The 72,089-nt window shown below is 34.7% G+C and overlaps 3 protein-coding genes across 3 annotated transcripts; all 3 read left to right on the top strand.

Annotated features, from left to right (window-relative positions):
• The first annotated feature begins 40,074 nt into the window (after window positions 1-40,074).
• On the top strand, window positions 40,075-40,757 carry LOC131874180 (uncharacterized). The gene is made up of 2 exons (XM_059217435.1): window positions 40,075-40,107; window positions 40,197-40,757. The coding sequence occupies exons 1-2, from the start codon at window positions 40,075-40,077 to the stop codon at window positions 40,755-40,757; spliced, it is 594 nt and encodes a 197-aa protein (XP_059073418.1).
• A 30-nt stretch (window positions 40,758-40,787) lies between these two features.
• Window positions 40,788-41,126, top strand: LOC131874179 (BURP domain protein RD22-like). Its single transcript, XM_059217434.1, has one exon. The coding sequence runs from the start codon at window positions 40,788-40,790 to the stop codon at window positions 41,124-41,126; it is 339 nt and encodes a 112-aa protein (XP_059073417.1).
• A 6,000-nt stretch (window positions 41,127-47,126) lies between these two features.
• On the top strand, window positions 47,127-49,005 carry LOC131874634 (cytochrome P450 750A1-like). The gene is made up of 2 exons (XM_059218341.1): window positions 47,127-48,100; window positions 48,239-49,005. The coding sequence occupies exons 1-2, from the start codon at window positions 47,186-47,188 to the stop codon at window positions 48,848-48,850; spliced, it is 1,527 nt and encodes a 508-aa protein (XP_059074324.1). The 5' UTR covers window positions 47,127-47,185; the 3' UTR covers window positions 48,851-49,005.
• Window positions 49,006-72,089: the final 23,084 nt, after the last annotated feature.

Raw genomic sequence — 72,089 nt, 5'->3', positions numbered from 1 at the left:
CCATATGAAGGCGATATAAGAAAAAAAACAAAAAAACTTAATATATGTATATTCATTCAGGATACCTTTAAATAGGCAATACCAAATTGAAACTGTTACATAATATAACATAGAGATTTTTTCAACCACATAGAGTTCTAGATCTTCCTCCTTCCACCATGATGCCTATTTTTTAATGTTACTTTTGGTGCATTGGGTAGCCATATGACCTGTTTGGAAGCACCTTCTACATCTAAACAAAATACCTTTGTAATCTTTAGGTTGCAACCAAAATCCATTAAGAGATTTGAAACAAAACTCTATAAGGGGAGCCACCTTTGTGTCCATTTTAACAAGAATATAGACATAGGTGGTATGAAGGAAATTGAGAGAATCCTCATCAACTCCCGAAAAATTTCCTAACATGTTTCCAATAGCTTCAAAACAAGATTCAGTCCAAAAATGCAACGGTAAGTTGGGGAGTCTTACCCATATTGGTATCTTCTCAAAAGATTCAGAAGCTAGGTTGAAGGCAGGATGCCATGGTTTTAGCAGGAGCATTTCACTTATCTCCTCGTTTTACCTATAAAGTTTTACAAAGGAAGTATTTCAAACAAAGGGCAATCCGGATCTGCTACTTCTTAAGAGACAACTTTAAGAGTCCGTGGAAGCTACGCGCAAGAATTTTTTTTGAGTTAATACCATCATCATTGCAATGGATTGAATAAAATGAGTTAAAGAACTTTTAAAATTAAGTATTATTAGTCCCTGTCTTCAGCAGGAAATAATGTTTTCATCTCAAAATAAAAGTTGAAGAAAAAAATTGTGTTAATACCCTCATAGTCACAATGGATTGAATAAAATGAGTTAAAAGAAATTTTTAAATTAAGTATTATTAGTCCCTCCAAAAAAAATTCACTAGTATGTTTTGATTACGTGTAAATTGAAAAATTTAATCTTATACCAAAGTTTCATTTTTGTTTCTATTAAACTATTCTAAAAATTCTTAATTTTTTTATTTATCATTGAATGTTTGATTTTCTGCTAGGGTTTATTTAATTTTAATTTATAAGAAAATATTTATGATTTTGACCTGTGAACACTGGCATTTGTACATGTATTTTAATGACTATAGCTAGCATTCGTTCATAATTGCCGATTGTAGTTTTAATAGTTGTGCCATTCATTGAGAAAAAAAACTCTGCTCATTGCTGCTACAATTTCATTGCATTCTCGTTTGGCAAGGGTGGAAGATTTAAGGAGGTAGAACATTTTCTTTGCATAAAGTTTCAGAAGTAGACAAGATAAACAACATAATCCAGGCGACACAAATCCACTGCATAAATCTAGGTATGGTTTGTAATTTGATACATATTTTTACCTTAGCTATGTATGCAAATTGGTCAACAATTCTTGGATTTGGTTGTAGAAAGCTACCATTATTTAAAAGTTGCAAATTTGGGAATTTTGGCATACTTAAGATGTGTTGTTTGTAACAAGCTATTTTGTTTAGTATTGTTGTTGAATGCAAATTCTTTTGTGAATTCTTGTGTTGCAATTTTAAATGTTGCAGTTATGCCATGCTGTAACATGTTTTGTTCATAAATTACTTAATTTTTTTTTCATGTTTTTCCTCTTAATTTTTCTTGGTAATTTGTGGATGTTTAAAAAAAAAATATGATGTTGAGGAAGGAATATGATTTAATGTTTTCCTAACACAAACATCTGACTACCTAGTTGAGAACCCTAGGAATGTCACTGTTTGATGAGATATCATGTTGCTAACAATGTTATAATATTGACCCCATTCTGGGAATATCTATATGTTCATTGATGTAGAGTAATAATATTAATGATGTTATTTAATGTAATTAATTAGATGAAATTATTATTATGGTGTTTAATTGTAATTAGATGCGAAGGGGATGACATTGTATCATTTGAGTATATGAGAATGAGTACAATGTACACTTGGCGTGTGAGTGTTTTGTTGAATAACTGGAATACCAAGAGGGGAGGGGTGCATTAGTATTCCTTTGAACTTATTTATACTTCTTATTAACTAATCACATAACATATTTCAAAGTGCAGTAAACAAAAATGCAGACATAGCACATAACACCAGATTTATATGTGGAAAACCCAATATGGGAAAAACGGAGAGATGATACTCCGGTTTGGCTCACTGTTGGTTTTGGACGTGTTTTACAAATTACCAAGAGGGCTTATAGCCAAATTTACAGAGTATAACAAATTTGAACTACTACAAGTGCATCAAACATATGCATGGAATACAATTACCTTGAAGTACATAAGTTGTCACATAAATTCGACGTGCGGAACTAGAACACAAAACATAACCACAAATATTTCACATATAGTACATAAAAATAATTATTTCAACAACCATACCTCTAGCAAACCATATCTTTGATGATATATATTTGCACCATTTAATTGTCAAGTTAGCTCAGCCAGAGTGGATGAGACCGAACTTAACCACACACTATAGAAATCCAAGTGCCTTCATGCTGTGTTGGCTTTCAGCTACAAACTTGAGAAGTGTGCATCATAGCATATCTAGATGGGACCAGATCTTGAAACATGAGCAATAATCATATCTGGGTAGGACCAAATTCATAAGAAGCTCCTGATAACACAAAATATCAAACCTCAAAGCTATACAAAACATGATAAAGAAAACTTTTTTGGATCGGATCACATACACACATGCTGGATAAAAACAATAACCATGACATCAATGACAAAAATGACAAATAGGGGTAACTGCACCAAGATGGTGAGTAGAAAAGTGGCCACATTCTGGAAATTCAAAAATGTGCTAGGCTTGGTAACACCAAGCCTAGCCAAAAACAATTAAAAAAAAAAAAGTTCCTAAAAACCTGTATAGGTTTTGAGGAACATTATATTTTATAATAAAAAATCAAAAGTTCTTCAAAACTCATACAGGTTTTGAGGAACATTTTATTTTATAATAAAAAATCAAAAGTTCCTCAAAACCAGAACATTATACTTTTTATAAACCCATAGGTTATGCAAAACTAGAAGATTTTGTCTTAGTTCTGCATAACCCATATGGGTTATATGTAGAACTAAAAACCAAATAGGAAGTGGGCAGAGAGATAGAGTGAGACAAAGAGAGAGGGTGATAATAGGATTAAGAGAGAGAGAGAGAGAGAGAGAGAGAGAGTAGGGAGTAGGAAGAGAGGGATATAATAGGATAAGGAGAGGGGGAGGGAGAGAGGGTTAGAGATAGAGAGAGAAAGGGATAGGAAGAGAGGGAGAGAGACGGGGAAAGAAAGAGAAGGGAGAGAAGGAGAGAGAGAGAGAGAGAATAGGATAAGGAGAGGGGGAGGGAGGGAGAGGGAGAGACATGAAGATTAGGAAAAGGAGAGGAGGAGAGAGAGAGGGGGGGAGAGGGAGAGGGAGAGGGAGATTAGGAAAAGGAGAGAGGGAGAGGGAGAGAGTGAGATTGGGAAAAGAAAAGGGAGAGAGGGAGAGAGGGAGATTGGGAAAAGGAGAGGGGGAGAGGGAGAGGAGGAGGGAGGGAGATTGGGAAAAGGAGAGGGGGAGAGGGAGAGATAGAGAGAGAGGGGGGGGAGGAGGTAAGAGAGAGAATAAGAGATAGGAAGAGAGGGGGAGAATAGGATAATGAGAGGGGGAGGGAGAGAGAGGGGGAGAGAGAGAAGAGATTGGGAAAGAGGGAGAGGGAGGGTAGAGAGAGAGAGAGAGGATAAGATAATGAGAGGGGGAGGGAGAGGGGGGGAGAAAGAGAGAGAAGGGGAGAGAGAGAGAGAGAGAGAGAGGAGGAGAGGGTGAGAGACATGAGGTAGATAGAGAACGAGAAGGAGAAAAGGGTGAGAGACTCGACAGAGAGAGAAGTGTGAGGGGGAGACAGATGAGATAGAACTCAAGGAGGATAATTAGGGCTTAAAATAGACACATACGGTGATGGGGGAAGGAAGACGAGAGAGAGAGGGAAAAAAGGGAGACATGCATGTATACAAACATATATATATATAGACATGCATATATACATACATAAACACATATTATATATGTATGTCTGTACATATATGTAGTAAATGATAAGTTTACAAACATACATTATTATGTCTTCATAACCTATATGGGTTTTGTGAAACACAAAATAATGGTTTTAGTTCTACATAACCCGTATGGGTTATTGGTGCAGGAGCACCTAGTCATGCTTCACTCTCCATTTTGGGTATTTTTCATGCTTAGGTGTCTTGTTAGTTTTGAAATATTTTCATAGGTTGTGTTTAGTCATGTCATAAGTGGTTGATCTCATTTTGTGCTTGAGAGATCAAGTTTTGCTTCTTAGGGCTTGAAATTGTCAATTTTGTGCTTCTAGGCCAAATAAGGCTAAAAAGTGAAAAATTCCTTTATAGGCTTAGACATACTTTGGAAAGCATTTAAACATGTTTATAAAGTATTTTTTTTATCATTTCTAGGTGATTTGGGAAGGTTGGTTGTGTTAGGTTGCTAAAATGTTACTTGGAGCAACAAAAGTTGTCATTTTTGCTTGTAAAAGTTGTCATTTTGGACACTTTTTGTAAAAAGAAGACAAAAAAATGCCTTATGTCCATACAGGAGTTGATAAACACTTTAAAATTCTATATATATGCCTCCCTCTTCTTGGTATAGGGTTGGCTTTTGTACTTTCCATCATAATCAATCAAAAGAGCAGCAATTTTCATGTTTTTTCTCATGTTTTGCACTCCATTTGTATATCAGCCCATACTGGGAGTTATCATTTCCATGATTTACCTTTTGGAAATTTATTATATTGTATATCCAATTCTTTTTATGTAATTAGTTTGCAGGTTTTGTGTATGGAAGTGGGTTGTACAAAATGGTTTCATTTTTGGCTCTTTTGCTGCCCTGTCAAGGGTTGTGGTCTTCAAAATGCATCAACTTGTCTAAATATAGGTTTGGGATCCCATGGATGGACTTAGAAAAGTTTTATTTCTCATGTATAGTGTAAATAATTAATCTTTTGGTCGGGGTTGTGCAAAGGAAGTGTTTTTGAGTTCATGCTAGGCAAGTTGGAGATGGACTTGGCTAGTAAATTTGAAAAAGACTCAAATAAGTTTGTACTCAGAGGTTGAGTGAAAAAACCTAAGGAAGAGGTCTGACCTAGTCTCCTTGAAGTTTTGGATGTATTTGGAGCTCCAAACAATGTGTATTTCACCTTGCAAGTGTGTTGAGTTATAGTTGGCAGCAAGTACCTAGTTTTGGGGAATTTAATATCTTTTGATTCTGAAGTTGATTGATGAACATACACATGCTAGGGAATATTTTAAAAGGTTATAACAATGTTATTTAGAGGTTTATACATGCATTGGTGAAGTTTTCCATGTTATTCTAACCATGCAAAGTGCAGCAAAAATAGTAAAATTGCAGTGACAGTGCATTTAACAGCCATTTTTCAGTTTGTATGGCAAGTGTTTGTTATAATGTCATGTAGGGAAGTGTTGAAGAAGTGTTATAAATGATGTGTCAGAAGTTCTACAATATTTTAGAAGTTTGGTTTGGAGTTTAGAAGAAACTTCCTTTCTCACATGAACAAAACCCTCTCAAAGCCCTCCTTTCTTGCCTAGAGTTGTGGATAGTCATTAAACCACCTTCTCAGGAGTTAAGACCTCAAAAATATTTAATTTTGGAAATTTTAGACACCTTCAAAATCAGGTTCCAAGGTTGTGTTGGCCATCATTGCACTATACAAGCAAAAATCACCCAATTAGGCCTCCACGGGCTAGTAGCCTTTCTAGCCTTGTTTTATCAAAAGTTGAACCTGATTGCCTAAATGAAGTTAGAACCTTCCAAAATCTTGAGGGAAAGTTGAAATAATCACAATGAGCCTAATCCAATCGATAATGATAGTTAAGACATCAATTTGGGGTGTGGACCTATGGTGGACAATTTGAGTAGCATTGGTGAAATAAGATAGAACAAAGTTGTATAACACACAATAGGATGGTTGTTTGAGGAGAGGTGTGGGTGTTGAAGTTTGATGTTGTCAAACACTAATTGAACACAAAAAAAAAAAAAGCATATCCTTGGGTCCACTTGACAAACTAAACTATTTTAGTCTTATCGAGCAACTTCTCACTCAATCTCCCTATCAATTATGTAGAACTATGAATATTACTTTTTGTTTTTCAAAACCCTTGCGGGTTATGAAGAAATGTGAATAGTACTTTTTGTTTTTCAAAACCCGTGTGGGTTTTGACTTGGTAAGAGGGTTGGAAAACAACCCTAAGGCTTGCAATCCCATTTTCTCCCAATTTTTGTCCCTTTACACGTTTTTCATCTTCCAACATGATTTCTTGACTTTGTTGTCATCGGGTTTACAAATAATCAAGTGGCTATCTCTAAAATTACCACCATAATCTCACACGTCTTATAATTTTTCTAACCATGTAATTTTTTCTATTTTTGGACAACGTTAGCATAGTAAACTTTATTTTTCTTTACCAGTGCCTTGACAGTCCTCACAGAAATATGTCTACCTTTTTTTAATAACTTTTGATATACTTGACCAAATTGAAAATAAATTACATATTATTGTTCTACATTAGATTATATACACTTTAAAAAAAAAAGTTTTCATTTTTTATTATTTTGATTCAAGTATACCCAGTGCACGAAAAATAAATACTCAATGGAAAATTACAAAAAAGTACACAACTTCTATATATCACTCTTACCTATCATCCTACTAAAGATTTTTGCAAACTAGTGGATCTAGCTATATATTTTCTGCAACGCACGAAAACAGCTATGTTATATTTTTCTAAAAAAATCAGGAATAGTTTTTCGTGCGTGAAAGGTTTGACCCTCTTAATATTATCCAATTTTGAAAAAACTTTAGTAGTTTAGAAACTAGATTCAGAGAACTATAATGCTTATTATTTTCTCAACTCCTAGTTTTTAGTGCATGACCTTCAAATATCTCTTTGAAGTTTAGGTTTACCTGTTTTCAGAAGAAGAAAAAAGTGGTCACTTATACCCCCCTTTTTGTTCACCATCTTGGTGCACTTACCCATAGGCCAACACTCTCACCCTTTTTCATTGATGGCAATATATGTCATACAAAGCAAGTATTCTGAAATACTAACAAGAAATAAAGTATCAATAGTCTTTGCATGAAATGAAAGAAAATAATTAACTGCCAGAATTACTCCTAACACCACTACTCCCCCTTTGGCAATAATGAAAAATTGTAAGAAGAGTATCAAAACTTATGAAATCACCCTAACAGGAACAACTACTGATTTCCAGAGAACTGTTTAAGGTTCTAGGTGTGAGTGGTATGGAAGAGTCCTTGTGTGAGTCCCAATGAGAGATTACTTCTGTCAGAAACTCTATCCAAACCAGAAGGGACACATTAAGTTTCTCTGCTTCGGGAATAGAACTGGGATCAGTGTAAGATAAATCTGAAGAATGAGAAAGAGCCTTGTTCATAAAGAGATACTTGCATTGCTAAGATCTCTCAGCATTCCTAGTGGAACAATGATGTTATCTCTTTGTTGTTGTAGCTCATAGTATCTGTCATGTAGTTCCTCAATCTTTGATCCACCGGAGCCGAATAGGTCTTTGGAAAGCTTGAATTTTACATGTTCCTGTCAGATCTTGTCTTCAATAATATTGATCTCATTTTTTATGTTTTGAGTAGCATCCAACCACTGTAGACTAAAAGAAAACAATATATCTTCATTCTCCAAATAGGACTGGCCTTTAGAGATAAGATGGGAAAGATTTTGATAGGCTAATTCATACTTGCACTTGATTCCTTGCAAGATCCTTTCTCTAACATCAACTAACTCCTTCTTATACTTATTTCTAATTGTATCAACCTGATTATCTAAGGATTTGATCCATATTTTGCACTTTTCCACACTCAGAATATCCAGATCTAACTGACATTCAAGTATAGCAGTATAAGATGTGATTGGCAGGAGTACCAATAGAGAAAAGAATATCTTCTTCCATGCATCTTTTGAGGATCCGAGATTGGTTCCAATTATGGATACATGCACATTAGATTCCTTAGCTAGGATATTTTCCTTTACTTCTAATGGAATGTTGCATTGAATGTTTTTCTCATCCTTATCGGAGACTTCATTGAAATTAGAACCTTCAACTTCTTTGCCCTTATCGGATCTAGGATTGACCTGAGGGACTTCAAAGGTTTCAGGAGCATCATTGTTGTCCATAATATTATCTACAATAATTTCCATGGTAGAAACATCATTCACATCCATCGGATAATTTGAGGGATCATATTTATTTTCAGAGACAGTAAAATGCACATCCTTAGGTATACTGATGGTGGTATTGGTATCAAAGGAGAGAAAACCATGGTTCTTGGCAATACACACAACTATATCTATGATCTCTTTCTAAACCTTGTCTTTGGCATTGGGTACACCAAGCATTAGATATGATCTAAGTTATTTTTGGTTCTTAACTTTGTTTTACATACTTCGAATAAGGTGGCTTTGTTTTCCGGAGAGAGGGTGGAGTTGACTACTTCAAATATATGATCTTTAATAACTTATTCCTTTTCTCTAAAAGAATGCCTTATCCTTATTAACTCTTCATACAATTCATTTGGAACTATATTTTTATATTCTTCAATTATAGCTTCAAATTTTACACAATACATAATAAAACCTTTAATTATGGCATTCTAATTTTTATCACTAGCATTAGTAAATAGATTACCTACCTCCCTTGGACTCCTGCCTTGAGTGACAAATTCATAGATACTTTTTGCATGGATTGGTTGCTTGACCTTCTTTGCTTTGGACTTCTGGACATGTATCTGTTACTGCACAGTTTCTTCAACATCTTCCTCGGACTCCAAGAAAATAGTTTTTCTTTGTATTTTGATTTTCTTCTTTGGGGAGCTTGAGGAGGGAAGCTCTGCCGGACATGCATTGGCTATTTTGGATACACCGAGTCTTCTAGATCAACTGATGTTGGAAATTTTTTCCTCAGTCAGATTGGCCTTGTCCATGGATTCTTGAATGACCTTTTTCATTCTCTTTTCACAGTCTTTCTTGGTGAGTTCCATCCCGACTTGTAAGGATTTTTCATCAACAATCCCAAAATATTATTGGCATTTATCTATCGAACTCTCCAAGATAACTTTAGTTACGTCATAAACAATATAATATGAAACTTCATATCCAAAAGGAGGGACCCTAACTTTTCAAGGTACAATAGCTTCCAAGTAGCATTTGCCACTTGTAATTATAAATGTGATGTCCTTTTTGTACTTCTCAACAATCTCATTTGGTATTCTATCTCGATTTTCCATGTTCATTTGAAATATGACAAAGAACATCGTAAACTCTTCTTCTCTGACCTTCTCATTAATAAATCCTTTAAGCCTATCTACAATTTGATGAGCTACCAGTTTCTCTTGAGACCAAAAAACCCTACCATGACCAAGTAACACTTCCATGAAGTAGAATAGGATACATAGTGATAGGGTACCGAATTTGAATGAGTGCTTCTTCTCCCTGCACTGAACAAGATTCTCCATAAATTATTTTCGCAGGATTTAGCAGAAGTCAAAATCTTTGTTTAACTCTGCCATCTCATAAGCCATATGCACAATGGTAGCAGAAATGGAATTTTTTCTATATGTCAAATAAATTTTGTTCCCAACCATTAGAGAAAGATACTTATCTGTTGTATTTCTGACATAGTCGATGGCTAGTGAACGCTTGTCAAATGTGGCACCAATTAATTCTATGATAAATTTAAATTTTTCCAACTTTGGTCTAAGAACTTCATCGAAGTCACTCAAACCTATGATAGGTTTCATCACTTCCTTGGTTATCGTATGGTTTTGTTCCAACAAGATATAACTGTCATGAAATCTGCTCATTTCCAATTTGACCCATTTCTCATCATGACAGAAATTTGGAAAGTTATTCCATGTGTTCAAGTTCTTCTGGACTACGTTGGTGAATTTTGATTTGACCTTGCCTTGCTAATCAGCTATCTATTCGGTCTAGCTATCTAACATCCTTTTGTGATGAATGGATTCTTCTCGCTTGACATAGATATAACCCCTGACATCTTCTACCAAAACAACTCCAATCAGAATTTTAAAAAATGCTCCACTAGGATCTGTCTAAATTGCCACATAGGGTGTCTTTGTGAATACTAGTCGAGGCTTGTCAACAACATCGACAACTATGGGGGAAACCATGATTATTGATTATGTAGATTGTTAGCCTAAAACTTGATGGAGAAACCCTAAGATCACTTGATTTCCTTAATTGCTTTCACAACTCTTGAGTTCTTTTAATTCACAGTGAAATAACTAGTTGTGGCGCTTTCCTTATATTCTTTTCATCAAGGGTTTTGCATTAAATGCACATGAGCTATCTTCCATATTCTTGACTTTCGCAACAACTTGTTGGATCCTATGATGGGCTATGATAATGACTACTAGATCACTTATTTTTGCTATATACAACCTCAAACAACTTTGGCTGGGGATACAATTATGATCTTCTAATTACTCCCCCTTCACCAAAGCCATAAGATACTCAATTTCCGAACGAAATACTTGCACCAGAGTGGGATGTTGGCATTTCTATAGTTTCCTTATTTCTCTATATTTTCTTCATTTCAACTTTGACATCCTCCACATCGACCTCCTTTATTGATTTGGTTTGATCTTGAACTTTATTTCTTCTGCACTACCTTGCTGTGTGACTGGGTTTATTGTAGTTGTGACATTTGATATTTTCCAGATTTTGTCTTAACCTACATTGATTAGCTTTGTGCTTCAAAGGTGTGTTTCCCTAGTGGTTCTTCTAAGGTGTATTTCCCTCCTCTTCTAGGGTGTTGTTTGGTCCACCTTAGGTGGGTTTTAGCATGGGGGCTAATTGAGGACTTTGGGGTTTTGGGTTCTATACTTTTCTTAGGAGAGGATAATTATTCTTTTGTTGCAAGTTTGGTGCTACCAGTTGTGGGTTGGAGGTGGTTGTGTGTTGAGGGTTGGTTATCCTATGTGAAATTAATCAAAGAGGGCTCTACTTCCTTCTCTTGTACTTCTTTGATGGCAAGTGACTTCCCTCAAGGGATGTCATTTTCTTCTTCAGATAGTTCTTCTTTCTTTGTTGTCCCTCATCCTCCTATGCTTCTTTTGGGTGGTTGGTTAAACAACCCACTTCCTAGTGCTTCTATCTCCTTATGGTCTTCTACTATGTCCAAGAAATTCTTGAGTCAAGGTGACTTTTTAGATTGTAGTCCTATTGGGGTGGGCCAAGGTATGTTTTATGGAGGGGTCTACTTTTTATAAAAAGTTCAAAGATGCCTTTCAAAACCCTATTGGTTTGTTTGCTCTTATCCATTGTATATATTTTTTGTTTTGTGTTCTTTTTTATTAGATAAGTTTTTTCTATTTCAAAAGGTTTTTGGATACCTTCCAAAACTAAATGCATTTAACACCCTTGTAGTCTCCTCCTTGTCTTGATAGTAAAAGGTTGCAAGAAGCCTTTCAAAACTCATCATATTTTTTTTATTCCTTTAATGGCTTATTGCAAGCACAATTTTTTTGGGATAGAATATGATTTGGGGCGTTCTTCTAAACCCCTATATTCTGAAAGTGTAAGCCTTTGAGAACTCATGATCCTTGTTCCCGCTAATCGAGTGTTCTGGGTAAAAGTCTCTCTTTCTACAAAGGGGTTTCCTCTTTGTAGGTGTTGGTGAGAACACTACTTGTGAGTTCTACCCTATTATGTATCAAATTAGGGCCCTCTCCCAATTTAATCAATTACAAAATACTTCACAAAGGAAATGAAACAAGTCCCCAATCCATAGATTTTGCATAAAACCAATGTTTGTATTATGTATCTATCTAGGCACTAGTTAGAAGAAAAAAACTATTGTCCAGTATAAGACATCTATTCTCTTCATGATTTATATGTCAAGCTCTATCATACTTACCTTTCCATACATTGCCTATGGATAGAGCTTTGCAATCTGATTGAACGTTCTCAAGCACAATGTGAAATTCATTTACTTGAAGTTGATCTTTAAACCAAGAAAATTCATTCACCTCCACATTGGACACAACCAACTATAGAATTTAGGTATATAAGTGAAAAACAAATGAAGAGATGGATTTTAGGCATGGATTTCATTCAAATCGCTTTTTGAATGGTGTCATACATGACCAGAAAATTTTATAAATGGTGCACCTTTAACATTCAAGACTCTCATTGTGTTATACTAACCTACTAAGTAATTACACCTCCTCTACATGCCTAGAACTGATATGTTATCAATAGTTTTTTGATACATTCACACTCTTCATGCAACAATAGCGCATAAAAACAATGTTTAACCCCATCATCCTCGATGCCACACCTAGGCATTGCTTTGTTTCTCTTATACCATATGAAGGTGATATAAGAAAAAATTAAAACATAATATATTAATATTCATTTGGGGTGCCTTTAAATAGGCAATACCAAACTAAAATTGTTTCATAACCGCACCACAAAAACCAACCATGCAATTATTTATTGGTTTAACCTAAAACTAAACCTATTGACTAATGTGAAATGCTAGGAGCTTGATGGTTGTAATTTACCTTACATGATTAGCTAAGAGAAATAAAAATTTAAAAGTGAGTAATATGGTATGATGTCAGTTCATAATCTATTTTTTGCATTATTGCCTAAATGGTTATGTTAATGATAAAGTAAGTTAGACATGAAGTAAGTAGATGATAAATGAGTTGAGGCATCAAACATAAATGAGTTGAGCAATCTTAATAATGGCAAATGAAATCTTGGAGATATGCATCAATAATTTTATATATTATAATAAAATATAGTATATTTTAAAAAAATTATTAAGTTTTTATTATAATTTGTGATATGAATATATTACTTGTTCATGAATTTTTTTAAGATTCTTTAGTCAAATCAGCTTCAATTTAAAAATACAATAGAAATTTAACTAGGAGTTGTAGGAGAAGTGCCTGCAACAGGTCGCCGATAGGCGAGGCTAAGATTGGGGAGGCATTTGCAAACTGAGGAGTGAAACAAATTGGAACACTTAAAATGAGGAAAGAGAATGTAGAAGTGGAGAAGACATCAAATATTATAGCCAGTCGAAGTGAAGTATGAAAATTTTTTTGGAACATTATTGTTGGCGATGATTTGAATTATATTTTGTAAATCTCTACAAGAATGTGTCAAGTATATTTTGAAGCACTTATTAGGAGCAAACCATCCGATGTGTAATCATTAACAAGAAGCTGATGAGATGTGAAGATTAAATCCTACAGGGGGAGGAAACAAAATGAAGTGAGCTAAAGTGAGCAAAAAATTGTTTTATAGTGTGTGGAAGAGATAATGTGAAGTGAGAAGGGTGGAGAAATATTTAAGTTAAACATAGAAGATTTGTTTGGAGTGTGAAGAAAAACAATGTATGGGGTAAATTATTGAATGTTCGAAGAGCAAAGAGAGAAGAAAGGTCGGTGTTACCTGTCATTTGTATGTGATGAGGAATGGGCGTTGGAAGTCTGGTTTGTCACGGTCGAGATGTTTATACTTTGAACCTATGTGGCAGAAAAAACTTATTAATATAGAGCATTTGTTAATTTAGTGAATATGCACATAGAAACATAAGCTCTTAGATGAGCATGCAGCTGGTTATTTTTCTAAATGTAGATTTTGTGCAGCTTGTGTGAGAATTCACAAAAAAAATTACAATATTAAAATTATTTGAAAATAAATATATTTGTCCATAATATGCACAATAATGAAGAAGATTAACCATGAAATAAAATAAAATCTATAACAAGAAAATGTCATCATTTTGAAATGAAGATTTGGTGTTTTGAAATGATGACATAAATGTCGTATAGAATAATGAATTAGTTTTGGATAAAACACAATAGGTAATTTTAGACTGTTGAATTTGAAAGTGTAGTATAGACTTAATGAATAACATAACCAATTGGTCAATGAATGTTTGCAAATTTTGGTAATGCAATTGTGAAAAGGAAAGCACATGGATATGGCGAGGTTAGTTGCTCCAGCTATGCAGTTCAAACAATACAACCTTTCAAGGGAGGAAATTATGGAAAATGTTGAGTAACAATATAAGAACATATATTAAAGTGACTGTTTTGTGGATTGTACAACGCCAATTTTTATAACCAAAAAAGAAAAACAATGCAAGCAATCTAACTATGCAATTTAAATAGTACAACCTGGTAAGAGTTAATTTTTAGGAACAACATATCTTGTAGTAGATACTTTGTTTGAGGATAAAGCTTAATGAGGGAGTTATTTACTTACAAAACTGAATAGCTTGGACGCGTTTGTTCACTTTTATTTTCCTTCTACATTGGTGGTTGAATTAGAACCTTGATTGTTGCATCGAAGACAACTTTAATATTAAAAAAAATAGAAAATTAGTGATGTAGAAGCGGTCCATTATTAGAACAACATTGTTTGTAAAGAGACAGTGTAGTTTTTGAAATTGTGTAGGTAAAAGCCAGCCTGAACCTATAACAGTGCTTAGGCAGTGAACATATAAACAAATATAGGTAGATTAGTGATGATATAGGTTTCAGTGTCATTACCTGCTGGTTTTTTCAGTTGCATTGTATAGATGAAGGAGGTTCAATCTTTTTCTTTAGCTTGTCTCCGTAATAGCAAGTAAAGTAGGTTAAAAATCATCGACAAGACATTGGAGAGAGTGGAATTGGGGGATGAATTTTCAGAGGGGAGTGACTGAAAGAGTAGTGAACACTTAAAATGTTGAAAGTGCATGTAGAAGTAGAAAAGACATCAAATATTATAGCCTGTGAAAGTGAAGCAACAACAAAATTTAGAAACATTATTTTAGGCGATGGTTTGAATGTTTTGTGGATTGTGTGATGCCAATTTTCACAACAAAGAAAGGAAAACAATGGAACTAATCGAACTATGCAATTGAAAGAGTAAAACCTCTGAAGAGTGAATTTTTTGGAACAACATATCTTGTAGTAGATACTTTCTTTGAGGATAAATCTTAATCAGACAGCTATTTACGTACAAAACTGAATAGATTCCATGTGTTTCTTCCCTTTTGTTTTCCTTCTGCATTGGTGGTCGAATTACAATCTTGATTTGGTGCATGGAAGAGAAGTTTAATATTGTAAAAGAGTAGAAAATCAGTGATATAGAAATGCTACATTATTAGAACAACATTGATTGTAAATAGATAGTGCAGTATTTTGAAATTGAGCAGGTAAAAGGTAGCCTGAATTGGTAACAGTGGTTAGGTAGTAACCATATAAATGAATACAAGAAGAATAGTGATGATATAGGTTTGAACCCCATTACCTGGTGTGTTTTTGAGTTGCATTGTATATATGAAGCAACTCAAATTCATTTCTTTATCTCCTCTCCCTAATAGCAAACAGACGAGGTTAAACATCATCAGTGAGACATTCTAGAAGGTTACAGAGAAATTGGTTCGATCGGAATAAATTAGTAAGGAATATACTTGCATTTTTTGGAGAGATTACAATAATTGGTACAACATCTTCATAACAAAAAAAGTTCAAAACTTTACATACCTAATTTTGCTCCAATTTAAAGGAGTGGCAGACGAGGAGTATAATGTCACAACTTAGTTACCCAGTGGAGGAAAAAGTAATCATGAACATTTTGTATTAAACTATTTCTTACAGTTGAAAACAAGAGTAAACTAAAAATCATTTAATGGATTTTCAACCAGAATGGACAGCCTAACAAAAAGAGATAGCTATACCTTTTTTAGAGACGTTATGGGGAAATTTGGTGGTGGAATCATTAAATGTGAAATTAGCATGCAAAGAGATGGCAACATACAAAAGTGCTGCAATACCTGATAACGTGAGGCAAAGGTTAAACATTGTTGTGTGTAGAAATTGCAAGTGGAGGAAGAAAACCCTTTAATGGGGGTGTATGTATGAACAACAAGTAGTGGAACAATAGTTAAAATGGACCCTGCAAGAAAAGAAGTGGCGTTATTTATCATATGCATAGTAAAAATGAAGAGAGTGCAAAAATTTAAAAGGAAAAGGGAGGAGTGGAAGTGAAAGTGTGGAGTGGCATACCTGATGTTGTTGTTGATTAGAGTGGATGATTGGGGGGTGATGTAGACATCTAATTGGAGAGAGCGACCAATCTATTTTCTTCTTTCTTCTTGATAGTTGTATAAGCATTGCTTTGTAATTTTGAGTACCTTTCAAAAGTGAAAGGTGGCTCTATTCTTAGATCTTCAAGTGATTTCACTCGTGAGATTGTAGTGAAGGTCAGCCTCTGTTTTTCAGTCTTTCCAATATCTAATGTTTCTTTGTCCAAAGTGAGGCCTTGGGATTTGTGAATAGTAAGGGGGAGTTGAGTACGACTACCTCGAGTAATAGGTGGTATAGGTACAAATTTAGGATTTGCATTGTCTCAATGAGGTCCAGTATAATTTTTGAACTCAAGAACCACGTACTTTGGCAAGTCAGGAGATTTAAAATTTGTATCATAGACAATGGATTTAATTTGTCCTAATGAGTCATTGACCAAGCCAGCTTGTATCCATAGATTAGCAATTAACGTTACTTGTTCATTGAGGGAGAGGAGTATTTCTGAAGGGAGTTGTTCATCATTATCATATGAAATGTTAGTTTTCCTTGGAACTTGGGCAAGACATCGTGCAACAGGTAAGTGCAGTTGTTTTAACATTTTAGTATTATGGTGTTTGGCTGATGCATTTGTTGCAAATAAATGAATTGAACAGTCAAAGTGTTTGTTATCATCAACAACTAGTTTAGTGGAGGATCAAGACATAAGAGCTTCCCAATCTGTTTCGAGCGCATTGAAAATTCTAATGTTCTACAAGATTGCATGAAATTGTTATTGGATATCTGAGGTACCTTGCTGTCGGAAACTTGTATCCAAGGTAACCACAGTTTGGAAAGAGTGCCATAATGCAAGGGTTGTAGAATGTGATGTATATGTAAAGGCTTGTCCATTACATGACGTAGTTGACCAAGGTCACCTACAAGGATTATTGAGATACCTCCAAATGGTTCATGTTGTTGGTGAGGGAATGCTTGACGTAATCTGCTGTCAATTTTCAAAAGAAATTTAGGACCCAAAAAGCTCATTTCATCAATTATAATATATTGTAATTGTTTGTATTGTTCTTGGAAGAACATTAAAGATTGGCCTGTCAAAGGTTTCATATCTCTAAGAGGGATGCACAGGGCAGCATGGATTGTTGTTGCTTGGATATTATATGCAGAAATGTCGGTTGGGGCAAGTACAAGCAAAGGATTGTGTTGTAGATTAGTGGAAAGGTTTAGTTTTTTTCTAATGCATTATATCAAAAATGATTTGCCAGTTCCTAGAGTCCCTTGTATAATCATACGGAAAGGTGGTACGGTTTGATGAGATGCATAATGGGCAAGAATAAGGTCAAGTGCAAGTTTTTGTTTTGCCGCCAAAGGGAATGCATTAGTGGTAGAAGAAGCTGGTTGGATAAGGGTAGGCTAGCAATTTATTTTATTTGTGAAAATGAAGTTAACATTAGTATGATGAAGTGGATCAGTGGGATGTGGTTCAGTCCAATCAAAGTTAATATCTTAATCACATCTACCCAACACTTGGAGATCATTGCTGATGATTTTGTTAGAAGCGTACATTTGTGAAAGGTACTCCCATTCATACTAGTCTTCATTGTGTGAATGTAAGAAATCATTATCATTAGAGTCTGCATCATTCTCTATTGTGCATTCTTGTTCCTTTTCCATAAATATGCCAACGTGAGTAACCATCCATGTACAATAGCTTCAAATTTGCAATGATTTGGTCTATTGATGTACCTATATCTGTAGGAATATGATGAAAGGTTTTGCACAAGAGCAACTCAGTCCAACAATAGGCTTCAAAGTTGTGATCATCCTCATTCGAAGAGGTTTTAAATTGGGGGTAGACATTGACAATTGCTTGTTTTTGCAGTTTTTGTCATTTATGCTTCTTACGCTGGCTATTGTATGAAAATTGTTGTGTTGATTTTATTAGTGAGACTTTTTCCAATTCAATAGGCCTTTCCATATAAGCAAAAATATAAAATTTGAAAAGTTTGACATTGTCATTTTGATCAGTAATATGATGGAGGACCTTCCTGCTAACATTAAGGGAGACAAAATGATGGCTACAACTAATCAATGGTAGCTTTTGCAACATATGGCAAGTTTTCTGTGCGCTGATGTCTCGATCAACAACTATCCCCATCATGAATTTTTGGTATGCTAGCAAGATGGTATCTTGAGTATTAGTTGTAGCAACTATTTTCTTCAACACATCAACATCCTCTGATTTTTGTTCTGTTTTTGAAGCATATTTGGAGATATATTGCAGAACAACCATTTTGGAATAAATAGGCTGGAAATCAACATTTGCATGTCATATTGCTAGCATAATTGGGTTGTGAGTATTTAAACGATTGTCATTTCTTTCTAGTTGATAACATGGCTTGCAGTCAATATCAATAATCAGCATTGAAAAATCTTGCTTAGGCCAAGGAGCCCTGTATCGACAATGGAGGGTTGGGCCTTTTTTTTTAAGTAAGTATGAGTAGATCATTTTGTATGCCACTGAACAACATTGACTAGTTCCTCATAATCAGAGAAAGGGTGAGCAGACAGAATTTGGTTTGTATTAACCATGCATGGATCCAACAATAAATTAGTGTGGAGTCTATTGTCTCGGGCAAGTTGGCTATGAGGATTCCATGTTGTAGCATACCTATCAAAAAAAGACTCAGTTGATTGCACATAATCATAGTTAGACCAGTCTATATTGTCCATATCAAGTGCATTCGGCAACCACAGAAAGCCATGTATATGTGTGGAGCCACGATGTTGTCATTCGTACTTGTACCAATGGTCTTTTGATTTCAAAACTTTGTCAATAATCTCCTCACATAATATTGTGAATCTAAAATGCAAGAACAACGCTGTAATGTGTGGATTGTGGACAATGTTTTCTATATAAAATTTCTTTGTGGATTGGAATTCTGAAGAGGAGTTGGCTGGAAATAATTTATGTAGTTTTGGCCATTTTGTATCAGCTGCACTCAATGTGAAGAACAATGTAGGTGCTCCCAATTGGTGTACCATTGTAGTGAGGTCCTTGTGTGATCTATTCCAATAAGCTCTAGTGCCTCGCAATGAAGCTGCAAAATGCATTAATTGGTTTGGCAATTGATCAAAAGGTGTAGCCTGTAACTGTTCACACAAAGCTTGCAACGTAGTTGGGAAGGAGTCTTCTAAGTTTGTCCGGAGGAAAACTGAAGCTAACTATTGGGAATGTTGTCTCATTATTAGATTGTAAAGATAATATCTGAACCTAACATGCTGTCCAAATCTTTGGTCATGATATCTTATCAAGTGCAAAGCATATTCATGCAAGTGAACATGTTTTGTCCTTGGTTGGAGTGGCAGTGCAGATCCATTTGCGAACAATGTTGTGAAGGCCATAGCAAACAAGCCTTCAGTGTTGTATTCATTAATGGGTGAGAAACTTATTTCAAGCCAAGCTGCAACATTTCGATCATCCTTATCTAGGTGCAATATCTTTTTAATGGCATCTAGTTCAAAGGTTGAACATGGAAACTTTGGAATGAATGATGATGTGGTATGTAATTCAACTTCATCATCATTATAGAATGGATCTTGTGTTGGTGAAGGAGGTTGTAGATCAATGCAATTTGGAAGGGTATGCAAAAAATTAGATATATCGGTAGATGTTTGTGGCAATAAATCAGTAGCTGCAACGTCAATGATAACATCACTGTAGTAATGGTCATGTTGAATTTTTTAATTCAATGTATCCATAACATGGAACCTGTTTACATAATAGTCATATTTTTTCGCTTCGAGATTTATCCTTCGAATAATCACAATCTCCAAATGTTGGAATTTGCATGGCAAAGCAGTTGCTATTTCTGAAATGTTTTGTGGGAAATTTACGGTCTGTCCTATATATTTGTATTGACCACCCCTAGCATGGCTAACTTGCAAAATAAGAGGAATCCTTGCTATAAGCATTTCTTCTACATGTGAAAATTGTTTTAAAACCATGGGTTGTTTGCCAAGATCAATATTGTTTGTAATAGAGAATCGGTGAACACCCTTTTCGTTATAGCATCTTGAGCAAATGACGTCAGGTTGAGTTAATTTGAAATGCATACCAACATACTTTTCTTTGTAGGTTGTACATATGTGTAGACGCGACAAACTATCTATTCTTGTTCGGAAGAAGCCAATACATGTGTAAATTTAGAAGATTTGAAATGGTCTGAGATTGTTGTTGATGTAGCAATAAAGTTGCATTTGTCTGCAGATCAATTGGTAAAGGTTGCTTGTAGGGTTGTTCATATTGTGCGACTGACTAGGTGAGCACATTTGAATGTGGCTGGAGCATATCTGAAGGATGGGTTGCAGATGAGCTTGACAATATTTGAGGTATGGGAATACCTGTAGAGTGGGTTGCAACTAAATTTGGCAATGGCTGCAAAGTATTGGAATCCATGTTTTGATTAAGGTGTTTGTATCGCTGCTTTATAGAAATTTCTTCTCTATGTTTTGCATAGTAAAGCCTATTTTGTTCTTTCTTTCTAGCTTTTTTGAAATCAGATATTTGTGCAGCGGGCTCTTTGGAGATCTAAGAGAAATACAAGAATGGTGGTGTGTTAGAATGAGAAGTAATAAAGGGGAAAAACCAAGTGGAGGGCTATTGAGTGTGCGGTACATTTGGTTGGAAGCGTATTTGTGATGTAAGAATCTGAAATGCAGTGAAGATTCTTCAATCGGTAGAACCCCAATTCCCTTCCAATGGTTCTCCACCCTCCTCCGTAGATTGAAGATGAAGGGAATTCTATTGTATGGATGGATTAATGAGAAGGGGCACACCTTGGTCAAGTGCGTTTGTGCAATGGTGTATACGGGTGTGGTTGCATACTTATATGTATAGAAATGGTATACAAGGGTACATATAAATGGCTCAGTGCATTTATGCAAGGGTACATATAAATGTGGTTGTTTAGATGAATGCGAGGACATATGGACATACTTATTTATGTATATAGATATATATGTAGTTCAAAATAGTATATTGTTACATGTGTGCATATGTAAATACATAGATAGAGGAGCATATATATGTATATGCACATACACACATGCATATATACCTACATATATGTATATGTATATGTATATGTATATACATATACATATACATATATATGTATATGTATATGTGTATATATATATATATATGTATATATATATGTATATACATATACATATACATATATATGTATATGTATATGTATATGTATATGTCTATATATATATATATATACATATATGTATATATATATATATAGACATATACATATACATATACATATACATATATATGTATATGTATATACATATATATATAGGTAAATAGTCATATATATGTAGTTTAGAACAGTATATGCTTACATATGTGCATACGTAGATAGATAAATATGTACATGTATATACACATATGTATATATAATAAAATGCATATGTATATGTGTGTGTGTGTGTGTGTGTGTGTGTGTGTGTGTGCAAAGAGATAGATGTATATGTACAAAGATTTATTTCAAGAAGGTAGCATATATGCAATTTAGAATGCCAATTTGATGCCATTTGACAAGCAGGTTATGAGAACAACCATTATTAAGGAACAACATTAATTTGACAAAGGATGTTGCAGAATACATACAACAGGGCTATCATTATGGACAGAAAATAAATAAATTAATGCCTCTGTGAACAATGGAATGGGTTGATTAAAAAAAAACTGAAAGAATTACATAATGGTGGGAAAGTGGGATATAGAGTAAGAAATGTTTGAAAAGAGTAACTAATATAAGATATAGATTAACAAAGTTAAATAACAAGAAAAGGAATTTTTTTTGGCGAAAACACATAGCTTAGATGTTGATTCCTTAAGCAAATGTAAATACGAACTACAAAATCTGTCAGGCTTGTAAAGATTACCAACAACCTATGGGAGGGCTCGAGGACTTGTTAGAACTAATAAGTTGAAAAGAGATGATAGCAAACATAGATGTGGACAACCATGTTTTTAATTTCTATTTTTTTCCCAAAATCCCATATGTCTACACCAAATTAGTAATTCACTATTTCATAGGGGAGTTGATTTTCCAAGAACTGCTTACAATATAACAAAGTTATAATTGAGTAATTTGCAACCATCCTTATTTTTTATTTGGAAAGATTCAATCACAATGCAATAAAGTTGTAGTTTACAAGTTTCTTTAAATTCTAGCCCAATGTGAAATAACACAGATGCAATTTCAGAACGTAGATGAAAGAATGCAAGTAGAATGTAAATGGGCATGAACAATCAGTGCAAAGATAAACTTGTTGGAACATAATTGGAAGGCTGAATTTGGGTCTCTAAAATTCATGTAAGAACCTTTTAGTGGAAGACTTATTATAGTAAAAAGAGGCCTTGTGAGATCAAAGCTGCATGAAAATAATACTTACCGTTACGGTTGACCAAGTAAAATAAAGACGAAGGAAAAATAGTAATTGTAGGAAGCATTTTAGACAATGGGAAAACTGGGTTAATGATAGTTAATCCTATCATGGCCTCTTACATTTAGAAGTCCTATCAATGATGCTGGTAACATATAATCTAACAAATCTTTGCAATGCAGAAGACCTGCGAACTATGCTGGCAAGGCAGAATATAACAAAAGTGTATTTAATGGCAGAAATATGTTGTTCAAAATGCATGAAAGGCAGTGAAGACGCTTCAATCGGTAGAACCCCAATTCCCATCCAATGGTTCTCCACCCTCCTCCGTGGATATGGACATACATAGATAGAGGAGCATCTCTTTGTAAATGCATACACACACATGCACATATACCTACATACATACATACATACATACATACATACATATGTATATGTATATGTATATGTATATGTATATGTATATGTATATGTATATGTATATGTATATGTACATATATATATGTATATATATATATATGTATATATATATATATGTATATATATAAATAGATACATATATGTAGTTCAGAGCAATATATACTTACATATGTGTATATGCAGACACATATATACAGAAAGACACACACACACACACACACACACACACAAACATATATATATGCACATGTATATTAAGATTCATCATGTACACACCACATGTTGTTGCAGGATGCATATTGAATTTTCCATGCATTATGATATTTTTCGTCATATTTGTTCTAATTTGCACACTAACGATGTTTTGTAGGAATGTAATATACAAGCACCTCCTAAGTCGGCAAGAGAATTTATTTCAAGTGTGCTATGTAATAGACATGATGGTTGCATTTATTATAAGATGCCTTGTTTGGATGGTTCTTGTGCTATATATGGTGGTTTGCATCGTTTACCAAGATGCATACATTTGCAGAGCACACATGAAATTGGTATGAAACTAGTTTGTTTCAGAAAATACAAGACAATCACATATGGAGTTAAAGATGGAAAAGATTTGAAGAGATGTGAGCTAGTGAAAAATGATATATGTGTAGCTCAATTTATGAAAATGTTTCAAGAGAAACTAATTTATGAGTACATAATGCATACACATAGAGCTTGATGGTTAGATGAGCGATTCAAGTTATGTAAGGACACATTTCCTCTTGGCACCATTGTTTCTATCGTTGATTTTGCTGAAAATTATACACTACAACCTCAAAATGAAGTGCAATCCATGTATTATCACTCTACACAAGTTTCTATTTTTGTACACATAGCATTCATGCATGCAAACGATAGCACAAAGGAGGATAGAAAGGTTGTAAGAGAGTATCACTTCTACATAAGTGATGATCGTACTCATTCATCGGAGTTTGTACAAGGATGCTTTAAATTTTTCTATGATAGTTTAAGGGAAAGGAACATACGATACAACCGACACTTAATATGGTCAGAAAATTGCACCGCACAATTCAAGAATGCAAGGATGTTTTATTGGTTGACAAGGATGCATGTGACAAGTGGTGTACAATATTTTTGGAATTTCACTGAGGCTGGACATGGTAAGGAAGAGCACGATGGTGCAGGAACATGTGTGAAAAGAATGTGAATCAAAAGAGTGGGTTGACAAATGGTCTTGTAGACCATTGGTTCCCATTGATTCATATCAAATTCCCAAAGCACTACAATTGAGCCAAATGGAGACATCAGTGGATTTTGACCATGTATCCGACCTAGTGGATTCAGGTGATTTTTCGAGTTAATTTTTTTGCAAGTATTCTTTTTGGTTTATTTTGTTGTACATCATACTTTATTTTTGGTATTAATTAACACTTTATAAAATGCAGGTCATGTGTATGCAGTTGTTGCAGAAGAGAACAATGAAGAAGGAACATATTACTATTTGTGTTGTTGTGTTAAGTCTAAAAGAAAATTGACAACCACAATCATTGACGGAGAGGGTATTGAGTACCCAATAGGGTCTGTTGTCATGACAGGAACATGTCTTCGGAGATACCCTATCAAGAATTATGATGTTTGGTTGTTCGAGAAATTTGAAACACATAGACATATTCTTCATTTCTCTAACCTTGTTGTTGCAACAAGTATTCATTTGATGAAGTATCGTGGTAGACCTCATAACAAGATTTTATGGAAAGTTCGTGTATCTGACCACGAGGCAATACTTGACACAATACGGGTTAGAGCCAATCTTGAAGGCTCACTTGATTGATTCTATGGTTCAGAGTAGAATGATTTCGAGAATTTTGTATAAATCATCGACGAATTGTTCTATATTTGTTTTTTGTATATATAAATGCCCATGAGCTGATTTTTACATGTTTAGGGGCATAATTTTGTATATTTAAGTGGCAATGAGTTGATTTGTACATATGTACATGCCAAATTTTGTATATTAAAATGGCGATGAGCTAAATCGCACATATTGTAATGCCAAATTTTGTATAAAAGCCCATGAGATGATTTGTATATTAAAATGGCGATGAGCTGAATTGCACATATTGTAATGCCAAATTTTGTATAAAAGTCCATGAGATGATTTGTAAGATAATTTTTTGTATAATCAAATAGCCAAGAGCTGATTTGACCATATTTAGAAGCAAATTTTTGAATAATATGTGACAATGTTTTGTGACTATTTTGTGTGTCAATGTTTTGTGACTATGTTTTGAGTATATGTGATGTGTCCCTGGTCAATCATGAGCATTCTTGATTCTTGTATAATCATGGATAATTATTTGAGTCATTATCGGGTCATAGGGGTCATAGATTGAGACTTGATACAATTTGAGCAAAAATTGTCATTGTTGTCAAAAAAATTATCAAAAAAGTTGTCAAGCAACTTCTACATTGCGTTGGTAGGGTATGACTCTCAAATTTTTGGTGCTTTGGGATGCACAACAGGGGCATGTCTAGCGTAAACCTGGCCACCCAAATGCGCTCGCGATGTTTGTTTGTACATACGACGAACCGAATCAATTCTAGCCCATCTTGCAACTTTTCCTTGCAAGCAACTGACGGTTTTTGGAGCAGGCGAAAAAATGGTACGAATTGAAAATGGATCCGAGTCATCGAAAACCGAGATAGGCCATTGTAGAGGAGTCTCACACGACCCCATAGGATCAAATAGATCGACCGTATGTGTCATGGATTGGAAGAAACAGTCCATCAAATTTTGATAATTTTTTGGACTCATGGCACTTGAGAGTTTGCACCGGTAGGGTATGACTCTTGATGTTCTGGTGCTTTGGGATGCATGACAAGGGCATGCCTAGTGTAAACCTACCCACCCGGATGTTCTCACGATGTCAGTTTGTGCATATGACGAACATAATCAATTCTAGCCAATCTTGCAACTTTTCCTTGCAAGCAACTGACAGTTTTTGGAGTAGGCGAAAAAATGCTACTAATTGAAAATGGCTCTGAGTCGTTGAAAACTAAGATAGGCCATTGTAGAGGAGCCTCACTCGACCCCACAGGATCAAACAGATCAACAGTATGTGTCGTGGATTGGAAGAAACAGTCCGTCAAATTTTGACATTATTTTGGACTCGGGGCACTTAAGAGATCGCACCAGTAGGGTATGACTCTCAACGTTCTGGTTCTTTGGGATGCACAACAGGGGCATTCCTAGCGTAAATGTGCCCACCCAGATGCACTCGCGACATCAGTTTGTGTGCACGATGAAAAAAATCAATTCTAGCCAATCTTGCAACTTTTCCTTGCAAGCAACTGACGGTTTTTGGAGCAGGCGAAAAACTGCTACTAATTGAAAATGACTCCGAGTCGTCAAAAAATGAGATAGGTCATTGTAGAGGAGCCTCATGCGACCCCACAGGATCAAACAGATCAATTGTATGTATTGTGGATTGGAAGAAACACTCCTTCAAATTTTGACAATTTTTTTGACTTAGGGCACTTGAGAGATCGCACCGATAGGGTATGACTCTCGACATTCTGGTGCTTTGGGATGCACGACAGGGGTATGCCTAGCATAAACCTGGCCACTCGGATGTGCTCATGGCATCAGTTTGTGTACACGACGAACAAAATTTGACAATTACGAGCGTGAGGGTGCTCTTGCACCAAACACATTGTTGTTTATATTCATATTGTCGATTTTTGTTGTTTATATTCATATTCATAATTACATATGCAAATATTCATTTAAATTTATAAAAGGGCAACCACCAAATATAGCGAATACATTATAATGAACTGAATACAAGGAATTTTGTAGGGTTAATTCAACATTTAAAAAAATTTATCAAATCATATTCCACGATTGCAATGTTTTATATCATATATTTTTATTGTTTATATTCATATTGTTGATTACATATGCAAATATTCATTTAAATTTATAAAAGGACAACCACAAAATACAATGAATACAAAATAATGAACTCATAAAACATTTATTGGATCGAATATTGATATTTATATATATAAAAAAAGGCATGTCTGCCAAGTCAATACAAGTATTACAAAAATGTGGCATATGCCATGTCTAAATCAATATACAATAAAAATGTAGAATATATCTACATGTATTGGTCATTCTATAACCAAAACTAACACTATATGATCCTAAACTTGTGGCGGATCTTCAAAATCAAGCCTCTTCGGTGCAATACGTGGCTCTGTAGATGGCTACAAAACCATAATTCAAAAGCCAAGTTAGAATTCTTTTCTAGAAAATAGTTCACGATTAACAACATAACTATGCATTTAACTTTAATTCCTTTGCAATTGAAATGTAGATTACCTCATCAGCTGATCCAGGAGCTAATGTCTTCACTCTCCTCTCCTTGTCACTCTTAGGAGTTTTCTTGAAGACATACTTAAATGGATCCACGTTATGGTCGTACCGCGAAGGAGTCTATTGTAGATTAAATGTACAATTAATACAATGTACTAACATAAATATATCAAAAACACTTAAAAGCTATAATATAGAGAACAATGACGTACCTGTGCCTGAGATGCTTCTCCAAAGGACTGAGGATGGCTCACCATCGATGTAGAAACTATCGCTATTACCTATACAAAAAATTTACAAAGATTAAATACAATTAATATAATGATAAGCATTGAAGGTTGAAAACAAATAATTTTACATATCAAACAAAAGTGTACCGGATCCTGAGATGCTTCTCCACTGCAAGGAGGAGGGTTCGCCATTGACGAAATAGGTATGGATATTTCCTGTATGAAAAAATTATAAGATTATAATATATCACAAGTTCACATGTACGCATGCATATAATTATGAAATCAAGAAAATAAAGTAGAGATACATACCTTTGCCCTCTCTTGATCCGTGGGCGAATCAGGTGCATTCAACATATCCACAAAGCTCAATGGTCATTGTACATGTAAAATAGACAAAAAAACACTAATCAATCTACAAACCCCAACTAATACTTGATTTCAACATTTTCAAACAATTGTACAACTAAAAATGTGTTCAATTACCTTCTTCATATGTTTTGGCGTCTTCGAGGAATTCTTTTTCTTAGGACGAGCCCTAGACGCGGAGGGGGTACCCTAAAAACACAAAATTAACATTAGATATTAGTACAGATAATAGATTAAACATAATTTTAAAATTCTAAAATGAAATGACTTGCATATTCCATCAAAACAATACATAAAAAGAGTTGTACAAAATATGATACCATATAGCCTTGTAGGCCAAAATCGATCGCTGAGAGCGTGATGTCATCAATCCGGGACATTTCGTCCCCTGTCAACACCTACAAACCAAAAATTGGACCAAGCATTAAAGATAGTTAGTATATCTTGTATTTTTTTGAATTCAAAGTGTACTATTCTATTTTAACATGTTACAAAACTTATACCTCAGGCATCAAAGTTGCAGCTATGGTAACTAGGGGAGGTGTATGGGATACTGCTGCTGCATCCTAAAATGCATATTATTCGTCTCAATTTAAATCGATGTATAAATAAAAATTCATTTATGTAATTACAAATTTAAAATGATTGATAAATAAAATGTTATGAATTCAAATCAACACACCTATGTTTGTGGCTCATGGGCAAACACCATGTCCATCAACTCATCTGTCAGCACGACATCCTCAACTATGTGAGCCTAACATCTACAACCACAAATCATGCGGAGATGATATGAGTATCCATCTGCACCAGCTGTATCATCTATCCTAGAGCATATCCTCAAGCAACTGACACACATATGCTCGATGGGGTCTTTGTCGCCCTCTAACGGCTCATCATCCAATACAATAGGGTGTGCTATTGACATCCCATGTTGGATGATGGCACCAGTCGATGATGTGGCTGCCTGAAGAGTTTGTAGTTCCATCAACTCTTTTAGCTCTAATGAGACAACCTGATGCACCTTGGGTTTGGGTGCTAGGGGGTGGCGACTCTCCGCGGCTAATCGCCTACAGGCTCTAGGTCTATCTTGGGCAGAGCCACCACCTCTACCATGAAACTCTCTCATGTCAAAATAGTTTGGTCACACATTGAGCACAAACTCACAATATATTTTTCTCAAAAAGTATAATGGCACCTCATAATTATTACAAGATAGATCATCAAAGACCATCCACCACCTCTGCCAAAAAAGATTATTCATCTACGCATTGGTACACCAATGTATGGGAAACCTCTTTGCATTAAGAGGCAATGAATGACCAATTTTGGGATCAACAAAAAGGGCACATATTTGTTGTTTAGAAATATTTTTGTTTTTTACTCCATCGTATGATAGCCCATTGGCATAGAATTGATGACACCTATCCCTAAAGCTTCCTCATTTGGTAATTTCTGTGGAAACGGCTATGGCACCACTAGCTAATGTTTCTAGGCTAGTGGCGAGGGATTGATGATGGTCAAGTTCATATGTTTTCAATTTTACAATCAGTCTATTGATTTTAGACGTATTTTGTCCTAACTGATTAAATAATTCTTCATGTCTTTCGACTGTGCGGTCAAAAGGAGGAATTGGGGGTTGTTCTTGTGTGCTTTTAGGAGGTGCATTTGGTTGTTCTTGAGGGTTTTCAGGAGGTTCATTTGGTTGTTTGTGTTCTGGATTAGAAGAATCTGGTTTTTGAAACAAAAAATGAAAAAACCTAATCAAAATTAATGAAATTAAATTCAAAATGTAAAGTAAATTGCATAAACCGGAAAGAAAGACAAAAATAAACAAAAACTAACCTTGATCCATAGCCTAGAGGACAAATCTAGCACCCCCGTTCGCAGTTTAGGTGAGAAAACGGGGAAAAAACGAAGTTAAAAATACGATTTATGGGTAAATGAGACCCAACTTCTTTTACCAGGCACCGCGTACGCGGTTTTATTTGGATTATTAGCGCGTACACGCTACCTTTTCTAGGCTCGGGAAGAACAAACCTAAGCGCATACGCGGGAATTTGAAATTTTAAAACTGCGTACGCACTGCTTGTTTTTCCAAGTTTTTTTTGGGTGGTGTCCACTTTTCTGACCACCATCTTTGTGCACACGCCCATAGATGGTGGCCAAAAAATGGTTGTATTAAGAAAGAAAGCACTATATTTGGATAAATTTACACTTACTAATATAGACACCGATATCACTTAAATGGGGCAAGACACAAATATCATATAGCAACTATAGGGGTCCAAAATATAAGTCTTTTGTCAAATATCAAATAGGGACTCTATAGGAAACAAACTCAAACTAAAAGAGAATTATAAGCACACTAGAGTCCTTATACTAAGAATGATATGCATGGTAAAGGCTCAATAGGATAAACATTGATGGAGAGGTTCCTTAATTTTATCTAAAATTAGAGATGGTATTGTAAGGCATAGAGAATGTTCCTAAACATTCTATGATAATTAAACAAACATAAGAACCCATTTATTTAAGGTTTATCATAATTAAAGCTTTTAAAAATTACTTCATACAAGAAATTAATCCTTATGATTTAATAAGGCCTTGGAGTAATCCATGAAAAAATGTGTGTGCAAGTGAGTTCATTTCATCTTCATGAAGTCAACAGAACTAATCATTATAGGTACGAATTGCAACAACATTTGAGATAAATCTCATTGTAGTGTGGCAATCAAAACATACTCAAAGGCTTTTAACAACTATAATAGTTATTTTAGAGGGGCATGTTTGGAAAACCAAAAGCAATTGTCAACTTTTCACTATGATGATAGACAAATAATGATTTTTTTCCTTTTTCACACAACTAAGTAAATACCTTGCATCTAAAAGAGACCTTGTTGCTTTCATCTCCCAAACCGATTTCTCCAACTTTAAACATAGATCTACTATGTTTATGGATGTAACCTATCTCCTGCACAAGAATGTACCATTTTATGACCTTCTATCTAACTACATTCGGAGATTTTTTTGATTCCTTATCTTCCATAAATCTTCTCGCCAGTTGCTCATCAAATGCCCACTTCAACATAGATGTTTGAAAGAAGAACATAAGTCACATTTCTTTTAGAGCCTGTATTCATGTGTTATTTGCAGGCAGCATGAAAACATATCCACACAACTCACATCTTAATGATAAAAGTTTAAGGTGTTCTCCAGATAGATATGAGCAAGTAGGTCAACCATCTGCACATAATAATCGAGTGTAATGCAAAAAGGCTTACAGTGTGATTGAAATATGTACAGCCCACATACACTTAACCTGCATGGCTGCATGCACATATAACACGAACAAAGTTGAGAGCATTCTTGCAAAATTCATTTGTGCATATCCCACAAGCATTGCATTACATGAGACCACATTTTTGTGCCATGTTTATACTTCCACATTTTTCATACATGTCAATCAGTGTTGCGTTTCCAACGATTATATCTGAGAAAACCCTCCCTTCCGTGGAGCTTTGGTGGGATGTCTATGCCATGTTCTTAAGCTACCATATTGGCACAGGTGGGGAGTATGCTGCCAATCATTTTGTTTGAAAGATTTTATAGCCTTGTCAAAAATCCATTTTGTGCATGTCCTGCAATCATGGCACATTCCATGAGACCACGTTGTTTGGAGGTATTTTGTCACAAATCCATTTTTGTGTGTATCCCGCAATCATAGCATTCCATGAGATCAATTTTTTTGGAGGCATTTTTTTAAACAATTACCACCCCCTTGTCATGCTTCCACATTTTGCATATATGTCTACTAGGTCAGTTGCAACTACAGCATCTGGCAGAATTCCTCTGTCCTTTACCATTTGACAGAATCCATACCCTGTTCCAAAGCTCCCATTTCGGCACAGGCAGGGAGACTACTGGCAAAGGTTGCGGATTCCGGTTTTACATCTGCCAATTGGATACGCTTGCAAGTTCCTGAAGCCTTTTCAAAACTCTATTTTGCGTATTATCCAGGAATATGGCATTCCATAAGACCATATTTCTTTGAGGCATTCAATCAAACTGGTTCATTTCCCTTGTCTGTGCTTCCACATTTTGCATGTATGTCCTATCAGAGCATTTCAAATGGCTTCCTTGGCTGCGATGACAAAATTCCATGAGAGGCTTTCTCTCTCTATCTCTCTTATGTGATTGAACTCTTTACTACCACGTACCAAACTTACGCAGCGCGGGAGCGATTTTGAATTCGTTTTGGATTATAGGCGTGAACTGGGCAGTTAACTACTGACTGCAACAGTTAATAGGGCCGCTGAGGAAAACGGAAACGGGTGCCGGTGAAGAGAACGGACGGAATGCACCCCACACGAGCCACCTAAGCGTTGCAGTCAACGCTTCGAGTGTACTCGTTAAGCCGGGTCGTTGAAGTGTAACGCCTGGTGCCGCTTCTATCTGCCATTTTGCTCTCCAGGGCGACGTTGTGTGGCTATATATATGACTGAGATCCACGCTGCTTGCTCAAGTTTGCTTGCTATATATATAAATGAATAATTTACAGCGTAGGGAGTAGCATGACATGCTTATCTAGTTTATGAATAATTTACAGCGTAGGGAGTAGCATGACATGCTTATCTAGTTTGTTAGGAGTCACAGGAGCTCTATGTCAATTAGCGTGACTATCACGTACAGATTCTTATTAATTGTATACTTTTTAATATATGCGAGATTATATATAAAGATACAAAGAGAGATTATTGTCAAGGTGCTTATATTTTATTTATTTTACAAATCTAGTTAAAATTGCACATCTCGGAAATCTTGATGTCTTTTATATAGATATTTTTAAAGATAAGTATGCTAGTAGCTTCTAGAGTTGTGACGTACAAACAACACTAATTAATGAAATAATAACTTCACTAAATATAATTAAATAGAAACAAAACAAATCTCTTTTATTCATAAAATGTGTCATACACATGATAAAAACTAAGAAATAAAAAATTCCTTTTATTCATAAAAATGTGTCAGTCCTTGTATGTCACATTAGGATCCATCGTGAGGTGTCACATTCCAAAAGGAGAAAAACTCGGGTCTATCACTAGTTCGAGGATGTATAAGCCTAGATAAATCCATTAGGTGCCATTAATGTCTGATGAAAACATGGTGAGTTATGTAAAGTTGGAAATGAGTCTTAAAAGATAATAGTGAAGATCACGAGAGAGAGGAATTATTAATGATCTCGGGAAATCAAATGGTTGAATCAAGTATGTTTGAAATGCGTACAAATTTAGCTTAAATGAGGACTTGTAGAATCATGTAGTTCACCAAACAAATGAACATTTAAAGCCCAAACTTAGCCTTACATCAAAATTAGGGAGAGAAGACATGTTTGGAATTTATCTTTTCGGCACCAATATGCCCGAGAAATGATGAGATGCCAAGGTCGGCAAGAAAACATTTGAAAAGAGTCCAAACTCGGCTTAGGATGGACTCCAAGGAATGAGCAAATTTTTAAGAATGAAACATAAGTTTTGGCCTCAACTTGGCATTAAGTCAAATTTGGGGAAAATTTATATACTTGGACAAATGCATTTAAACTTATTCTCTCTAACTCTACTCTCAAGTCAAACTTGAAGAAAGAACTTGTTCAAAATTGAGATCCCAGGAGCATTGCAAGAGCTGAGTAAGCACAAAATTCTCTATAGACCGGATACACAAGAGAGTTGAAAAGCTGAGTTCATCAGTCATGATGGAGGCCGAGATTTATTACAAAAGTACTTTCACACCCTATCTTTGATTTGAAGACTTAATGCAACTCATTGAAACAACTTGAAATTAGTATAGTTTTTAGTTTAATAATTAATAAAATTAGATTGATTAATTTTTGGGAAGTTACTCTTGTAGAAAGTTTTAATAATGAAAATAGCACTTTAAAACGCCATTGCACTATAATTTAATACATTCAATCTCAATCGAATCAAGTATTAATGGTGCGCATGTGAAGTGCTTTTAAGAATAGTGGAATGGCTGACAACATGGGGTTTTGGAGTTTTCTGCATTGAAAAGTTTGCTTGGATGCTGAAATGAATGCATTTGTTCCGTAGAGGAAGTCGTAGATAATGGGGTTAAGGAATTCAGTGATTGATTTGGAGCAACTATCTATTTTATGGAGGTGCAGACAAGGCATTCAAAAAATCCCTGACGGGCATGTAGAGGAGAAAAGTGGTTGTGTTCTTTTATGCCTATATAATGAAGAATATAGCATGGAAAAATATTAGTTGGAAGACAAACTGTTGTGTTGAATACAAGGTGACTTATGTTTGGAGTTTATTGACCTGACCGTTACCATTTTTGTGGGGCGTTTGACATTTACTTGTTGGGCATTTGATGTATTGGTGATGCATGAACAAATTAATGGAATATGGTGAAGGCATGAAACTAAAACTTTTTGTAAACATTGATTTTGTAACAAGCCAAACCACTATAGATGAGGAATAATATAAAATAAAATTATCAAACAAGAACAATTTGAAAACAAAAACATAGATATGTAATTTTTTTTTTGATATATATGTAAATGATAAGCTTAACTTTTTTTTATGCAAGTAGTAATATCAATTATTCATGGAGTACAATGTATATAAACATTTCCAAGTTAACATGAGTACATAATAAATAAAGTATAAGAGGAGTTTAGGGTTCTCAACCTTTGGTAATCCATTAAATTGATTCCTTTATTATTTAAAGTAAGTAATCAAAGGGAAAGTATCATTAGGGCAATTTACCACTCAACCATAGACATGGAAATCTTCTACACATCTTTCTACTAAAAGTGACCTTGCCTTTGCAAGGGTGTAAGTAGGGTAAAAGGTCTAGTGCAATCCAAGGCAAATGTTTTGATCCTACACAACCCTAGTAGGTCACACACTATAGGTTTTGCCTAACTAGTATGGCCTTTGACTAGGTAGTACATCTAGACCATGTGAACCAACAAATTCTTGTAATTGACAGTGTCACCTTGGCCAAATTTTTCATAGTTGCAAGCATAATTTAACGTGTAGTCATTGTTCACCACCCTATTCGGCTAGAGCCAATAATAGGCATTAGTCAACTGACCAATCACAATTGTCTCTTATGCTAATTGCATACTAACTCAAGTTTAGAGGCTCACTTGTTTCTAGCTTTAATAAGTTCTATCTAACCATTCTAATTTTAGGCTTTGTTGTTCTGCATTATTATGGAAAGCTACCATTCACAACATTTTTATATTACTTCAATTGAGTCCACTATTGTAGATTTCAATAGGCACCATATTCATGAACATGAGCTTGCATGCTTTCACCCTCATGTTTACAAATATACACATGCCCTCAACTCTAGGGTTCACAATAGTTATCTTTACTTTTGTTTTGCAACAAGTTCTGTAAAATGAACCTTGACTTACAGCATATGAGTACGTATGCTTGTTATTAAAACAAAAAGATGAAAACACAATGCAAAATTCTTCCTTATTCAATACTTTAAACTAGAAATCCTTCAACCTTTTTTATTTGGTTTATCTTCTTCACTGTTCATTCAAGAACAAGAATGATTAAAGCACAGTGCAACTACTGCATCTTCATAGTTAATCTCTACTTCTATAAAGACTGTTATAAATCATAAGACTATTTTGTTTAGCTAAAAGAGATGATAATTATTATTTGTTGCTATTATAATTCTACCCATAAGGGCTATATAATTTAAGTTTATTGCTTTCATTATGGTTTAGGACAAAAAAACGTTTCTTATCATTGCCATTATATTAGCTTCTTATTCTCAGAATTAAGACGGTACAAAAGGCAAACCCTTTCTTTAATGAGAATCATAAATGCCTTAGCATAGCTATGCTATTGAGCTTATTACATACTAAACCATAATATTGTTGTGATACAAACTTATTAACCTAAAATGTCAGGTATTAGAATTATTTCCTTCTAACAAGAACACATAAATTTACTTTAATTATTCTTCCTTTTTAATTTCAAAATTCAAACAAAATTTTTAAAATTGGAAACATGGCTTATGTGATTGTGTTCCAAGTTGGTTGAGTAGAGTACTTATTCTAAGCCTTCAATATTCCTTTCTTAGCTTTCCATAGTATCCCCAACCTCTATTCTACCAGAGTTTGAATTTCTTCTACTTCTCCATTAGAAAGAATTTACCAAAAACAAGTTATGTGATTATCCTCTATTCAATCTTCTTTCCTTATATAATGTACAAACTTCAAGCTTTTCCCAATTAGCTATAATCCTTAAAAGGTTAAGAATATTTCAATTAATTAATAATAAATTTTAATGAATTTAAAGTCCATTACAGTAAACTATCATTGGATGTGTTGATTATCACTTACAAGAAGTTACAAAATTCTTCAATATATATTTTCATTTTCCTTTTGCCTTGGATTCCATTACCCACATTGTTGGGTTCAACATCTTTTCCATAATATAAGATGTGGTTGAATATACTATGGCTTGGAGCCACCTTGCTTTATGAATATGGCCAATATAAATGTGATTACTTTTAATTATGTAATATGACCAATATATGTATGGTTTCTCACGTATTCTTAAGTATGACCTTTAGCCCTTTTACATGAATAAAAATTGATTCATAAAGTTCACTAGTATCATTTTACAATACTTATATGAAAATGATACACAAACACACAATTAAGTTATATATACACTTGTGTCATATTAACATGTCGCAAATGTATATACATATATATATAAACATGTATATATGTACTCCTTATATTATACATACATAATAATTTTGTATCAAATACATTATATTTAAATTAACTCATAAGTCCAGAATGATTATCAAATCAATTTTGAGTTTGAACTTAGTTATTTGATGCCTTAAGTCAACATCATGAGTTCTATGTTAATAACAAACCCTAACAACTTGAGTGATTGTCTAGGGTTGGCCATATTAGGTACCTAGTTCACGACTCCACATCACTAGGCTCTATCATCAAAAATTGCCATGACCAATACCTAAGTTTTAGAGACTTAGATGGAAACTCAACCCTTCACCTGATTACCTCCATACCCAATGATATTTTCCCTCCCTTCTTGGAGAATGGTGAATTTCTTTCAACCACTAGGTCAAAACAATGAAGTTAGTCTGAAATCCTATTAGTAATTTCAACATGTAAAAATATGAGTAGATAGTAGTATAAAACTTATTGACTTATCAAATAAAAACATCACATATGAAATTGTAAACCATTGTTCAATTGGCATCAACTAAACATCACATATTAGTGCAAATTGAGCATTGAAAAGTATTAGTGAAAGAGAGGGATGTAACACATTATTGAAAGATTAGTGGCTAGATGGAAGCATCCATTAGCAAGGTATGAATGTTTTCTTTTGTTTCGGAATAGATGCAAGAAACTAAGTAAAATATATTTAAATTATGTGTGAAAATATTTGACAGAATAGGACCATTTTGTGAGAAAAATGAATGTTGTTTCTATGTGTGGGAAGTGGGAAGTAATGTAAGGTAGCATGAGTGTTTTTATAGACTCTATCAATAACATTCCAAGCACTATCAATCTTTCAATGATACCATTATAACAAGCAATTTTTACAAAGACAAACAATGTGGGCATGAATTTTAGGGCAGATCAGATGTGGCGATGATAGGTTCAAAAAATACATCTCTAGCATAAAATAATTGGTTGACATGACATGTGCATGAGGCAGGTTTTTTGAAAATAAAATATAATTTATATATTTTCTCTAATTTTGAGTATTCTAATATCTTCAAGTTATAAGATCATGTTCTTGTCATTTTTAAATCGCTTGAATCTAACATCCTTGTTGTTATGTCACCATATGCTTGGACCTACCAAGCCATCATTGCTATAGTTACAATGCCTACCAAGATTCACATGCAACATCAAATGGATAGAGGATAAAAAGGATAAAATCAAATTTTGCAGATAATAGAGGCAGGAGGATATCTATCATCCCAAGCTATCTTATCGATTAGGGATGATTTTTTGGATGAGAAGCAACCTTTTTGTGCCCCTGACGAAAAGAGAGGGCTTGGCATTATGTGTCCTTTCAAGGATCCAAGAAGAGGCAAAATTTCTTATGGGTGCACTTAGCGTCTTCACATTTGGTTGGTAATTTTACAACACTTGAGGAGGGATAAAACACACATGGTGGAGATATGAACTTCCGAAGAAAAGATGTCTCATGTGAAGACATTTGATGATATGTACAACAGAGGAGTGATTGTTTGCGTAGCACTTGAAGAGGTATTAGATACACTAAAAGGAGATGTGAACTTTCAGAGGAAAGGTATCTCGTGTGCCTCACTAGAGGAGGTATTAGACATACTCAGATGAGATGTCGAATTTCAGAAGAAATGTGTCTCATTGTGCATAGATGGTGGGAACAATTTTATGTTCTCTCATGTTGTAGGCTATACAGTCAGGAGATCCACTAATGCAGTTAGTTTAGTGTTTCCTAGGTGAGTGAGGAAGATTGGTGAAGACACTTCATTAAAGTATCAATAAAAGTTATGTTCAACCCTTGCAATGTTCCACTCTAATTTGAATTAATGTTATAAGGAAGTTAGAATTTTACATTAATTAGTATAATTTCTCGATTAATAGTTAAATAATTAATAAAATTAGATTGATGAGTTTTTAGGAAGTTATCCCATAAGAAAAAATAAAACTTTAAAAAGCCATTGCCTTCCAATTTTATCCGATTGAATCAAATTGATTATCAACTTACCTTTTTGCGCTCTCAGAACTTATTATTCTAAAAGCTTTCGCAAAGAAAGGAGAGACCAGTAGGCCGAGGTCGGATGATCAAATCGAGTGGAAAGCTTACATATTGAAGACTGGTTTTCGACAAAGGCAAATTAGTGAGCTCAAATAAAGCTAAAAGGTAAGCGATTTTGTTCATGTCTTTGGGCATTTGGTGTTTTAAATCGATAAATCCATGCATCTTTATGCCCCAAATCTGAGAACAACGCCTGTGAATGAGTGTGAGTTGATATTTGATTTGTAACGAGTGACTAATTATCAATTGAATCTTTACCAATGCTCGACACGAGGAAGGTCAATATATGCATTCGAGGGTTTCAAGATTGTGCGATAATTTATAGAAAAACCCTAGGTTAATAAATAATAGGCAGAGAGCTTTTGTGAAGCGTCTGAGATACCCGATGCCCTAACAGTAGCTTCCATCGCTTTAACAAAATGCATAGTTTTACTGGACCTGTCATGCTTCTTCCTAGTCATCATTATGGGGTATCATATTGTTTGTGCTAATGTTTCTTTGGTTTTGCTTCAAGTGAGTTTAGACATTCCTAGATTCCTATTTTCTAGAGGCTACCTTTCTCAGTTTATCATGGTTCTTTAGACTCTTGCCTTTGTATTTTCAACATGAATTGGTTGAGGAATGATGATGAGATCACTCATTTAACTTCATTGATTAAGTAGTGTCATGGGGGTCACTCATGTAGATTTAAATGTCATTCATATTTTTGATTGACTGATATTATAGTTGTTGTCATGTGATTATTGTTCGAATACCATCATTTATGACACACATGCAGATTGATGTCTTCTTGATCTTAATCATCATCTTGTTCGAGAGGAGATTCTTCAATTACAACATTTTATCAGTCTGAGCTTCAGCTTCAATTTAAAAATACACAACAAATTTAAAAATAATCTTAATGGCCTTGTGATTAGTGCATGCGTGTCTGCCATGGCAACATCCACTACAGCGGTGACCGACCAAAAAACAAACATCCACTACGGCGGTTGGGCCAGGCAAATTTTTAAAGAATCTTAATGGCCATGTGATTTAGCACATGAATATCTGCTATGGTAGCGTCCAGTATGGCGGTTGAGGCGAAGCTCAAGCACCTATTTAAATGGATGAGACCCTCCTTCACTCGGTATCTCTGAAATCGTTAACTTGCTTGCTGTGTTTAACAAGATGAGGGCTTTAACTAGTTTCATTATTCTCATTGTATGTGTTTTTCCTTTTTGTTTTAGAGTCCAACTTAGGTAGTTTGTAAATTTACATTGCTTATGAGTTTCGTTGTTTGGAATTCACAGTCACTAGCGGCGAGCGGAGCTGCACATTTGCATGGTGAAGAGTATCTGCCCACAACACCCATTCCACAACTTGTGCGGGAACTCATCTCACCTGATGATGATGATGATGATGATGATGATAATGATGATGGGAAAATAGCGTTGAATGTGGCCGATGGAGGAATTATTGAAAGTGGACGCGGGGATGCCTCCAAGAAAAGTTGGGACACAAGGCGTTGCGCCGGTGCCTTTGAAACGTTGCGACGTAGCAAAACTTTATGCTCCAACTACGCAAATGCCGATGGATGCAACGTCGTGCACGTTTCTGCTGGAGAAAGATTTGGTGAGAGGAACCAAAGTTTCTCAAACCTTCTTGCGAGAAAGGGAGAGGCGTTTTCTTCAACGCTCCGTGGCAGACCAAATCCCTTTCTCCTCCGACAAACTTCCGTCATGGGCGTGGCTATTAAGGAGACTTTGCAAGCATGCGAAAGACCTGCCGAGGAGGGCGAAAACAACTTCTGCGCAACATCGTTGGAGTCCCTGGTTGACTTGAGCACGTCGAAGTTGAGGAGCAATCGCTAAACTGTGCTAGTCACGAATGTTTCAAAGTTCATGTCAAAATCCGTGAGGCAGGATTATACCATCGTGGGAGTGAAAGACGAGGGCGCAGCAGAGAAGGACGTGTATTACTGCCACAGTAAACAATATGCGTATGCTGTGTACTACTGCCATAAGTCGGCATGTACTTTGGAAGCAGGCAGGAGGATCGCAAGAGTTTGGGTGAAGGGAGAAGATGATAGGACGGAGGAGGCGGTGGCTGTGTGTCACAAGGACACCAGCGCCTGGATTCCCAACAACATCCCATTTAAGGCGCTGAATGTGAAGCCTGGTACCCCCTCTATCTGCCTTTTCGTTCCCCAAGGAGACCACCTGTGGCAGATAGCCGACTGATCAGATCCGCTTCCTTGCTCTCTCTCGTATAAATAATTTGCAGCATAGGGAGTAGCAGGAAATGCTTATATAAGTAGTTTGTTTGTGTGAGGAGCACTAGCTCTCTTTCTGTCACTTCAGTGCTGTGCACATGCTAATTATTAGTTCCTATAAAAATTATGTATTTAACTATATATCATTTCTTTTTTAAAGTTTAGCTTTTCAGCATTGTTTTTTATTTGTCTAAAAATTAATGGTAAACTCCTTAAACACTGATGATCACTAATTTCAACAATAGCCATGAGAAACAGGGACCACAGAAACAATTTCGGGATCAACAAGCCACCAAATGCACGTGTATTACCAGGGTGCACTAGGGTAGAGAACTCAGTAGTTGTGCATCTTCAAATCACTCTCAATTTTTTACGGCAGCTTACTTGGCAAGTCCCCTACTTATAACTAAGGTTTCAAGGCCACATTAGCACGGTTTTTGCCAAGGTGTCCAAAACAACCCAAAAAAAAGTGAGACCAATAGGTGTGCAAAAGGGACCCAATACTTGTGCAGCTGATGTGGCATCACATGATTGGTTGCTTTTTACAACAAATGGTATATTTCATTAAATTATTGGTACTTATCATAGCAATAACAACTTTAAAGTCACAACTAAAATTTGGACATTAAATCAGTAGGTATGGGGGTATTAAATCAACAACTTCTATCACAAGAATTGGAATGTCCTCAACTACTGGGTCCTTTCCCCTAGCTCTCTTTATGTGAGTTTGGCGTGGTACACATGCTAATTATTAGTTCCTAATAAAATATGTTTTCAACTATATGTTATTTCAGTTTTGTTTTTTAGTAGTTGTTTTTAATCTGTCTAAAAATGAATGGTGAACTCCTTAAACACATTTTACATTGGTGATCTTGATTTACATATATTAGTCATTGAAGATAGAAGCGTAAGTTCTTCTGGCAGGGAAGTCAAACTTTGTGCAGTGCTCCATGCACAAATGCTTCAATTTCATTTGTTTTTTGAATCCCTAAGGCAAATATTCCAAGTCACGTTTATCAAGAGTCGAGCACTCAAGGGCCGTGACCAATATATAAATTTTACTATGTTATTATCTTTTCATAAAATATATCTTTGAAGATTGCTTGCACTACATTTTATAATTTTCAAGGATGTAATTTGATTTCATAATTTTAATTAACTAATACAAAATAAATTGATCAGATACTTTGTAAAAATGGGATTATAAATGAATATTAATAAATGTTTTTTTATTTATTCACTTTCCTAACTTCTATTTTGGAGTCATCTTCTACCGAATAAAAGTTCTATTACTGTATAAGTTATATTATAGTTACTCATGAAGACATATTGTCTTTTGTAATACAATTATTTTGTTAATATTTTTGTATGAATTAACTATTATTCTTATATAATTTGTTATAAAAAATATTATTCATATCACAAGATTTATGTGGTTGTTTCTTAAATAGCTTAATTTTAAAATTAATTTCCAGACAAGGAATATTATGTCTAGGATAGTATACTTAAACTTTCTAAATGATAATTTCTAAGTGATAAGTATATTAAACTTTGAAGTTAACAAAATTCTTGATCTAAGGGATTGATGAAGGGCTAGTCCACCCAACACTAAAACATAGTACAATAATCGTTAACAAAACAAAAAAATGAAATAAGGAAAATAACCTAGTTTCAAATTCTTCAATATATTTTTGAGTCATTTTGAGGCTTCTAGGATATTAAAATTTGAGCTTTAAAATTTATAGAAGAAATTTTCTAGGATAAAAAATTTAATATATCCCAAATGATATAAAATATTAAGAGGGTTCTTTCACCATGTAATGTCATAAATTACACCCAATGCAATTTCACATTACATTAGCCTTGCCTTTACTCATAACTAAGATAATCTATGCATCCAAAAACTTAATCCAATCTAGGCATGCATGCTTTTTCAATTTTTATTATTTTGATGCTGACAAAAATCCATTTTCAATTATATATTTAAATTTTAAGTTAATATGAATTGAGATTGATTAATTAAGAATGAAATTGAGGAATCGACAAAAAATGATGTATTAAAATTGATTGAATTGAACTAGAGTTATTTTGGCTTTAATGTAATGTCAATCTTGATTATTTTGATGATGACAAGATCTCTCTCTCTCTCTCTCTCTCTCTCTCTCTCTCTCTCTCTCTCTCTCTCTCTCTCTCTCTCTCTCTCTCCATCTCTTTGTTTGTCTATCTCTTTAATCTATATGTCTCTCTCACTCTCTCGCTTCCTCTAATATGTCTCTCTCACTCTCTCTCTTCCTTTTTGTTTGCAAGTCAGTAATTTCTTAGAAATAGACCACTCTCCTTTGTTATTCTACTTAATTAAGATAAAGTATGTCAAAATCCATTTTAAAAATGGATGTGACATTTGATATCCAAATTGGCAATACAAAATGGTCTGCATAACACCATTCAAGATTTGCAAGTCTCTCACCTTGCATGATCATTATTCTAACGCAACTTTGTCATACACATGACTACTAAATTAGGCAAGAAAATATACCATTCAAATCTAGTTTAATAATTAGATTATAAATTAATATAAAATGAGATTGATTAATTAAGAATAAAATCGAGTAATTGAGAAAAAATATTTATTAAAATTGATTAAATTTACTTTTACTTTACTGTAATGTCAATTTTTATTATTTTGTTGTTGACCAAATTCCATTTCCAATTATATATTTAAATTTTAAGTTAATATGAATTGAGATTGATTAATTAACAATGAAATTGAGTAATTGACAAAAAAGTATATATTAAAATTGATTGAATTTAACTAGATTTATTTTGGCTTTAATGTAATGTCAATCTTGATTATTTTGATGATGACAAAATCTCTCTCTCTCTCTCTCTCTCTCTCTCTCTCTCTCTCTCTCTCTCTCTCTCTCTCTCTCTCTCTCTCTCTCTCTCTCTATTTCTCTATCCATATATTTCACTAATTCTATCTCCCTAACTCTCGATCTATCTCCCTATCCACTTATATCTTTCTATATTGCCCTCTATCTATCTATCTCTCTACCTATCTCTCTTCCTCCCCTCTCGCACTACCCATATATATATATATATCCTTCTTTCCTCTCTCTCTCTCTATACCTCTACATCTCTTTTTTTGTCTATCTCTCTCACTCTCTCTCTTCCTCTATATCTCTACATCTCTTCATCTCTATCTTTCCTTATCTATCTCGCTATCTCTCCCTCTACCTCTCACTATCTCTATATTTAATTCTCTCTCTTATTCTCTCGCTCTATCCTCTTCTCTACCTCTATCTTCCTCTCTCCCCCACTATTTTAAGATATGTTTCCCTTTCTCTTACTCTCCCTCTTTCTAGACCCTCTCTCCCTCTCTCTCTCTCTCTCTCTCTCCATTCCTCTCTATCTATATTTTCTTACACCTCTCTCTCTCCCCCTCTCTACTCTCTCTCCATGTCTCCCTATTGCAAACATAACATGTCTATATGAATTGACCTCATATATTACATAAATATATACCAAAAAAAAACCAAACACCTTTTTGACCTACCTATTGCACACCAAAATGCGATTGCTAGTTTATATGTCTCACAAGAGGGCATGCTGACTCTGAGAGTACACGGAATTGAAAGGCCGCAACTATTCTAGCTCCAAAACAGATCTTTCGTTCAGCATGTTAGTGACAGGTTAGTCAATCGCAGCCATTAATTGCAAAATTGACAGCGTAAAACGCGTGACTAACACACGTGTTAGTCAATCCGTACTGTCTTTTTGGAACTAGAATAGACGCGTGCGAATTGAAAGGACTAAAATCTAGAAGTCAGATGTCCCGTCGGAAATGGCGTTTCAAATGGACAATTTTAATTGCTTGGAATTTATGCACCCGCGAAAGACGCATCAGATGCCACGCTTCACGCTCGGCTTGAATGCCTTTTAGTTTGGAGGATGGCCGACCAATTACAGGGAGAGCTTACTCATTCAATCCTACCTATTTTATTCGTACTAAAAAGGCAGCATTAATATTCAACTGGACAAATCGCTGTACAATAATTCAACCCAAAAAACATTCTAGAAACAGTCTTTATCACAATCGAAAAAAAATCTGATCAGGAAATATATTCCCCAGTGAAGTAAAACTTGTTAACCACGGTTAGACAATTTCATGACAAGTTGCTTTAAGTACATAGATCAAGTATCTGCAATATAAAATGGTCTGCATAACACCATTCAAGATTTGCAAGTCTCTCACCTTGCATGATCATTATTCTAATTCAACTTTGTCATACACATGACTAGTAAATTAGGCAAGAAAACATACCATTCAAGTCTAGTTTAATAATTAGATTATAAATTAATATAAAATGAGATTGATTAATTAAGAATAAAATTGAGTAATTGAGAAAAAATATTTATTAAAATTGATTAAATTTACTTTTACTTTATTGTAATGTCAATTTTTATTATTTTGTTGTTGACCAAATTCCATTTCCAATTATATATTTAAATTTTAAGTTAATATGAATTGAGATTGATTAATTAACAATGAAATTGAGTAATTGACAAAAAAGCATAGATTAAAATTGATTGAATTTAACTAGATTTATTTTGGCTTTAATGTAATGTCAATCTTGATTATATTGATGATGACAAAATCTCTCTCTCTCTCTCTCTCTCTCTCTCTCTCTCTCTCTCTCTCTCTCTCTCGCTCTCTATTTCTCTATCCATATATTTCACTAATTCTATCTCCCTAACTCTCGATCTATCTCCCTATCCACTTATATCTTTCTATATTGCCCTCTATCTATCTATCTATCTACCTATCTCTCTTCCTCCCCTCTCGCACTACCCATTTATATATATATATATATATGTCCTTATTTCCTCTCTCTCTCTATACCTCTACATCTCTCTCTCTCTATACCTCTACATCTCTTTTTTTGTCTATCTCTCTCACTCTCTCTCTTCCTCTATATCTCTACATCTCTTCATCTCTATCTTTCCTTATCTATCTCGCTATCTCTCCCTCTACTTCTCACTATCTCTATATCTAATTCTCTCTCTTATTCTCTCGCTCTATCCTCTTCTCTACCTCTATCTTCCTCTCTCCCCCACTATTTTAAGATATGTTTCCCTCTCTCTCTCTCTCTCTCTCTCTCTCTCTCTCTCCATTCCTCTCTATCTTTATTTTCTTACACCTCTCTCTCTCCCCCTCTATATTTCTCTCTTTCCATCCCCCTCTCTACTCTCTCTCCATGTCTCCCTATTGCAAACATAACATGTCTATATGAATTGACCTCATATATTACATAAATATATACCAAAAAAAAAACCAAACACCTTTTTGACCTACCTATTGCACACCAAAATGCGATTGCCAGTTTATATGTCTCATAAGAGGGCATGGTGACTCTGAGAGTACACGGAATTGAAAGGCCGCAGCTATTCTAGCTCCAAAACAGATCTTTCGTTCAGCGTGTTAGTGACAGGTTAGTCAATCGCAGCCGTTAATTGCAAAATTGACAGCATAAAACGCGTGACTAACACACGTGTTAGTCAATCCGTACTGTCTTTTTGGAACCAGAATAGACGCGTGCGAATTGAAAGGACTAAAATCTAGAAGTCAGATGTCCCGTCGGAAATGGCGTTTCAAATGGACAGTTTTAATTGCTTGGAATTTATGCACCCGCGAAAGACGCATCAGATGCCACGCTTCACGCTCGGCTTGAATGCCTTTTACTTTGGAGAATGGCCGACCAATTACAGGGAGAGCTTACTCATTCAATCCTACCTATTTTGTTCTTACTAAAAAGGCAACATTAATATTCAACTGGACAAATCGGTGTACAATAATTCAACCCAAAAAACATTCTAGAAACAGTCTTTATCACAATCGAAAAAAAATCTGATCAGGAAATATATTCCCCAGTGAAGTAAAACTTGTTAACCACGGTTAGACAATTTCACGACAAGCTGCTTTAAATACATAGATCAAGTATCTGTAATAAGTCAGGCTACCCAAATATGGCGTGGCTTAATTCCCCTGTAATACAGTTGGGTTTTTCACTCATCTTCCTCTGGATGATATACAGATTTATCACAAAAAATAAGAGAAAGAGCGACAAGGAAGAGTTGGGATTGCCACCAGGGCCACGGCCATGGCCGGTGGTAGGCAATCTCCATCTTTTGGGAAGTCTTCCTCACAAAGCTCTGGCTAAGCTGGCAACCAAGTACGGGCCCATCATGTTCCTACGCCTGGGCTCGGTGCCCACGGTGGTGGTCTCTTCTCCTGCCATGGCCAAAGAGTTTCTTAAAACCCATGATTTGATCTTCGCCAACAGGCCCCCTACATCGGCGGGCAAGTACATGACCTACGAGCGCAGAGACGTGGCGCAATCCCCTTACGGAGAGTACTGGCGGCAGATGAGAAAGCTGTGCACAATGGAATTGCTGACGCCCAAGAGAACGGAGTCATTCAGGTGGGTGAGGGAGGAAGAGGTGTCCGCCATGGTCAGATCTGTGTGGGAGGAGAGCCAGCATGGCGTGCGCCTCGTCAATCTCAGGAAGCACATCTTTTCCGTCTTACTCAACATTGTGTGCAGAATGTTTGCAGGGAGAAGTTACTCCGACCATCAATTGAGCGGAGGGCAGGAGTTTTCACAGATGGTGGCTGAGATTATGCATCTGACGGGAGTAATTGTTACGGGAGACTTCATTCCCTCTCTTGCTTTTCTCGATTGGGGAGGCTACTGCCGCCGCATGCAGGCCATCAATAAGGTATTTGATGAGTTTGCTGACAAGCTCATCGATGAGCACATTGAGCGAAGAAGGGTTAAAAAGTCGGAAAAATCGGACATTGTGGACGTGATGCTGGACATGGCTGAGATCGGAAGTGCGGAGATACAAGTCTCTCGGCTTCACATCAAAGCAATCATCACGGTCAGTAATTTTCATGGACCCTCAGAAACTACTAGCTCTTTAGTATTGTCAAATTGTGGAACTATTCATTTCGTTAATACCCAATTGCCATATTTCTGCTTAGACCTCACTAACAAAACGAGTTCAATTCTTTCGCAGGATATGTTAATTGCTGGAGTAGAGACATCTACCACAACTATAGAATGGGCGATGACTGAGCTGTTGAGAAACCCTCAAGCAATGTCAAGGGCACAAGAGGAGATTGAATTAAAGGTTGGAAGAGACCGTATGGTAAGAGAGAGTGATCTGGTAAGCTTACACTACTTGCGATGTGTGGTGAAGGAAACTCTTCGACTACATGCACCAGCGCCCTTGCTCATGGCACACGAGTCCACCCAGGGTTGCAATGTTGGAGAATACTACATTCCACCAAAAACAAGGTTATTTGTGAATGTTTGGGCAATCGGAAGAGATGAAAGAGTTTGGGAAGATCCTTTAGAATTCAAGCCCGAGAGATTTATTGGCTCAAGCATAGATGTGAATGGCCACCACTTCGAATTGTTGTCTTTCGGAACAGGAAGGAGAGGATGCCCTGGGATTTACATGGGGCTTTCTTCTGTTTACTTGGTTGTGGCTCAGCTCATACATTGCTTTCATTGGAATGTGGAGGGTGATTTGGATATGGAGGAAACGTTTGGATTGACCCTACCAAAGAAGTTTCCTATCTCTGCTTTTCCCTCCTGGAAGCTCACCACTGACAACCCATCATAAGGTTGGATGTACAGTTGGGAGAAAAACTACTAATTGCCATTGTAATTGTGTGAAGGTTCTGCCTCTTCTTATTGGTTAACTATTAGTCAGTCATCTTGTCATTTTAATTGCGCATTTATGTGAAAGGTTTGGTGTACTATCATATCGACATTTAATCAGTTGCAATTGTATGTTTATTTTAAAGGTTAGGTGTACTACTATACATACATATAATCAATCATCTTGTTAATTGTTGGTGAACTATCATATCGACATTTAATCAGTCACAATTATATGTTTATGTTAAAAGTTAGGTGGACTATCATATCGACATTTAATCAGTCATCTTGTCAATGTAATTGTATGTTTATATGAAAAGTTAGGTTAGGCCCTCCATATTTATGGGGAAAGTTAGTTGAGGCCCTCTCTTGTTGTTGGTTTACTAAATAAAATTAAGGAATGAATTTTTAAATAATATTAATAGAAGTTTCTTCTTTTTTATGTTGGAGTGTTTTTAACTATTTACTATTATCTATTTTAATATGCATGATACAATTAAGAAAAACTATGATTTTAAAATAAATTTAAATTTAAAAATCTTTTAATCTAGTGAGAAACAAATGTCATAGTTATCTTGCTATTGTAATTGCATGTTCATGTGGAAGGTTAGGTTAGGACCTCCATGTTTAGGTGGAGAGAGGTGAGGCCCTCCTTCTTACTATTGACTTAGTAAATAAAATTATTGTAATTGCATGAAGGTTCTACCTCGTATTATTGGTTAACTACTAGTATAGGCATATAGTCAGTCATCTTGCCATTGTAATTGCACACTTATGTGAAAGGTTAGGTTAGGTCCTCTAGGTTTATGTGGAAAGAAATTAGGTGAGACCCTACCTCTTGTTGTTCATTTAGTAAATAAAATTAAAGAATAAATATTTAAATATTATTAAAAGAAGTTTCTTCTTTCTTATGCGGAGTGTCTTTTACTATTGACTACTTTCTATTTTTATATGTCAGTCCTGATACAATTAAAAAGTATAGGATTTCAAAATAAATTAAAATTTAAAAATCTTTTAATCTAAGGGAAAACAATTGTCATCTAGAACCAAGAGGCATGGTAGGAGCAAATGAAAAGACTAGTCGAAAAGTGGAATCTCATTAGGGACAATTAGGTTGTTGCTTAGGTGGTGAGATTGTGATGTTGTTTTTTGCTATTAATATAGTTTAAGATAGTTCTATTTGTTTTAATTTTTGGTTTATGATGCTCATTATTAAGTCTCTAGGCTTATGGTTTATTAGGCTTGTGAGACCCCTAAGACTCTTATTATTAATTTTGAATCTGGGAACTGTTGTTATTGTCTACTTTACTCAGTTATTTGTTAGTTTAGTTAGTCCTTATTGTAGGAAGTATGGTAGGATTAATATGGGCTACTACTTTAGTCTATATATTTTTTATTACTTCTGAAGGCTAGCATCTTTGTTCTATGTTGGGTGCCTAGCTATGTGATGACTGGGGTTGTTTTACTACTCTTTTTTTATTGTTGTTGTTTTGTAATGGTTCGGGGCCCTTTCCCTACTAAAGTAATAAAAAACAAGTGTCATAGTGGGAATACTTGTCTTTGTAGTATTGTAATAAAATTATTTATTATTGTTTCGGAGGCAAGTGAAAAATGTGCTGACTAGATTTCCATACCTCGTTGCAATTTTTATTTTTTGTTTTTGGATTCAACTATGTAGGATTTTTTGCATCAACTTTTTGGATTACACCCTGTGATCCATCATTAGGATTTTCTCTCCTAGAGCTCTCTCATCTTGATGATGGATCAAGGAGTGTGATCCAAAAAATTGATGCAAAAAATCCTACACAGTGGAATCCCGAAACAAAAAATTGGAAAGGTTATAGCTTTTAGATTTGACCATGACCCCAAGCATGAATTGTACTAGGTGCAACTATGACTAAGGGTTTAAAATCAAATTATTCCTTACAATAAATAATTCATTGATTAGTTGATTTTAAATTTTATAGAAAAATTGCTACAAGCATAGTCAAAGTTGATTAAATTTGATTAATTAGTTTTTGATTAAGGTAAAAAAATGTTTTTAATGGACCTTAAACCCTTTAACAAAATGTCTAAACTAGATATATCATATTATTTGATTAATTAGTTGATTAGTTAAAATCAACCATTATTTGATTAATTAGTTGAGTTTAACTTTGATAGTAAATTTCCTAAAAGTGAATTGAAGTTCATTTTGTCAAAATGAAAATTTCAATACAATAGTACAAATCAATGCAACAACAGTATAAAATCAACACTACATTACATTATTAAATTATAGATATTAAATTAATCTATCTAAAAATTTCAAAAAGATCTATCTTATTTTTTTTTTTAATTTATTGAATAATTTTTTATTTGATTTTTGAGTTATCTAACCATTTTCATTGAATTATTGTAGAATTTGTAGTCAACAATTTTATATAAATATTATTATCAATTATAAATATTTTTATTTCTATTTTTCAATAATAATATAAATATGAATATTATTATAAAAATTAAATTATTTATTTTTCTACTTAAAGTCATTTTAATTATTTGAGAGTTATATTTTTTATAGGTAAGTGCTCCAAGTAATTGGGTAGCTCCCTCTATTAAAAAAAATTGAAACTATATGAAAATTCTATAAGCCATATAAATTTGTATCAAGACAAAGTGATAAAAGTATCTTACCCTAGCCCCAATTTCTACAATTATATCAACAACTTCTTTAAGAATAAACCCCTCGTTTTCATTTAAAAAAGCAACAAATTCAACAATATTGTTTCTTTGAGTCACTCCCTTTCTATATGATTCCTAAGCCTTCTCCGGCTTAGTTTTCTTACTTCCCTCATTCATATACAACAATCCCTATCACTAAATCTCTTCATGGGAGACACCACTACAAATTAATTCATGATAATCCTTGTGCTACTATCCATGAACCTCTGCTAATTTGTAAATCCATTCTTTGGATTTAATAATCTTCATTTTCCAAACTTTGAACCTTATGTTGACATCAATCCTTAAGATAGATCCATCCCTCAAACAGTATTTTGCAATGATTTCTATAAGACCTGGTCGTATAGAAGGGTTTGACCCCACCACTACCTCCTCTTTTTTTCTAGTTTATTTTATTTATTTATTTATTTTTTTGGGGGGCGGGGTGGGTGGTGAACTCCATAATTTGTAATTTTGTTTGCTTGTTTTTTTTTCCTATGTTATGTGACTATTTATTGGAGAGAATGTAAAGTAATGAGACAATCTTTTTTCGATTAAAAGGGGAGATTAAAATAAAGGATATTAAAATCTTTTGGTTTAAAGAAAGATTAATAAAGGATAATCAAAGGTGATCTTATTGAAAGGGTGTGATGGTTTGGAAACCACCCTTTAAAAGGTTATATAAGTCATTTATGTGAGACTTGGAAGGGGACAAAGAGATCAGTCATGGAAGAAGAAGAAGAATAAGAAGAAGGTGGTGGATTGGTCGGCTATGAGGCATTTGGAGAAGAGGCATATAGCACATTCCCAACTCAAGGTATAGCGTACACTCGAGAGTGTCATGGCCAATGTCGTTTTATTTATGTCATGATGGGTTCTCTGTAAGACAGTGGATTTTGTTTAAGAACTAATTACCTTTTAGGGTGTTATAGCCATAAAGGATCCAAGACCATTGCAATCTTCTTAGAGTGATTATTACCATTCAAAATGCTTAAGATTAAGATAAGTTTCGGAAACCTTAATTCTATAAGAATATGGTTGAATTATGTGGCTATGTTATTCAGTTTTGTAGTGTCATAAAATTATGACCCTAGCAATTTACGACTACATTGGGGTCCTCACGCATGCGAACTCGAATCCTCTAGCCTGATCGGAGACCGGAGACTGCTCAACTTGCGAAAACAGCTTCTTCCTTAGGCTCCTCATCACTTTGTCCGTACTCTGCCCTAGAGAAAGGGGTAGGACACCTGGGTGTGATGCCCTTGTCCCCCCTTGGACAGGGGTGTGGCACCCTTGACCCTGCCCTATTTTTAGGTAGGACCTTCCTAGAGCATGCATTGTGGGTTGTGCAGTGAGCAGGAAAACTTCCCAGATGTCGACCCATGATGAAATTCAAATCCACCAACATGTATTTAAGGGGAATTTGTCCTCTAATTTGCATAAGTGGAGATTGCATAAGTCGGATAGGTCAAAGTTGGAAAGATTCAAGTTGCATAAGCGATCAAGCATCCAAGCATTCAAGCATTCTTTTCCAGCATTGAGCATTCTCAAGTCTCCCTTCAAGGCTAGGCGTTGCATCAAGTCAAGGATTCAACCATTGAAGAGGAGATCCCTTTCAACATTCAATTCTACACAAGCATTTCTATCAATATTGCTACTACAACCTCCCTGGTTATATCCAAACCGGATGAAGCATTTGATGATGAAGGAAATCTGGTTGTAGAATCAATCGACACTATTGATGTTGATGCCCTGGACATAGAAGATGTCACTCAGGACATACCTTCTGAGGGAACAAGACAGGAGCATCAGGTCGAACACGGCAATGACCAAGGCAAGGACAGACAGGAAGCGGCTAGGGAACAGGCAGAGAAGAAGAAGAGGGATGAAGATGAGGTAAAGCGGAAAGAGGAAGAGAAGAGAAAAGAGGAAGAGAAGAGAAAAGACGAAGAGGAGAAAAGAAAATGTGAAGAGAAGAAGAGGCAAGAAGATGAGAGGAAAAAGAAAGAAGAAGAGGATAAAGAAGAGAAGCGGAAGGATGAGGAAAAGAAGAAGAAGGAAGAGGAAGATAAAGAAGAGGAAAAGCGGAAGGAAGAAGGAAGAGGAAAAGAAAGAAGAGGAGAAGAGGAAGGAAGCTAAGAGGAAGAAGAAGGAAGAAGAAGACAAGGAACATGAAAAGAAGAAGGAAGCAGAGAAAAAGAAGAAGGAAGAAGAAGAAAAGAAAGCGAAAAAGGACAAGATAGGAGAAGCGGAGAAGAGCACACAGATGGAGACTCCGAAGGCAACCAAGAGTCAAGCCAAACTGGCTGATATCACCAGTCCTATCGATCTCCAGTCTGCAAGTGAATCGGAGCTAATGCAAAGCATCAAGGTAGCTCAAGAGTGCCTTGAAAACTTACAACAAAAAAAGGAGCAGGATGTAATCCAAGCTGTTGTGGATACGCTTACCAGTTTGATACTCGATACAAATCTTCCAAACATCGATTCTTCATTAGTTAGACTAAAGCTCCTATGCAAAGTAGTAGATGATCAAGTGCAAAGTCTTGAAGAGGCAGCAGAGGCTAATGTCAAGAAGGAGCATCAAAAGGCTCTTAATATAGCTCTGGTGAAAAAGTTGAATGAACTCCGGTTTGAACTGAAGAAAGAACAAAAGGATATAAGGGACGCTCTAGATGAGGGGAACATGCTACTCAGCAAAATCTGTCAACCCTATCTATTTTATGATGATGTGCTAGCTCAAAAGCAAAAGCTTCAAACAAACTTACAGTCTTACTTCAGCACATTCAAGCTGCCTTATGATTCCTTTGCAACTTATGGGCAAACCATTCATCGGTTTCAGATCCAGTCAGCCAAAATGGAGCAAGAGATCAGCACACGGTCTAGAGATTTGCAGGAGCTACAATTGGTTTTACTTCAATGTCTGCAAATTCTTCAGAAGTGTTATCTGAACCTGGATGCCTTGACAGTTACACAGGAGATGAGCACAGTTGATGCCATGGAAGAACAGGTCTCCCAGATGCAAATAGAGAAAGAAGTGTCCTCCTCCCTACTTGAGTCCTGGTCTCTATCAATGAAGCAATTCTTGCAGGACTATAAATTTGTTTTTGACAAGTACTATTCCTTATTGTCATAAACTTTTATTATTTATATATATATCAAATGGAAATAGGATTCCTTAGTGGTACTTTGTCATTGTTGGCAAAGGGGGAGAAGTATTCTATTTTGGAGAAGTATAGGGGAGAAGTATTTGGTATTTAAAAAATTTTCTATATGCTTTGATATATGCTATCTACTCTGATATATCAATGTTTATGCTCTGTATGCAAAATTGCTATTCATTGTATTGTTAAAGGGATAGTGTATATGCTTAGGGGGAGCAATTTTGCTAATGGCATAATTTTGTTGTAAAACACTTAGATGTCAAAATTTTATTTTCCTAAGTGTTGCCATCAATGCCAAATGGGGATATTGTTGGCATTCTTGATGTTCATGTTGTGATTGTCATTGATGGACACACACTTGCATTAAGATCCTCTTTATATGTATGAGTTAGAGCACAACTGATATTTGTTCCAACTGATATGTTGCAAGTTGTATTATAGTCATTAGACTATTGATGTTTTGCAGAATGTGTTTATCGGTCTAAAGTGGCATGTTGACCTCAAGCGGTACGAGGGATTAAAGCGGCATAAAACATTTCTACCAGTCTTCATTTTTGATAAACCGGCAACTGGTATTTTGTATGAACCGGTAATACTCTGTGATGAGTTACCAACTGGCATTTTGTGATGAGTTACCAATCCACCGATTGTTTGACGATGCCGACACTGTAGCGATGCTTTTTGTGACATACTACCTAGTATGTCTAGGTTCATTGAACCTAGGAAATTATAATGCAATCCCATTGGACTGACATGAAATCAGTTTCCTTTATAAGGACATCATGTCTAGGGTTTTAGGGTGTTGTTGTTATTGTTGTTGCGATAGTCGATATAACGGCTAGGGTCTAAGGTGATTGAGGAGTTGGAGAGAATATGAATGTGTAGAAGACTGAAGTAATGCAGGAATGCATTAAGAACGAGCTATCAAGGATCTAATCGAGCAGTCTGTGCTATTAGATAGATCAAACACTTGTTGATTACTCACATCATTGACAAGTCTGTAGCCCTTAACCGGGTAGGCCTAAAAGCCTTTTGTAAAATCTTCTAACAAGGTGGTTCACCTCTGTGAATCTAAAATCCTCTAGCAAGGTAGTCTTTAATCGGACTTATCTTCTAACAAAGATTGAGATTCCTAACAGGATCTGTTCTGGTGAAGAACTTTGTAAGACCTTAACCGGTCTGGTTTCTATTTTGCAGATAGTGACTTGTGAGTTCCATCTCACCATAGTTTTTCCCATTTGGGTTTCCATGTCAAATATCTTGTGTTATGGTTGTATTGCTTTTGTGGGTGAATGCTTTATTTGCATTTTGGTTTGCATGTGTGATAACCAGTCTGTCTGTTAAACTATTTTACCGGTTTATCTTTAGAGTATTTAAGTGTTTAAATGCAGTGTTTTTTGGTATACTAATTCACCCCCCCTCTTAGTATTCATCAAACAGTTCGTCAAGTTTTGACAATTTTTTCGACTCAGGACACTTGAGAGATCGAACAGGTACGGTATGACTCTCGATGTTTCAAGGCTTTGGGCTACACAATAGGGGCAACCCTAGTGTAAACCAACCCACTCGGATGCGCTCGTAACATCGATTTGTGCACACGATGAACCAAATCAATTCTAGCCAATCTTGCAACTTTTCATTGCATGCAACTGATGGTTTTTTGAGTAGGCAAAAAAATGCTAATAATTGAAAATGACTCCGAGTCATCAAAAAATGAAATAGGCCATTGTAGAGGATCGATGCACAACAGGGGCATGCCTAGAGTAAACCTACCCACACAGACGCTCTCATGACATCGGTTTCTGTACATGATGAATCAAATCAATTCTTGCCAATCTTGCAACTTTGCATTGCATGCAACTGACAGTTTTTGCAGCAAGCAAAAAAAAGCTAATAATTGAAAATGGCTCCGACTTGTCGAAAACATAGACAAGTCATTTTAGAGGGGCCTCAGGAGACCCCACACATTGAAATGAATCGACCATATGTGTCCTGGATTGGAAGAAACAATCCGTCAAGTTTTGACAATTTTTTGGACTCAAGACACTTGAGAGATCGCACCGGTACGGTATGACTCTTGATGTTTCGACGCTTTGGGATGCATGAGAGGGGCATTCCTAGCGTAAAAATACCCACCCAAATGTGCTAATGATGTCGGTTTGTGCACACGATGAACGGAATCAAGTCTAGCCAATCTTGCAACTTTGCATTGCATGCAACTGACAATTTTTGGAGCAGGCAAAAAAATGCTACGAATTGAAAATGGCTCCGACTCATCAAAAACCGAGATAGGATATTGTAAAGGAGCCACACTCGACCCAATGGGTTCAAATGGATCAACCATATGTGTCTTGGATTTGAAGAAACAATCCGTCAAATTTTGACAATTTTTTGACTCAGGGCACTTGAGAGATCGCATTGGTACGGTATGACTCTCGACATTCTGACGCTTTAGGATGCATGACAAGGGTATGCCTAGTCTAAAACTACCCACCTAGACGCGCTTGCAACGTCGGTTTGTACACACAATGAACTGAATAAATTCTAGCCAATCTTGCAACTTTGCATTGCATGCAACTGACGGTTTTTGTAGCAGGCAAAAAAATGCTAATAATTGAAAATAGCTCCGAGTTGTCAAAAACCAAGACATGCCATTATAGAGGAGACTCACGTGACTCCATGGGTTCAAACGAATCAACCATATGTGTCCTGGATTTGAAGAGATAGTCCATCAAATTTAGATAATTTTTTGGACTCAGGGCACTTGAGAGATCGCACCAGTACGGTATGACTCTTGACGTTCTGGCACTTTGGGATCCACAACAAGGGAATGCCTAGCATAAACCTATCCACCCAGATGCTCTTATTATGTCAGTTTGTGCACACAATGAACTGAATCAATTCTAGCCAATCTTGCAACTTTGCATTGCATCCAACTGACGGTTTTTAGAGTAGGCAAAAAAATGTTACCAATTGAAAATGGCTTTGACTCATCAAAAACTAAGACAAGACATTGTAGACGAGCCTCACGCGACCCCAGGGGATCAAATGGGACCATATGTGTCCTAGATTTGAAGAAACAGTCTGTCAAATTTTGACAATTTTTTGGACTCAGGGCACTTGAGAGATCACATCGGTACGGTATGACTCTCGATTGCACGATAGGGGCATGCCTAGTTTAAACCTACCCACCTAGACATGATCGCGATGTCGGTTTGTGAACATGACAAACTGAATCAATTCTAGCCAATCTTGCATCTTTGCATTGCATGCAACTAACGGTTTTTGGAGCAAGCGAAAAAATGCTACCAATTGAAAATGGCTCTGACTCATCAAAAACCAAGATAGGACATTGTAGAGGAGCCTCACGTGACCCCACAGGATTAAACAGATCGACCATATGTGTCCTGGATTTGAAGAAATAGACCATCAAATTTTGACAATTTTTTAGACTCAGGGCACTTACGAGATCAAACCGGTATAGTATGACTCTCGATGTTCCAGTGCTTTGGGATGCACAAAAGGGGCATGCCTAGCATAAACCTACCCACTTGGACGCGCTCGCAATGTCGGTTTGTGCACACGACAAACTGAATCAATTCTAGCCAATCTTGCAACTTTGTATTGCATGCAACTGATAGTTTTTTGAGTACGCGAAAAAATGCTAATAATTGAAAATGGCTCTGAGTTGTCAAAAAATGAGATAGGCCATTATAGAGGAGCCTCATGCGACCCCATGAGTTCAAATGGATTGACCATATGTGTCCTAAATTTGAAGAAACAGTCCGTCAAATTTTGACAATTTTTTGAACTCAGGGCAATTGAGATATCGCACCGGTACAGTATGACTCTCGACATTCTGGCACTTTGGGATGCACGATAGGGGCATGCCTAGCATAAACCTGTCCACCCAGATGCACTCGCAATGTTGGTTTGTGCACACGACAAACAAAATTTGACCATTGCGAGCGTGAGGGTGCTCTCGCACCAAACACATTGTTGTTTATATTCATATTGTTGATTTTTATTGTTTATATTCATATTGTTAATTACATATGCAAATATTCATTAAAATTTATAAAAGGGAAGGCACCAAATACAGCGAATACACAATAATGAACTGAATACAAGGAGTTTTGTAGGGGTTAATTCAACATTTTAGAAATTTTATCAACTCATATTCCATGATTGCAATGTTTTATATCATATATTTTTGTTGTTTATATTCATATTGTTGATTACATATGCAAATATTCATTTAAATTTATAAAAGGACAACCACAAAATACAATGAATACAAAATAATAAACTCATTACACATTTATTGGATCGAATATCGATATTTATATATAGAAAAAAGGCATGTCTGGCAAGTCAATACAAGTATTACACAAATGTGGCATATGTCATGTCCAAATCGATATATAATAAAAATGTAGAATATATCTACATGTATTGGTCACTCTATGACCAAAACTAAAACTATATGATCCTAAACTTGTAGTGGATCATCAAAATCAAGCCTCTTCGATGCAGTACGCGGCTCTGTAGATGGCTGCAAAACCACAATTTAAAAGCCAAGTTAGAATTTTTTTGTAGAAAATAGTTCACAATTAACAACATAACTATGCATTTAACTATAATTCCTTTGCAATTGAAATGTAGATTACCTCATCGGCTGATGTAGGAGCTAATGTCTTCACTCTCCTCTCCTTGTCACTCTTAATTTTCTTGAAGACATACTTAAATGGATCCACGTTATGGTCGTACCGTGAAGGGGTCTATTGTAGATTAAATATACAATTAATACAATGTACTAACATAAATATATCAAAAACACTTAAAACCTATAATATAGAGAACAATGGTGTACCTGTGGCTGAGATGCTTCTCCAATGGACTGAGGATAGCTCACCATCGATGTAGAAAGTGTCGCTATTACCAATACAAAAAATGTTCAAAGATTAAATACAATTAATATAATGATAAGTATTAAAGGTTAAAAACAATTAATTTTTCATGTCAAACAAAAGTGTATTGGATCTTGAGATGCTTCTCCAGTGCAAGGAGGAGGGTTTGCCATTGACAAAATAGGTATGGATATTTCCTGTATGAAAAATTACAAGATTATAATATATCACAAGTTCACATGTATGCGTGCATATAATCATGAAATCAAGAAAATAAAGTAGAGATACATACCTCTACCCTCTCTTGATCTGCGGGCGAATCAGGTGCATTCAACAAATCCACAAAGCTCAATGGCCGCTATACATGTAAAATAGACAAAAAACACTAATCAATCTACAAACCCCAACTAATACTTGATTTAAACATTTTCAAACAATTGTACAATTAAAAATGTGTTCAATTACCTTCTTCCCATGTTTTGGCATCTTCAAGGAATTCTTTTTCTTAGGACGAGCCCTAGACGCAGAGGGGGTACCCTAAAAAAAAAAAATTAACATGAGATATTAGTACAGATAATAAATTAAACATAATTTTAAAAATTAAAATGAAATGAATTGCATAATCCATCAAAACAATACATAAAAAGAGTTGTAGAAAATATGATACCGTATAGCCTTGTGGGCCAAAATCGATCACTGAGAGCATGATGTCATCAATCTGGGACATTTCATCCCCTGTCAACACCTATAAACCAAAAATTGGACCTTGCATTAAAGATAGGTAGTATATCTTGTATTTTTTTGAATTCAAAGTGTACTATTCTATTTTAACATGTTACAAAATTTATACCTCAGGCATCGAAGTTGCAGCTATAGTAACTGGGGGAGGTGTATGGGATACCGTTGCTGCACCCTAAAATGCATATTATTTATCTTAATTTAAATCGATGTATAAATGAAAATTCATTTATGTAATTACAAATTTAAAGTGACTGATAAATAAAATGTTATGAATTCAAATCAACACACCTGTGTCTGTGGCTCATGGGCAAACACCATGTCCATTAACTCAACTGTCAGCATGACATCCTCAACCATGTGAGCTTGATATGTACAACCACAAATCATGCACAGATGATATGAGGATCCATCTACACCGGCTGCATCATCTGTCCCCGAGCATATCCCCAAGCAAATGACACACACATGTTGGATGGGCTCTTTGTCACCCTCTAATGGCTCATCATCCAATACAATAGGGTGTGTTAATGATGTCCCATGCTAGATGAGGGCACCAGTCAATGCTATGGCTGCTTGAAGAGTCTATAGCTCCATCAACTCTTTCAACTCTAATGGGACAGCCTAATGCACCTTGGATTTGGGTGCTAGGGGGTGGCGACTCTCTGCAGGTAATTGCCTATGGGCTCCAGGTCTATCTTGGGCAGAGCCACCACCTCTACCATGAAACTCTCTCATGCCAAAATAGTTTGGTCGCACATTGAGCACAAATTCACAATATATTTTTCTCAAAAAATATAATGGCACCTCATAATTATTACAAGGTGGATCATCAAAGACCATCCACCACCTCTGCCAAAAAAGATTCTTCATCTACACATTGGTACACCAATGTATGGGAAACCTCTTTGCATTAAGAGGTAATGATTGACCAGTTTTGGGATCAACAAAAAGGGCACATATTTGTTGTTTAGTAATATTTTTGTTTTTTACTCCATCGTATGATAGCCCATTGGCATAGAATTGACAAAAACTATCCCTAAAGCTTCCCCATTTGGTAATTTCTGTGGAAATAGCTATGCCACCACTAGCTAATGTTTCTAGGCTAGTGGCGAGGGATTGATGATGATCAAGTTCAGAATTTTTCAATTTAACAATCAGTCTATTGATTTTAGACATATTTTGTCCTAACTAATTAATTAATTCTTCCTATGTTTCGAGTGTGCGGTCAAAAGGAGGAATTGGGGGTTGTTCTTGTATGTTTTTAGGAGGTGCATTTGGTTATTCTTGTGGTTTTTCAGGAGGTGCATTTGGTTGTTCTTGTTCTAGATTAGAAGAATCTAGTTTTTGAAACAAAAAATGAAAAAGCCTAATCAAAATTAATGAAATTAAATTTAAAATGTAAAAAAAATTGCATAAACCAGAAAGAAAGACAAAAATAAACAAAAAAAACTAATCTTGATCCATAGCTTGGAGGACAAATCTAGCACCCCATTCGCGGTTTAGGAGAGGAAGTGGGGAAAAAATGAAGTTAAAAAAGCGCTATTCATGGGTAAATGAGACCCAGTTTTTTTTTAAAACTTTTTTACCAGGCACCACATATGCGTTTTTATTTGGATTATTAGTGCGTACGCGTTCATTTTCCTATGAGAAGCGTGTACGCAATCATTTTCCTAATAATAGCACATACGCACTCATTTTCCTAATAATAGCACGTACGCACTCATTTTTCTAAAAGCAGCGCATATGCGCTATCTTCTCTAGGCTCAAGAAGAACAAACCTAAGCACGTACACAGGAATTTAAAATTTTAAAACCATGTACACGCTGCTTGTTTTTCCATGTTTTTATGGGTGGTGTCCACTTCTCTAACCATCATCTTTGTGCACACGCCCTTTTTTACTTTTCTATTTTTCATGGGAATTCCAATGAACATCGGGCAAGATTCCGATGATAGTTGGCTTCATCAGAATTTCGACGAACGTCAGACAAGATTTTCAAAAAAAAACAAATTTGATAGAAATTGCCTCCTAAGATCTGACAAATATCGAGCAAGATTCCGACGACAGTTGGTTTTATCGAAATTGCAACGAACGCCGAGCAAGATTTAAAACAAAAACAAATTTGACACAAATTGCCTCCTAAGATCCGACAAAATGAAAGAAATCCCATAGTTCATCAGAAATGTTCGTCGAAAAATGCACCCAAATGAGTTAGTGTTCGTACTTATGGCAAGCAGAAAGAACAACTATTCTTTTGAACATAAATGAAAGATATTAACAATAGTTGCATTCTATACTTGTGTTTTAGACACAAACATACTTTTTTAAAATAAGGGAAACATATTTTTTTTTTTCAACACCGAATCACTGATGGAGCTGCAGTAATCAGTACTCCCATACCAATTTCAACTTTTTCCTTTTTCAAAGTTAATTGTATCTAGTTATTAATATGTTGCAGTCATTTATTCATGAATCATACTTGTTATTAAGAGAAGCTCATGTGCAACCCATGACCAATAATGCATTGGAATAGTGACTTTCATTTATGCACCAAATTATATATATGTGTTTAGGCAATGGAAAAAATAGATAGTAGAAGCAAACAACAATTTATTGCTCTCTAAGGTTGAGCAACAACAGTTGTTTATTTTCAATATGAGATTTTGTTGAAACATACTCTATCTTCTTTGTAAAGGAAATGGGTGATCTTTTTTAAGTATGGTTTTTCTGTAAGAGTGTAAGATTCTATGTTTTGTAGGTGGCGGCTTCATTTTTCTACTAAGAAATTGAAAAGTTTTTGTTAAATCTATTATAAAATTTGAGTCTTCTATGTAACACTTTTGAGTGTTATTTTTTTTATTGCGTCATACAAAAGAGTTGAAGCTCTACATTGATCAAATGAGTTTGTTTATCAGTTAATTGTTGGTATTTGCTATCTCCTTTATGTTTTACCTTCATCTAGTATGAGAGCCAAGTTAATGACATAATCTAGCACAAGTCTTACAAATCCTTAGATTCTTTAGTTTAATGGAAAAAACTATTGATATTAGTCAATTTCAATGAGGGCTTTATTTTGTTCTGAAGATATATGGAAGCTTGTAGAGAATGAATTTGTTGAACCTAAATATACAACAACATATGAAGCACTACCTCAAGCACATAAGGATTTGATAAAGGATAATAGAAAATGGGATTCAAAGGATTTTTTCTACATTCTTCATGTAGTATGTGAAAGCATCTTTCCAAGAGTTGCGAAACAAAGAAAATCAAAGCAAGTGGGGAACATCCCTCAAACTGCATACCAAGGTATGGATAAAGTGAAAACTATAAAATTACACATTTTAAGAAGAGATTTTGAAACCATATGTATGATGCAATTTCAGTCCATAGATTCATTTTTACTCAAGTTATTGGATTTGTTAATCAAATTAGGTCTCATGGTGAGATTATTGAAGATAGCAGAATGCTTGAAAATATTATAAGGAGCCTTCTTACAAAGCTTGAATCAATTATTGTACTATAGAAGAAATAAAAAATCTTCTTAGTTTTCTATAGATGAGCATAATGGCTCTCTTATTTCCCATGAGCATGAGATTAGTAATTCTTCTAAATCTTCCTTGGAGCTTGCTTTTAATTCACAAGTTTTAGTTCATTATCATAGAAGCAAAGGAACATCTAACTTTAGATTTAAAGGAAGAAATTCTTATAGAGGTTGATGAAATAGCCCAAGCAATTCAAGTGTAAGAGGTAGTGATCAGATTCCAAGCTAAAATGTCTTGACATGTACATTTCAACTAGACTATACCATTATTTCTCCAACTACTGCGACCCTTGTTTATGTTTGAAAGCCAACACTTTGATTGTTTTGCAGTATTCTATCATGCCATTATAGCAACATGGTGTCCCTTATTGATCTAGTAAGAACGATTAGAAGCATAATCCAACTAGCCTATCATAAATCTGAGAATGTCGTGGAAATTCTGGGGGAACAGGCCTGCCAAGTTCATTTTTGTTGGGAAGTTTCTAAAGCCTCTTCAGAAAATCTATTTTTGGTGTGTGTCCTCCAATCAAGGATGCCATGAGACCACATTTCTATTATGAAATCTAAAATGGTTCATATGCCTGGTCTATGCTTCCACATTTTGCTTCATGACTACCGACGTTGTTGCAATGACATCTAACAAAATTCTTCTATGCTATGAAGATACTCACAATTTCCCTAGTCACCACTGGCATTTGAAGCTACTTCATAGGCAACACAAGCCTCACATTTAAACTTTATTTTATTCTATTTGGTATGATTCTATTGGGTAATGATTCTATTTGGTGTTCTCCTCACTGCCAAGACAAGTATAGTTCGTCATATGTAGATTGTTCGCCTTTTACTATTCACCGTATGTGAGGAAGCCTAGCCCAAACAAATTCTTTTATTCAATATCAATAGATTTTGTGCAAAATTAGCCTCTGGTATTAGAAAAACAAACAGGGATAAATTTAAAACACAAAACCAAACAAATTACTCAAATACACTCAGCTTGATAGCAATGCTGAAGAAAATGAAAATAATAAATATTAAGGACAATGCTACAAGAAAATATTTCATGCATAATTCTATTAAAATGAGACAAACCAAATATACAGTCCTTCTTAAGCTATTTTCATTAAATGAAAATAGTTCAAAAATATTGAACTAATTTTCTTCTCTACTGATTAGTGGAGTTCTATTGAAAAACAAATGGAAGCATTCAAAGTCTTTGGAAGTATATCTGGATTTGTTTGTTAAAAAAAATAAAAATAAATTAACAATCATTCCTGCGTAATCTATACAAACAAAGATTGAGTAAATGCCACACATTTCAATGGATTTACTTGCTTTGGGGTCAATGTGATTTTTGAATTAAACAATTAAATAGGGATTTTAAAAATTAGATATCTTAGTTTTAAAAAGTTTAAAAGAAAGAAAGAAAAATAAAATAAAATAAGAACTGTACAGTACACATGGGTTGCTTAGTGTACTTTATCTTTTTGAAGATTTTAAAACTAAAATTTCAAAGTTAATGAATAATTCAAAGGTTTCTATTATTGTACAATTTAAATAACATTTATCTATTCGATAAATACTAATAATTTTCAACAGCAAGGAAGTGTTCAAACATGGTTATATTTACTTTAGTCATTTGAATTAAACTTTATCTCTTTAGATGAAATAAACCTTTTTCTAATAATATAGATTATAGTTTTTGATAAGGATAAACATGTTTTATAAGGACCCAAAACCCAAAGTATTATAGATCAAGGTGAGGAGCCAACCTAAAACTAAACCTAAGAAAAACATGGGACAAACCTCACACAAACCGAGAGCCAAAAAACCAAAAACAACAACGCCAAAAAATAGGGCAAAGTACTCAACTCAGAGAGTGCACCAATTCAATATTTTTCTAAAAAATCCTCTTGTTAATTTTCTCCAAATCCTCAATGATGAATTTGGAGGTCCGTGGGCGCTGGCTCTGGCTGCTGGTTCTAGTGCAAGGACCAGAGCTAGTCTTCCCACTAGCATCAGTCTATCCACCCTCGGAGGCATTCTTTTTCTTCTTTAGTCCCAAGGGTCACTGGTGATGGTTCTGGTTCTATAGTCGGCCATCATGGAATTATTCATCGCCTCCAATAATATAGATTATAGATATTTATTAAATTAATATTATTTAATTTTCTATCAATGAAGGTATCTCAAATCTCAAAGATTGATTTAGTTAGAATGTTAATCTCTTAAGGTTTTGCATATCTCTAAAAAAAGAAAGTTAATCTTCTTGTGATAAAATAGTAATAATGTAATTAGTATAATTAATGTCCTTTGCCAATAAAATTGAACTTTCCTTTCAAACTTATAAATATTATCCTTTTCAATATATGTAATTGGCACTTTTAATGCCTATGTATTAGTTACTATATAAGATGATATGTCTTGAAAATTGGAGTGGGTCTTAACATTTGATTAAATTCAATAGGAATTTAATCTTCACAAAGGATGAAAGAAGTGAAGATTATCATTATAGTGGAATAAACCTATAATTGGTAACTCTTGAGTGTGAGAATATTAAAAATTAGATATTGAAAAAAAAACACAAGGAAGCCTAACAACTTGTATATATAAAAGAGCCAATGTAAACTTAATCAAGGACCACATTTTAAGTATGCTCATCCATAACTCACAAGGTGGATTGAAATTTAAGAAAATAACCTTTCTCATTCTCTCATCATATAATGTGTTCTAACCAAGTGAACCTATATCATTATTTTATTTGATTGCAAATATTGTGGAGCATCTCATCAATATATCAATTCTATAACCATTAGGTTGAAGGGGCTTTTTAAAATTTTAAGAGATTATATGTATGCATTATCCTCTCACCTTTACACACAGAGAAAAATATTGAATTGTGGACACTTGTAACTCATGGTGTCCTGTGAGGTATCAGGGTAACCAATAAATTATAATATCACTTACTCGATTTCCTTGCACTTGTGAGATGTTTAATTTAAGATTTACTACATGACATTAATTGACAAATGCATCAATTTTAGAATCTATATCTAGTACATTTAGTTGAGATTAGCGATAAGATTTATCTTTAAAAAAAAATGTTCCCTTGATATCAAGCTAGTTATATATAGAATTTTATAGACTTCTCTCAACTACATAATGAGTTATAAAGGGAACAAATATGAAGGATTCATGAATATAAACATGATGCTAGATACTATTGAATATATGTGGATTTTTTTTAGTAGAATGCTAAGTTATATAATTTTATGTTCAATTCCTTAAAATTATTGTATTAAAGATTCAATTACCAGTTAAATTGATCACGTTTCATGTGATTACTATGCTTATTATTGTGTGTAGCTATGAGATTTCATTCATCATTTCAAAAGTTATAGGTTCTTATGTTTTAATCAATATGATAGACCTTGTTAACATGTTATAATTTATGTGGAATATTTATTTATTTTTTAAGAATATAAGGAATATAGTAAGAGTTGAATTGCATAGTATATCCTAAATATAGTCTTCATCCCCATTTCACCTAAGTGGGTGGCAGCTGAAGAGAAAATTGTCTAGGGAATTGAGCCCTAGAAAGGGTTGCATGCTTTTGTAACTTCACAAGAGATGGTTATAAATTATTTTATGAACTAAGAAGTCTCTGTGATTCCACGTAGGCAAGGCCATCTGTGATGAGCCCCCAAGACACTAGGTTTGGTTCTTAGGTCTTTTCCTCTTTATTTTTTGATTAAATGTGCCTCTCCTTCTTGAATCTTATGGATACCTTGGTAGTCTATGTAGATTTAGTATGTTATTACTTTATGATTGATCTAGGTAAAGTAAGGTTATAAATTATCATGATGATCACGTATCTAAATATCATTTGAGTTTGTGTTGAGCTTCTAGACATGTACACATCTAGCAGGCACATGTATGAGGGAGGTTGTAGTTACATCATGATGGAATGTGAGCAAAAATTGGATAAGAAAGAGGTACGTTGTGATGTAAAGTAAAAGAAACATTATGTTATTGTTTTAACATTTATTTTTGGTTGGAAAGGTTACATGTTGATTGATACTAAAACTCTTAGTTTTACAAATGCATTTGGTTATGATTTAAAAAAATTGGTGTCCCTATGTAACTATAGTTCATCATATCTAGACTGCCCACCTTTTACTATTGACCGTATGTGAGGAAGCCAAGCCCAAACAAATTCTTCTATTCAATATCAATAGATTTTGTGCAAAATTAGCCTCTGGTATTAGAAAAACAAATGGGATAAATTTAAAACGCAAAACCAAACAAACAGGGATAGTAATGCTGAAGAAAAAGAAAATAATAAATATTAAGAACAATGCTACAAGAAAATATTTCATGCATAATTCTATTAAATTGAGACAAACCAAAAATACAGTCCTTCTTAGGCTATTTTCATTTAAATGAAAATAGTTCAAAAATATTGAACTAATTTTCTTCTCTACTGATTAGTGGAGTTGCTATTGAAAAACAAATGGAAGCATTCAAAGTCTTTGGAAGTATATCTGGATTTGTTTGTTAAAAACAAAAAAATAAATTAACAATCATTCCTGCGTAATCTATACAAAAAAAGATTGAGTAAATGCCACACATTTCAATGGATTTACTTGCTTTGGGGTCAATGTGATTTTTGAATTAAACTATTAAATAGGGATTTTATAAATTAGATATCTTAGTTTTTAAAAGTTTAAAAGAAAGAAAGAAAAAAATAAAATAAAAACTATACAGTTTATCTTTTTGAAGATTTTTAAACTAAATTTTCAGAGTTAATGAATAATTCGAAGGTTTCTATTATTGTACAATTTAAATAACATTTATCTATTGGATAAATACTAATAGTTTTCAATAGTAAGGAAGTGCTCAAACATGGTTATATTTACTTTAGTCATTTGAATTAAACTTTATCTCTTTAAATGAAATAAACCTTTTCCTAATAATATAGATTATAGTTTTTGATAAAGATAAACATATTTAATAGGGACCTGAAACCCAAAGTATTATAGACCAAGGCCAGGAGCCAATCTGAAAATAAACCTAAGCAAAACATGGGACAAACCTCACACAAACCAAGAGCCAAAAAACCAAAAACAACAACACCAAAAAATAGGGCAAAGTACCCGATTGAGAGAGTGCACCAATTCAATATTTTTTTGAAAAATCCTCTTGTTAATTTTCTCCAAATCCTCAATGATGAATCTGGAGGTTCCCTGGTCCTGGCTCTGGCTCCTGGTTCTAGTAAAAGGACCAGAGATATACTGGTGATGGTTCTTGTTCTATAATCGGCCATCATGGAAATAATTTTCTCCAAATGATCACCACTATTGTTCATCGCCTCCAATAATATAGATCATAGTTATTTATTAAATTAATATTATTAAAGTTTCTATCAATGAAGGTATCTCAAATCTCAAAGATTGATTTAGTTAGAATGTTAATCTCTTAAGGTTTTACATATCTCTTAAAAATTAGAAATTTAATCTTCTTGTGATAAAATAATAATAATGTAATTAGTAGAATTAATGTCTTTTGCCAATAAAATTGAACTTTCCTTTAAAAATTATAAATATTATCCTTTTCAATATATGTAATTGGCACTTTTAATGCCTATGTATTAGTTACTATATAAGATAATATGTCTTGAAGATTTGAGTGGGTCTTAACATTTGATTAAATTCAATAGGAATTTAATCTTCACAAAAGATGAAAGAATTGAAGATTATCATTATTGTGGAATAAACCTATAATTGGTAACTCTTGAGTGTGAGAATATTAAAAATTAGATATTGAAAAAAAAAAACACAAGGAAGCCTAACAACTTGTATATATAAAAGAGCCAATGTAAACTTAATCAAGGACCACATTTTAAGTATGCTCATCCATAACTCACAAGGTGGATTGAAATTTAAGAAAATTACCTTTCTCATTCTCTCATCATATAATGTGTTCTAACCAAGTGAGCCTATATCATTATTTTATTTGATTGCAAATATTGTGGAGCATCTCATCATTATACAAATTCTATAACCATTAGGTTGAAGGGGCTTCTTAAAATTTTAAGAGATTTTATGTATGCATTATCCTCCCACCTTTACACACATAGAAAAATATTGAATTGAGGACACTTGTAACTCATGATGTCCTATGAAGTATCAGGGTAACCAATAAATTATAATATCACTTACTCGATTTACTTACTTTTGCGAGATGTTTAATTTAAGATTTAGTACTTGACATTAATTGCCAAATGCATCAATTTTAGAATCTATATCTAGTACAATTAGTTGAGATTAGCGATAAGATTTATCTTTAAAAAAAAATTTGTTCCCTTGATATCAAGCTAGTTGTATATAGAATTTTATAGACTTCTCTCAACTATATAATGAGTTATAAAGGGAACAAATATGAAGGATTCGTGAATATAGATGTGATGCTAGATACTATTGAGTATATGTGGATTTTTTTTTAGTATAATGCTAAGTTATATAATTTTATGTTCAATTCCTTAAAATTATTGTATTAAAGATTCAATTACCAGTTAAATTGATCACTTTTCATGTGATTACTATGCTTATTATTGTGTGTAGCTATAAGATTTCATTCATCATTTCAAAAGTTATAGGTTCTTATTTTTTAATCAATACGATAGACCTTGTTAACATGTTATAATTTATGCGAAATATTTATTTATTTTTTAAGAATAGAAGGAATATAGTAAGAGTTGAATTGCATAGTATATCCTAAATATAGTCTTCATCCATGTTTCACCTAAGTGGGTGGCAGTTGATGATAAAATTGTCTGGGGAATTGTGCCCTAGAAAGGGTTGCATACCCACTTTTGTAACTTCACAAGAGATGGTTATAAATTGTTCTATGAACTACGAAGTCTCTATGATTTCACGTAGGTAAGGCCATCTGTGATGAGCCCCTGAGACACTAGGTTTGGTCCTTAGGTATTTTCCTCTTGATTTTTTTATTAAATGTGCCTCTCCTTCTTGAATCTTATGGATACCTTGGTCATCTATGTAGATTTAGTATGTTATTACTATATGATTGATCTAGGTAAAGTAAGGTTATAATTTATCATGATGATCACGTACCTAAATATCCTTTGAGTTTGCGTTGAGCTTCTAGACATGTACACATCTAGTAGGTGCATGTATGAGGGAGGTTGTAGTTACATCATCATGGAATGAGAGAAAAATTGGATAAGAAAGAGATATGTTGTGATGTAAAGTAAAAGAAACATTATGTTATTGTTTTAACATTTAGTTTTGGTTGGAATGGTTGCATGCTGATTGATACTAAAACTTTTAGTTTTACAAATGCATTTGGTTATGATTTAAAAAAAGTTATTGCAAAAAACATAAGATTGAGTGGGAATAATAGGTTCTGTAATGTCCATTAAGTATGTAAAATTTGGGCATTACAATTTTACCAAGTGAATGGACATTTAGAAGAAAAATATCTTATTAAGCTTGAATAAAGAACTTAAACTGGACAAGCTCAACCAGTGGGAGGTGGTTGATGATGATTGAATAACATTGAAATTCATTAATTTTGATGAATTATCTATCATCAAAACATTCCTCAAACTATTTGCAGCCTTAAAGGAAAATATCTTAGTCCAATCATCAATTTTGTTTCCAAAAACTATATCTAATGTAGGTCACATCTTGTGTAATCGGGAGATTATTGGCAATATGATAGATTTGGTTAAGTGTTGTCATTGATGTCAACATTATCCCAATTGGATATGGTCCTGCTATCCCGATTAGACTTGGTGTTTGTCTTGGTTTTGACTGTGATTCTAATCCGGTATGATTAGATCCTTGGATTCGGTTTTGGATGGTTATTTAGGATGGTTAGATACTTTTCATATTCCATTGATTCATGATTTGGTGCTCCGGAAGCTATCACTTATGTTCCCGGTTGATATTTCTTTGTACCGGTTAGCTTTATCGATTGGCGATACTTGATGATCTGGTTAAGACATTTTGGTCCGGTTTATGGAAATGGTTTCTAACATGCTGAAGGTGTTATTGATCATGTTCTAATTGTTTGGTGGCTTTGTATTGGCTAGTGTGCTGATTTGGTAGTCTTATTTGGATCCG

Source organism: Cryptomeria japonica, chromosome 3 (genome assembly GCF_030272615.1).
Source record: "Cryptomeria japonica chromosome 3, Sugi_1.0, whole genome shotgun sequence".
In the NCBI taxonomy this organism is placed as follows: Eukaryota; Viridiplantae; Streptophyta; class Pinopsida; order Cupressales; family Cupressaceae; genus Cryptomeria; species Cryptomeria japonica.
This window is presented reverse-complemented; position numbering and strand designations above follow the sequence as displayed.

Coding starts and splice junctions, on each gene's coding strand:
- LOC131874634 (XM_059218341.1), top strand. CDS start 47,186: ATGGCGTGGCTTAATTCCCCTGTAATACAGTTGGGTTTTTCACTCATC. Junction 48,101..48,238: donor ACATCAAAGCAATCATCACG/GTCAGTAATTTT, acceptor ATTCTTTCGCAG/GATATGTTAATTGCTGGAGT.
- LOC131874180 (XM_059217435.1), top strand. CDS start 40,075: ATGAGGGCTTTAACTAGTTTCATTATTCTCATT. Junction 40,108..40,196: donor CTAGTTTCATTATTCTCATT/GTATGTGTTTTT, acceptor TGGAATTCACAG/TCACTAGCGGCGAGCGGAGC.
- LOC131874179 (XM_059217434.1), top strand. CDS start 40,788: ATGTCAAAATCCGTGAGGCAGGATTATACCATCGTGGGAGTGAAAGAC.